Genomic DNA, 71,282 nt, shown 5'->3' on the forward strand with positions numbered 1-71,282 from the left:
TGATTTAAAATCATTTATAGGATATTAAGTTTATTTACCTTTGCATTCTAAATTATGACACAAACTAATAATTTATTGACATTTGTATTCTAGTACGTAGCTATAATCTCCATGTTATCTCGAGTTAGAGGATTAATGATGTATAACTATAATTACAAACTATTTTACTCAATAAATTATAATAATTTGGAAAGTCCGATGGATGGTTGGTCAATTATCCATCTTATGATCACTCATCTGCATAAATGGATATCTCCATGCTCTTAACCATGCATTAAACGTGATGTTTACATTACATATGCTAGTTTCGAGCTCGAACGACATTTATATTTGTTTTAGGTGGTTGAATCTACTACAAACAAATTTAGAATATACATTATGCGTCTAATGAATTTCACGATCCACTGGACTCGTGGACCTCATAGTGTTATAGAATATTCAAATAATTTATCTATACAGCTTGAATGAGTATATAGATAAAATTAATGTCATAATTGGATAAAGTTTATAAAATATAATTAAAATAAAAATTAATTTATATAAGAGTCAATAAAGTTCAAGTTATAAACTATTTTACTGGACATCTACTCTAATATTGAATATTGAATGTACATAAACTAAACTTGAGTGTCATAGATTACATTAATTAAGCTATATTACTTTTAAAGACAATAATAGGATATTAGCAGTGGGGAAAAACTTTTTAAAAGTTGGGATTAGTATTTCAGGTTATAAATACGGGTCTGTCCACCTTTTCCTCTCTTTCATGAATCGGCATCACTAATTATCATCTACATGAATCTTTGCAATGGTTTTATATGATACATGTTTTTTTTTAATTACGTGTCGTTATTCTTTGGTGTGCACTGTGTAAATTCCCGAACGTAACTAACGAAATAATATACAAATCATGTTAATCAGGTAAATCATACTGGAAAATTCATGTGCGACAAGCTCATCCGAGAAAATGTTTGTAAGAGAATCGAACTCATGACTATTGATCAATGATACATGTTTAATTTGAAACTCTTTCATTGGTAGCAACAAATATGATAACTGGGTTTTTCTTGCGTGTTTTAGGATCAAGCTTTTGGCTTGCATTCTCAATTCGGTAGCAATTATTTCTTATCCATATCCTTGCACTAAGAAAATATTTTAATTCAAATAACTTTAAAAATTCATCATGTAATGTAATAAACTCATTCAAACTCTTCCCATCAATCTGATGTATAAAAGGTTATTAAAAAAACAAAAACTTGTGTGAGACGGTCTTATGGATCGTATTTTGTGAGACGGATCTCTTATTTGGATCATCCATGAAAAAGTATTACTTTTTATGCTAAGAGTATTACTTTTTATTGTGAATATCGCTAGGGTTAACCTGTCTCACAGATAAAGATTCGTGATACCGTCTACAAGAAACATACTCTGTTAAAAAATACTCTCTTGTAGAATGTCATTTTCTTTTTGTTGCTTAATGCATCGATGTATCTATGTACTTTGCTGATGTTTATACTTTCAACAAATTTTTTTATATCATTCTATCCATAGCTCAATCCAAGCAAGAGCAATCTTTTATATACTCTCTTCCTTATGTGATATGGTTATTGTCCAAGAAACTTTCGAATATTTAATGGCAAAGCGACACTTCAATCTTTTGTTTGTTGGAGAAAATAAAAATTATAAACGGATTAAAAGTTAAGATTTCGTGAGTAACTCTAGTTTTATATTATTTATTTTTATTATTACATAAAAGGACACTCGGAGTGATTTTTCGACTCTTTTTTATTCGTTAACTAGAAAACATAATTTTATTTGAATCATCTATACATATATACATATCATGAAAAAAAACTAATTTAGTTTACTTTTTATATATTTTAACTTGTCAAAGTTGTGTTTTTATCTTATAGCTTTGTTCTTTGTCACATTATCAAATTTGGATACCACATTGTTATTTTCAATATTATGTCAGTGTTTTTTTAGTATCATATCAACCTTCTGACAAAGTAAAATTGAAAACCAATAAAAAGATAAAGTTATAAGACTATAACACGACTTTAACGAGCTATATTACAAAAATAGAAAAAGACAACTCAAGGACTAAATTGACTATTTTAGCGTAATCTTAAATCCACTTTTCCACTAACCATTCGTTAAACAAAAAATAATAATACATTGTAAAATCACACAAGTGTAAGTTGAAAAAATAAAAAAGAAAAATTCACACAAGTGTCCCGCATCGTTCGCTAAATGTCTGCCAAAATGGATCTGGAAATTAGGGTTTCCACGTGAGTCCATGTTCTCCTTTCATTTCATTATGCTGTTGGCCGACATTGTTCATTTCCATTTGCATCTCTTTTCATTATTTCACAACAATTAACTAACTACTTCATGCTAGCTATTTTCATGCATGAATCAATATCTTACTGTTCATGTACGTCAAGATTTTGAAAAACATTAAATTTGAAAAGAGTTTGTAAAACGGGTCTGAAATACAAACTTATAAATTTGTATTTTTAACTTAAACGGGTTGGTTTTAGTACGAAAAACATGGTTTTTAAGATTCGGTTCTGATCAACCACGCGAAGGAATGGTTTTTCATTCGCTCCTAAATTTTATGCAACCTGATTTGAATCGGCGAACGACACGGGACAAGTGGATACTATATGCCACAGGTAAGTCATAGGTGTATATCATTATCAAGAGACAAAATTTGGAGAGGAGATGATTCTTGAAATTTCGGGAGAGAAATTTGAATCTCTTCTTGTCATAAAACGACTCTCGATGATGGATAGTTCGACTCAGACGAGATCCTTGATGCGATGAGGCCCATGGGCCTCGATGGCTAATTAAATGTGGGCCTGTAACTCAGATCGTAGTTGTGCCTAGTTCTAAAGAGTTTCCTGGGCCTCAAAATTTGGGTTCTGTGATAAAAACAAACTAAGTTGCATTCCATGTAGGTTATGGTTGAGCGCAGGGTTGGCTCGATCTAATTCAATATCCATGAAACTAACATGGAATGAATCGATTGTCCACCAATCCTCTAGTTCCACAGAGTCATCAGAAGTCGATGAAACCGAACTTTTTCTTGGCCCGTAATGTCGTCTTCATAGCTTGCGCCCATTCATCATAGTTCTCACCCTTTAGTTGAACATGTATGATATATATGTTTCCTGGGTTGTCGCTGACAGAAAAGTAAAACGGAGATGTGAACTTCGAAGACACGTCTCCTCCTTCCTTCTTTTTTTATCTTCATCTTTTACAGCCATGTTTATGGCTCTGATACCATGAAACAAGAATATTTTGGATGAGAAAAGTGTACTCTTCGTTCATAATATTACATGCTAATATACATCCTAATACAAATATCTTATTTATTGTTTGTTTATTTATTTGTTTTGTGCAAGTTTCTGAAAATAGTGCTCCATTTGTCCAGAAAAGTAATACAAGTTTGTAACAAATGTTTATTGATTTGATTTCTGATGCTTTGAGAAGAGTAAGCTCAATATTCTATAGCAAACACAAAACGAAAATTATGTTTTTTTCAAGGAATATAAGTGTCTATTTGAGTATAAATAAAATCAATCATAAAAAAACACTATACAAGAATGTCTCCATTGTCCCTAATATTAAATATTTCTTTGTCTGACTATCAAACGTTGGATTGTTACGCTTTGTTTTTCTGACCGAGAGAATATCTCAGAGATGGCACGTCAACAGGATTAATCATTCCAACGTACGTACGTTGAAAATCAGAGCAAATTAATGTAAACAATAAAACAAATAATGCCGAGTGTGTTTCTCTGTCTTATTCTTTCTGTTGTAGTAATTTTCTGTACATTATTTCTCGATCTTCCTCGCTATGCATCATCATTTACATGTAAATATCATCACAAAACAAGCCAAATTCGCCAGTAAAAGTATTGATCAAACCACTTTCTGAGATCTGATCCTCGAAACCGAATGTCAGTTGTGATTGAATATTCATGTGATCATCAACCGAAATGCTGTTGGATTGCATTTCGAATTGCCCTTCATTCAGAAGAAAACCATGAACCAAACCGTCGTAGAAATTCGGATTATCATATTGATCAATGTTATTCTTGAAATCCACTTCGCTGCACGAGTTCACCGGGTGATCCTGGCCATGAAACTGGTCTAAAGCTAGCCACTCGGTGAAAAGAACTTTTGGTAAATTGCTTTTTTGGACTCCCCACGAGTGGTCTGTTTCTACTATCTGCCCTTCCTTGTTTTCAAACGATTCAGCGATAGAGTTTTGGGAGATTGACTCGAAGGGAGGCAATGTTTCTAGTTTTAAAGGTTGGTTATTCGCGCATTCGTCTTTGATCCGAGCTTCGGTTTCAGCCTCTTTCGCCACCCTTTTCTTCAGATAAGAATGCCAGTGGTTCTTTATCTCGTTATCAGTTCTTCCAGGCAAATGACGTGCTATCTGTGACCACCTGAATTATATCAATAGTATTAAAAATCCACCAGGAGAACGTGTATCCATTGCTTCATACATTAATGCTGTATGTATAGATATACATACACATAGATATATATAATTTAATCTTCTGTATAATTGATCGAAAGGACTCAGTTTCTTACTTGTTGCCTAGTATTTGATGAAGGGCCATGATTGTCTCCTCTTCCTGCATGCTAAACATTCCTCTCTTTAGTCCCGGCCTTAAATAATTAATCCATCTTAACCTGCAGCTCTTCCCATTCCTCTGCAAACCTGCGATCATGTAAAACGATGATGTTACAGAATACTCGCCAGGAGCCTCGGCCTGCTGGCTTAATCTACTCAATTGAGCAAGGGATCGACCGTGTCGATTAACGACTACAAAGTCAACCATAATGCTGATTTCTATCCTATAAATTAAGATGTCTAGATGGTTATACTGTCAACCTTCATCCTTATAACACAGTATTATTAAATCATATTCACCTAGGAACATATATTTCTAATGTTGTTTGACTTCTGGCAGCAAACTCACTGGTTCAAATATTATTCTATGTATATATATATATATTTACTGCCTTAAAGAATTAACAAATTCTGATGAAGTGTGTTAGGACCTTCAACATGTAGGTTTGTCCTAGTTTTATTACATCATCTTACATATGATGTCATGATGAACAATAAGACGACTCAATTGATCACGTTTATCTTCGAATTCTTTACATACAGCTTAAATGGAATGTCGATGGAAAACGACGACGACCTAAAGATTCGAGGTGCATGTGAGCATGATCTTATGTTTATATACAAGTATGATACTAGCACGAAATTTATAACTTACCGGCATTTATAGGAACCGAGCTCCAACAACCATGGCCATACATCATGATGTAGTTTTTTAGCTTCTGATCTTCGTCCGGCGACCATAGTCCCTTTCTGTGCTTCTTCTTTGGCTTATGATCTAATGGCTTGCAACCCATTCTTGAACAAGCTAAGTAGGATTCAAATTATGTAACTGTTTCTTCCCTGATGTTTTTGAGTTGTTTAGTGTAATATATTTGTACAAGGAATGGAGGTTTGTGGAGAATGAGGTTTTGTTGTGAAGTTGGGAATCTTGGTACTTGGAAATTTAAAGGATGGAATTAGTAAGGAAAGTTGTTGTTTTTTTTTTTAAAAAAAAAAAGACTGGGAAAATATGGCATTACCTACTTCTTTGATTAATTAGAAATTATATTAAAAAAGTTATAATCCAATTTTTTAATATATTGTCGGTATACTCATTGTTGATTTTATAATAAATGTATTTCACATTATCGAAGAGTAAACACAATCAAATTAATGGATTGACTAGTAAAAAGTTTTTGAACAAGAGTGAGTGTCATGTGAGACCGTCTCGATATTTGAATCTGTGTGACGGGTCAACTCTACCGATATTCACAATAAAAAATAATACACTTAGTATAAAAAGTAATATTTTTTCATGGATGACCCAAATAAGAACGTATTTGTGAGACAGATATCTTATAGTAATCCACGAGTTGACCTGTCTCACAGATTAAGATGTGTGAGACGATCTCACATGAGACTCACTCAAAAATGTTTGTCCATCTATAGAATAGTTGTTATGTTATCCATATATACTGTTATTCAATTTAATAAGTGATTTTATCTCATTTATTTAATAACGAAAGCTTATGATGATTCATAAAAGGTTACAATTGACTCATATAATAATCTAGGTTAATCGTTTTCGTACAACAAATATAGATACGAATAATTATATAGAAACTAACAAAAAAAAAAGCATTTCCCTAATTCCCCGCCAATATTAATTTCAAGCCAAACCAAATAGAATTGAAGGATTTAACAAAGGGACATAATTAATTAAGATTTTAAGTTTATATCGACGAATGGTTTACGTGTGATGTCTTCGTCTTTAAAGTTCGGTTTGGTCATTAGTAATAGTTTTCTTGGCGTGTCGAATCTTCATATATTGTCAATTTTTGACAAAATCCAATAATTAGCAATCATTTTTATTAAAAAAAAAATAAGAAGTTTGGTTATTTTATAATTAACCAAAAAACTAATAATTAACATGTCGATAGTGCGATTATATTGTATTTTTATTTGGGCAAATTATGCTTAAAACTTAATCATTTATTCATTACCCGAAGTCTTCGAAATATGGAGACACAAGTAACCTCATGGAAAACACTTTGTCTTTATTGAAAAAAACACTAAACATGTTTATTAGGTTGGGTATGAACATTACAATGCACATAAGATTAAGTGTGTGTCTGTCAATGTGGAAAATTATGTTTTGTAAGTCGACTATGTTGTCAGATTTCATTCTTACTTCGTCACAGTTTTGGTTCTTTTTTTATATGTGACACAGATGTGGAGCTCATGTAACATCGATATGGTACTGAAACGTGCAGTGTCACGTCAATATTTTTATGAAAAAGAACTGAAATTGCAGAAAAGTGAAATATATGAGAATAAAACTGAAATTTTCTAATTAGTAATTAATTAGAAAATATATTGGACTCAGCTGTGCTGCTCCCTGCCGAAGGTCATATAAAATATATATTATAGTTTGTAATATCTGTAAAATCGAGTAAAAAAATATTTGCGCCAAAAAATTCTGAATAATGATTAATAAATAATGATTTGGTATGTATTTAAAAGTCAAGTGGAATTTTCTTGTACCGTAGATGTCTTCAATTATTAAAATTCGGAAAGTCAATGACGCATAAAATATGTTAATTAATTATATTAAAAAAAATTAGATTTGTTTGGTTTGATAATCGATTAAAGAAATAATATTTAAATTACTAATAGCGTTTTTAGATGTAATAATGGTTTTTGCTGAATAAAACGATCAAATCATGACGTTTAAGCTGTTGTACGGTTCAAAATATTTGAGTCACGCCATTACAGCAAGTGTTAGGTTTTACAATTGGTATCAGGAGCTAAGGTCATGAGTTCGATTATCATTGATTGCAAGAAATACAATTATTGAGAAAGAGATTATTAAAGTGCAATAATTATTCCTGCTGGATAGATCGATTGAACCATGGCGTTTGAGTTGTTATACTGTTTCAATTATTTGAGTTGCACCATTGTCACCAAAAATAACTTTCAGCAAAACGACAACCACTCGATTCTACATTTTTTTTCCATATAATTAATATGAAGTCAAGTTGATGTATTTTTTTTTCTCCAAATCTTTGTGTTTAATAATAACAACCTGTGTTTGTTTTTTTTAAGAGGATAAAAAAAAAGAATCATTTTTAAAAAAACATTGACCACCCAAAATAAATTTTCTTTCTATATGCATATATGGTACAGCACATAATAATTTTATAGAAAAAAAAAATAAATTATACACATCTCCGGACCTGAACAAAGATAATTTTTTAAAAATTCTTCCATTTCATACTTGTAATAAGTAATGAAGTCAGATATTTGAGTTAGGTACAGAAAACTAAGATTTAATCGCCATTAAATCAACATTTTAGTTTCGTTCGTAACCTTAATTTCAAAAATTAGTTAGCTTTAAATCATGTTTTACTCTGCAATTCATTAAATTAATTTCCATTTTTTTTTTTTGCAAAAACTTGTGTGAGACGGTCTATAGGATCATATTTTGTGAGACAGATCTCTTATTTGAGTCATCTATGAAAAAATATTACTTTTTATGCTAAGAGTATTACTTTTTATTATGAATATTGGTATGGTTGATGTGGGGACCCGGACGCTGATCTGTCTTATTAATCATCTTTGGGATTTAATTATCAATTAAGATAAAACAGGGTCTAAAAATTTTTCTTTTTAAAATGTAACTGCGGAAGGTAATGGAATCTAAACAATATACATCTCTGTATAAAAACTACAGTTCAGTAGAAAAGCACAATACTGTACAACCTAAGTCTAAGGTTCAATTACTAAATTCAAGTAATAAACTAAGTCTGCTACAAGTCCGGAATCACCACGCTAACTCGTCTTCTCTCATCGTCATCTCGACCCTGATCCAGCCCCACCTGTTGTCATGCACACATACAAAACAAGACAACAGCCGGATAACTCCGGTGAGAATAAATCCCAGTATAAAACATGGTAAGCATGTATATAAACAAACTAAATCATAAAACATGCTATCATGTATAGAAACAATCTATTTCATAGTCTATGAAATTAATCAAATAAGCATGCAACTCAATTCAGATAAACATGCATATAAACAATCTTAATCATAAAACATGCTAACCCAACTGAAAGCAGTAATGATGGGTCCCAAGATCTAGGAGCCACATCCATATAAGCATGCAGTTCTAATCAAATCATGTCTAGACTTAACTCGATCTATAACTCTAGGGATCCCGTTGTGAATAAGACGTCACTGTCTGTCACCTACCCTACCAATCGAGGTGCTGTACGTCTTATTCCTAGACTTCGGCCTGATCTGTATCCGCATCTACAATAGGGGCGGTGATCTTCCCCTAAGCTGTGATATCGCCGAACATCTAGAAGTCTGCCTGATCTCCAGACTGTCCTATCTTAATGCATGAATACACAATCTGTAAACAAACATAATCATTCTAATGCAATGCCACAAGATCTATAAACAAAGCATAGCAAGATTTGTATACAAGTTCTATAAACAAATCTATAAACAATCATATCAAAACATAAATAATAGTCTAGTATGTGATTTGTTTGGGAAACTCAAATGAGATCTGATTTGAGTTATATCTTCCCAGATATCACATGAATTATACATTTGTCGTCCCGGTCTGACGAAGACGATGACCTGTATCCAACTCTGTCCATCTCGAATCTGAAATGACAATATCGAATACTCTGTATCAATGAATAACTCAATACATAATCTGTTCTGACCAATACTCAAATCAGTATACAATCTGATCAATATCTGAACAAGATACAATCTAATTCATGTCATCGACATTACAATACAATCTGAATAATTACAGAGTCTGATCAATCTCAATCAATACTGAATCTGATCAATATCAATCAACTGATGTTTCGACGGTATAATAATACAAGTCTGAATAACCCCGTCAATCTGAACATCACAAATATAATACTGAACTCATAATCTGTGCCCACATAATTCATACTCTGAATATTAACACAATTCTGATATAAAATCTCAGTCAATATCTTTCAAAAATCATAACAATTACAGGAACAATCTGTTCTTTAATCTGACTTCAATTCTACAATATCTACGGTAGCAGAAACACCATATCTGAATCATATTCAATTCTGACGATATCATATTTTCAAAACATCTCAAAACTTAATAAAACTTACGTCCAAATGAAGTCTGCGTTGCTAGGAACTCAATACCGTAATCGGATTCAAAAACAGACGGACGGATTGTCAAAATCTTCAATCAAACTCAAGAGCTTCCCTCGGTTTCCCTCTGAATTTCCCCAAGAATTCTTGCATGTATATATATATATATATACACACGAACATGCAATAGGCCAAGTGGCTCGCCTTTCAAGCTACACGTTACTCGCTAGGGCGGACAAAAGTTTCCGCTCGGGCGAGTAACTCTCGGCCCTCGCCCATTCCAGCAGCCTCGCTCGGGCGGTCAAAAACATCCGCCCTGGCGAGTGACTCTCGGCCCTCTTCTCCTAGGCACTCTCGCTCGGGCGGTCAAAAACGTCCGCCCGGGCGAGTCACTTTCGCCCAACACTATTATTATCTCATTTTGATCTTAAAATAACCTGGTTATAATCATGTCTACTCAAAATCAATAATCTCAAACTAACATGTTGAGATGTTAGGTCGAACATCTCGGTGTAAAATACACCACGCCCGGCTTCGTCATTTGAGTTCCTATAACCTTAATTATGTCAATTAATCAACATCTGATTACCGTAATTAAATCTCGGGCATTACAGTTGACCTGTATCATAGATAAAGATTTGTGAGATCGTCTCACAAGAGACATACTCGCCCATTTTTTTATATCATTGCACGAGTAGAACAAGTTTACTTAATTCTGTAGCTAAACTTATCTTCTTTTTTTATGATTTAAACCTTAACCAAATCAAAAATTAACTTATTCAAACAAATCTGAAAGGATTACTGAAAAAGTCTCACGTGTCCTTTTGGAAAACAAAAATGTGTCAATTGTAAGTATTAAACGATTTACCAATGTTTAATATTATTTTTATGACAAAAACTTGTGTGAGACGGTCTCACGGGTCGTATTTTGTGAGACGGATCTTTATTTGGATAATCCATGAAAAGGTATTACTTTTTATGCTAAGAGTATTACTTTTTATTGTGAATATGGGTACGGTTGACCCGTCTCACGGATTGTGATCCGTGAGACGGTCTCACATGAGACCTACTCTATTTTTATATGCAACTTTATTGAATGTAATGATATATTTTATATAATTTTTTTAACTTGTCTTCGGGGGCGGGTTAGGGTGGACTTTAGCCATTAACCTTAATTTATATACATGGATAACTTTTAAATAATCTAGCATTTTTTTAGAATATAAAACAGGAATGTGGTTATTTTAATTTATATATTTATCCAATATAGTTTTATACTTTGTATGTAGGATGTAACCGAGCCGAGCCGAGCCGAGCCGAGCCGAGCTGTGGGGACCCGAACTTAATTCAATTTTTAATCACTTTCTAGGAATAATTAATCAATTAAAATAAACAGGGTCTAAATTTTTTTTTTTTTTTTTTAAATACTAGAGTACGCAGCATATGAAATAAGTCTTATCTCATTTACAAGATCACTATCCAGATCTAAATACAAGTCCTGTACAAATATAAATCATAATATTTACTGTTTCTTCACTACAGCTCAGGTGATGTAACAGATATACTCCTAAGTCCGGATCTCCACGCTAACTGTCTTCTCTCATCCTCTTCTTGACCCTGATCCAGCCCCACCTGTTGTCATGCACACATACAAAACAAGACAACAGCCGGATAACTCCGGTGAGAATAAATCCTAGTATAAACAATGTATACATGCAATCATATAAAAACATATATAAAAGCATATAATAAATATTCATAACATGTATCAAATCAGAAACATAAATCAATATCAAGCAAGGAATCATACTCAGACTCAAACTCGACTCAAACCTCACTCGAGTTGTGCAATCCCGACAAAACATTAATTTATACATTTCACTCTGTTACTCTGACTCTGTCGAAGTCTCGAACTCAAAGCCTGTCAATATTCAATCTGACAATAACAATATCGAGGGTACGGTATCAATACATCACTCAATCAATATTGGATATAATCAGAATTTAATCAAATTCTGTTTCAACAACATAACGTTATATTTCCAATATACCCGGCACTACCATATCAGTCAGATATCAATCCCAACACCTCATACTCGATAATACTTCAATCTTGATATCAATTCTCAATCAACTCAACTCTAAAAATCATAACAATTCCATATGGTATTTGTTCTTCAGTCCGGTTTCAATTATACGATGTTTAACATGACAAGAACATCATATATGAATCATATCAGATTCTGACAATATCATAATTTCAGAATATATCCAAACGTAGCAAAACTTACGTCCAGTTGTAGCCTACGTCGATAGAAACTCAATACCGAAATCGGATTCAAAATCGGACGGCGGATTTCTCACAAAAGGCGTAAGGATTTTTCGTAACTTTCCTCGGCCCTTTCTCGATTCTTCGTTCTGATTCTTGCTCCTGAACAATTCAATGTACATATATACTATATATATATATATATATATATATATATATATATATATATATATATATATATATACACACACACACACACACACATACACGTACATGCAAGAGGACGAGTGGCTCATCCCACATATTACACGTCTCGCGCATATGCGCGACATCATCGGCGCATTTGCGCGAGACCTACTGGTCTCGTCGCTCAGCACTCACGCATATGCGCGCATTCAACCGGCGCATATGCGCCCAACTCTCTGGACGTATCGCGCATGTGCGCGCTTTACGTCGCGCATGTGCGCGCAGAGTTCGATCTTGGCTCCTTGGCTTTCGCACAGCTCGCGCATACGCGCGCCTACTCTTCGCGCATATGCGTGAGACCTTCGGTCTTCGCCCAAAACTCGGTTTTCTTCCGTCTTTTCGGTCTAATCATATCCGTCTATAATTTCATTTTAATTATCCATAATTCATGGTAAATTACAATAATCGAAATCTCAGGCCTTACACGAGCCGAGCCGAATTTTTGAATGTTTGGAGCTCGATCTTTATTTAACGAGTTATTAATGACTCACGATTATATTCAAACTTTTATAGAGCCTAAACGAGCGTAATAAATATAAATTATAAATTTAGATTTTCATTAAATTCATTGAAAATAAATTATATATTTAAAGAAAAATATAACATTCTTATTAAAAAAAATTAAATATTCTAATAAATAAATCTAATTGATTTTTTTATATATATACTTCATAAGTAATGTGCAAAATTAATCAATCAAATATCAAAACTATTATTTTTTATTTAAAAGATGTTTTATGAATTTACCAACGAACATGTTAATGGGCTAATGAGCCGAATATTATAAAGCTTGAGTTTTATTTGTTTATCTTAACGAGACTCATTAAACGATCTCAAATGAGCTTTTATCGAATCGATCTTCGAATAACTCATAAACAGTTTGGTTCATTTATATCATATTTGTATGTGTTTATATCAATCTATTATTAGTGTGTTTTTGTGTGTGTGTATACACTCGATAAAATAAAAATATACAAATATTAAATAATAAAATAAAAATAAAAATAAAAAAATTTTAATGCTAAATTATTTGATTAAATAATGCATCATATAATTTCTATTTTTCACTTATTTTTCCGAGTGTTCATTTAAACAGTTCATTATTATATGTTATATTTATTTTGCATCTTGATATATTAAATTTTAAGAATATTTTTTTTCCAAATAGAAGTGTTATTGAATTTTAAAATTTATCTTGTTCATATTATAAAAATTATATTTACATTGAAGAACACTTAAATCGTCACAAGAACTTCTATGCAACAGTCTCATGTATCAATTTTGTGATATGGATCTTCGACTTGACTGTGGATACTCGACTGATCTATGAAAAATACTAATTTTTATGATAAAATCTTTAATTTTTCACTGTAAGTATGGTCTGTTATGGTTCAACCTCTCTATTTAGAAATCTTGGTTACACCCTTGCTTGTATTGGCTTGTTCTAATTTTTCTTTTTTGTTTTTTGATAGGTCTTATCTAATTATTATTTTCAATGACATGAGAACTCATAGTCGGTATCATTTGACATGTATTAGGCAAACTTCTAACATCTAAAATTTAATTATATCAGGTAGTTATTTTCTCACCATAAGGTAGAGAAAAAGGAAAAATTTGTGAAAATATATTCATGATTCAAGATTTTATATTTGTATATCATCGGACATCAACGTTATCAACAAGTACGAGGTTTTCGATTTGAAATCTAATTTACCGTCTCTCCCGCAACTAAAAAAAATTGCATCAGAGGAAACTGATAATTGTAGTTCTTACTATATAATGAGAGTGACCAAATATAACGCTGTGTGCGTTCGTTGTGCTTTCTCTTTCCGCCAATCATAATCACTCATACTTTCAGAGTAATTAAGACGACGGTTTTAGTCCTAACAATTCTCATTAAAGAGATTAATTAAAAATTATGACATCGCATAATGCACGACCTTTGAGATTTTATTTGCTTTATAATATGTCGCGAGAAAGGGACAAGTAGTAAAATACATTCTTCCAATAAAAAATATTTTAAAAAATTACAATTATATATATATATATATATATATATATATATATATATATATATATATATATATGTTTGCACAATATTTGGTGTTGCCGGCGTGCCAGGTACGAGGTTGCACCGATTTGTGTGAAAATGATAAAAATCTAACATCTAAAAACAAACGAAAGTGAATTCTAAATTTGACCGTCGGTTCTAATCTACTAAAACAACTATAACCCCAAAATGAAGAAAATTATTGGAATTTGAGGAATCAATCTCTGACATCGTTTATATTTTCAATAAACTGTAGAAATTTATAAGACATAGAAATATAAAATATAAAGTTTCTGAAATCTAAAACGATAAGATCTAGAATGCTAGAAATAATTGGAACGCTTGAAAACTAGTGCATGAAAGACTGAAAATTTTGCAGAGAGAGTATTTGCAGATTTTTGTCTGTGTAGAGAGTTGTGTGTAGTGTCCTTCTGTGCTTGCCGATCCCTTTTTTCTTCAAAGTGAAAGGTGGTTTCTTCCGCTCCTCATGAGCCCATGATCTTTCCCACTATTTTCTCATGATGCCATCTGAAAATATATTAATGTGTCATTTAATTTACTCATTCAATTCAAAAATTTGATGGTCCAGGAACGTAAGTTATTTTAAATATTATCCAGCCAATTCAATTGAAGGTATTCGTGCCAAATACAGTCTCAACCCATTTTTATAATTAATATTTCTTTAAAAAATTATTATCTTATAAAAAATTCTTCATTTTATTTGATTTTCTATGTTTAGAAAATGAAGTCAGTGAATTGTCGGTACAAACATGGAATGTCAACAATTGGAATTTATATATAACGCAAAATATTTTCAAGAAACACTGAATCTGGATTTTGTTAAATGTAATATTATTTATATATATTCTGGCCAATCTGCTGTAAAGATTGTACAATGTAAATTCTTCATATGTGAAGAATTTACATTGTCTTAAGTATGTCGAAGTCTCAGCCTCATCAAGAATATATCTCTTTTTATCTTTTAACTTCTTCTTCTTTTTTTTTTTCACTTGGAAAGATTCATGTTTTGTAAATTTTTAATTCTTGTTAACAAACGTAGCTTAGAAGGGTTCTTCAGTTTGTGATTAAGAAAATAAGAAACGATCTTGGTATTTGAGTAAAGAATAGGTCTATTGTGAAATAGTATCATGAATCTTTATCTGTGAGACGAGTCAATCCTACCGATATTCACGATAAAAAATAATACTCTTAACATAAAAAGTAATATTTTTTCATGGATGACCCAAATATGAGATCTGTCTCACAAAATATGACTCGTGAGACTGTCTCGTACAAGTTTTTGCGTTGAGGAAGTAAAATAGTGGAAAAAAATTGTCAAGACAAACTAAAAGAAAATCCGACAAGCCACATTCCGATTTAAAAAAAAACTGTTTTTTAAAGATCTTATTTTAAAATGTTATTGTATTCAATCGTCTATTCCCCAACTATAATGTTTCGGTGCTCCTCCTTCATAAAATCTCCATAAAATAAAAAGTTTCTTCTTTATCAAAAATAAAAAAATAAAATAAAAGATTTATTCTACTTGTTAGTTGTTACATTCAAACATTATAATGGTACATCTTTAAAAATATTTTAAATAACCAAAAAAAAAAGAGGAAGTAGACATGTTCTTGAAGCCTGGTAAAATAATTGTTCATATTTCATATGTTAAACGGATACATTGTGAGAAAATAAAAAATGAGTGAAAATTGCAACATGTTCAATTTCATGAACAAGAAACACTTGGTAAACTTGAAAACACACGGTTAAATAAGTTTGCTAAACCACATGATGCAACCAGCATGATTCGATGCCGAACCTACGCCTTTAGAAAGCCAATTGGTTAGCCTCTCGAGTTCAAAAACGCCAAATTAGAAAACAAGTTCATAGTTTTGCGAGGCCTCAGAGGATTCAACACAGAATGATCTACGGATGGATCATGTTGAACTGGAACCTGGATAGCTGCTGTGGGATGGTCGATATAACAGGTCCATATCTCTGACACAGATCAACAGAAGGCTTTGTAAACATTATTGCGTTTTAGATATATGAATATATATTATGGCTACTATATTAAGATCAATCTCCAGTAAATGCTGACAGAACGAGTGTATACGAAATGAAGTAGAATAGTCATGAAGATCATAGGAATTACCAAATTAGGTTGATCTACTCGTACCTGAACATTGTCATATAGCTCAAACAGTGGAACAGCAAGAAGTTTCAAGTTCTTAGGGACAGCAAAATACTCTCGTTCAGACAAGTGTACAAGGAAAAGCTTCTTGCACTCCTATGTCACCAAATAATAACGGTGTGTTATTTGAAAGTCAAATGAAAATATAACATACTACATGCGAATGCTGTGGTAGCAGCAGCACACGGCGTGGTACCTTAGGCTTTGTTATGTGTGGGGGGCAATAAGGGTACATAATGGTTTCGAAATTTGGTCTCCACCAGACTGCTACACACTCACCAATCTGCTTGAAATTTAGCATCACAAAATAAGCATCTCCAAAGCAAAAATTTAACTAATTGTCTAACCAACATCAAGCTGATGAACAAGAAGCAGCAATAAACAACATATATGCAGACACGTGAGTCTTCTGTCTGAAACGATGTATCAGCTGAATGGACATGGAACTCACATTTTTTCCTTCAGATGTACACATGATGTAACAACTAGACAAGTTTCGGAAATAATATTGAGATTAAGTTTCATGCTTCTGATACTACTTGTTAGGATAGATAGCTCACCACTTTCCATTTTCACATTGGATTCTTGATATTTTCCAGTATATATTAATAGTTCCTTAAAACAGTACCTGCCAATCAGGCTGTAAAGAAGGTGAATTAGCTGCAAGTTTGCTCGAGAGTTTCCTTTTCAACCCTTCAATCTCTGTGAATTAGTTTAAAAAGAATCAGAAAAAACATAAATAAGCATAACGAAATTGAGTAACACAATGCTTGAAGTTGGAACTTGGAAGGAAATCTCTCTCTGAATTCACAGAATACAATGACCAATAACATGAAGTATAATTATCATACCGTTCTCTCCTGGTTTCAATCTGCCACCTGGCAGCTTGCAGAAAGTATTTCCAATTTGCAGAAGAAGGATATGGGGATGATTATGTTCTTGTACCTGAAAGTTCAGGCATATTTCACTCCAATTAGAAAAAGCAAGATGAATAAAATGTTAAGTCACATTTAATAATTACAATAATAAGACCAAGATAAAAAAATAATAATAATTAATAGAGTCGATATCCTTATGCTATTATGACAGAATCCTAGTTGCAGGTCCCAATTCCAATATTCTCCGGCCATAAATTTTCCAATCATAAGATAATATAATTGCGATAATGCAATGAGATTCAGCTACAATTGAATCTCCAAAGAAGAGACCCCTAATAGGTTGATTTCCTGCTCATGAATGCTTTACTTCCTAGATGTAGTATGCATAAAATCCATCTGTTGAAATAACTCAGACAAGAAATTCACAAAAAAAAATTCTGTAGACAGAAACACTGCATGGAATAAGCAATTGAGAGCACTTTTAGGACAATGACTTATCATGTTATGAAAATGACACCGATATGCCAATTTCAGTTGTGATCCACAAATGATGTCGATGGTACATGAACTACAATGAGGGATATTGTTTCTGGCCGTATTTCCTTGGAATGATAAAAGAAAAATAGAAATATTAGCACCAGTTTATGAGATGACGGCATTTCTTAATACCAGGTATTCACTATTATTCTTCTTTTTTTATCACAGTAGAGTATTATGTTCTTAAACATGACAAAAAAGCATTGCAACTAAAATTTTTATGTACTCTACAATGGAATTGCACGTCACAGAAAAAGAAGGTAGAATAAAACCCAGAGAACTGCATTAAAAAACAGCCAGATCAAACCAAGAATCTCATGATTGCTTCCATTACACAAACAACAGATTGTTGGGAATTCAATCAAGAAGTAGAAATAAAATGCTAGTCTACCTGTGCCTCTGTTAATACATTCTGGAAAAGCAAATTAGATTTCCATGCATCTAGTCCTCCACTTCACAATATGAAACAGAGACCAGGATAGAAAATTCAAAAACTATCAACTATGTCAAAGATAAAGAATAACTATAAGTTGACTGGAAACTTATTAAAAATACATGCTTAATAGCAACAACTTGTTTTAATTTCAGAGTCAGTATAATCGGGTCAAGAAGTGATGTCCAACCAAATGTAACAAAACAAAATGAGCATGTTTGATTGTGATTCTCAGAGCGATAGGACATGAAGGTAATGTTACTAGATAAAGGCATTATAGTACTATGTGTGAACCTAGAATTTTAAGGTGAAAAAATATCGACAATCTTGTTTTCAAAGGAAACATGAAAAAAATGCTTGAACAAACAATTTTTATTAACATTTCTCAAGAAAACATCTAAAGACACAAACTTTTGACCAAATTTGGGTTCAATTAATCAAAACATTCCTATCCACTTCCTCCATTCTAATCTTTGGACCAAATGGAGAGTTCGAGGAATATATTTAACTAAATAGCCAAGTGACTAGCATATTTGTCAACTTGAACTGCTTCAAGACTCAATATCAAAAGATTTAACAAGAAAATATGTCTCTCGAAATGCATACGCAAAAACATTAGAATCATCGAACATGCCAACAATATGCCAATTGAGGTCAAAATACGCGTACCATCAAAATCCCCTCGACGCTAGTCCTCATGCCTTCTTTCATGTAACTGCAAGCCAAAAAGCAAACAAAATGCTGTAAAATTCGAAATATTCACCTCTAACATTCAACCCCAAAACCCTAAACATCCAATAAATTTGATCTAGGGTTTTACATACACAATACAAACAAACAACTATAAACAAAATTCTTTGCTAAAAAAAAGGAAGAAACAAAAAGCATAAAAAGAAAAGAAAAATACGAACTTGACTTTCATACGAGCAAGACGATCAGCGACTGAAGTATCTTTCTCCATTTTCGGCTCTTTAGTGCCGAAAGTGTAGCTCGACAGAGGATATGTATTCACCACATGTGATGTTACCATTTTCCTCTCTATTCTTCGTTTTTCCTTCAATTGATCTTCGACAAGATTGGCGCTGAAAAAATTTCAATCCTTCTTCCGAAGAATTTGCAGGTAGGTGACCGAGCGGGAGGATTTGGAGCTTGTGGAGTGAGGGGTGGCAGCTACAATTAATCGAACCGAGCTGACCATGAAACTCGAGATCGTATCCAAACTCGAGTTTAAAAGTTCGAACCGATCAACACGTTTATTACTATTATTATTAGAGTTATTCTCCGGTGAGACCGTCTCACGGGTCATAATCCGTGAGACGGATCGACCTTACCCATATTCAAAATAAAAAGTAATACTCTTAGTATAAAAAGTATTACTTTTTCATGGGTGACCCAAATAAGAGATCCGTCTCACAAATACCACCCGTGAGACCGTCTCACACAAGTTTTTGTCTTATTATTATCATTATTATTATTATTATTATTTCGATTTGCTACAATCAGATGTCGATTATTATTTGGTTCATACATGAAAAAATATTATTTTTTATGCTAAAAGTATTACTTTTTATTGTGAATATCAGTAGGTTGACCCGTCTCACAGATAAAGATTAGTGAGACTGTCTCACAAAAGACATACTCTTTGAATGAGAAAGTATTGATAAATTTTATGTTATATCTAGATTGATGAATTTTGATATAAGGATTTCAAATTTACATCTCACTTGATGGAGAGTTCTTGAAATCCATTCATTTATATTTTTAATGAGTATCCCTCTTGTGAGACGGTCTCACGAATCTTTATCTGTGAGACGTGTCAACTCTATCGATATATATATATATATATGTATATGTATATATATATATATATATATATACACACACTAGATAAATCGATTTGATTCATACAACATAATTAGAGTGAAAATCTAATGACACTTAGTATCCCATTTTAGATGAGATCTCGATTTCAAACCCCTGTAACCCTCAAATTAATTTATTTTTTTAAAAATAGAGAAATATTGGGATCAAAAATGATATTTCATTAAAATATATGAATCAAAACTCAATAATTTCCATCAATTCTAATTATACACCAAACTGAAACGACGTCATCGCGTGACCTTTGGAGCTTTCCCGCCCGATGCCCCGCGTGAAATTCTACTCACAGACAACGTTGCTTCAACTCCAATTTTCCCTGATTCTCAAAATTTATCGTGCTTTGGTTAGAATTTGAGAATCGGAAGAAGATAGGTAAATGCAAATCAAGGTAAAGTGCAGCTGTGGAGAAGGCAATTGTCCTGAATGGGCAGTAGTTGAACTTCAGGGCATCGTTGAAGCCCAGCCCTCGTTTCAGGACCGCCTTCAGAACCTCCAAATCGGCGTTCTATGCCGCCCTTCTTCTCAGGTTTTCCTCATTTACCACCCATGCGTTGTTTTCAAATCACTTGATTTCTCCATTTCTTATGAGAATTAAGGGTTCTCTCAGTTTGTTTGTTTGTTGGGAATTTTTGGCATTTACGGTTGTTTGAAGGTTTCTTATTTGATTTCCTTTTGGGTTTTCAGAATGTTTACAAATTGATAGTCTTTTGAAGTGTTATTTTTCATTGGTGGTGTGCAGGAAAGTTACACATTCACGGTTGGGTACCATGAACTCACCGGGACAAAAGTGGCTTTGAAGAAACCAATATTAGTGTTGAAGAAGATCAAACATGGCAATGATGAATGTGAAGGCCAACTCCCGGTGAATTCTTCCATGGAATTAGATGTTATCGGTATCATTCGCCATAAGATTTTGTTCAAGACCAGGCCTAAAGCACTTATATCTAGTAAGGGCTGATTTATCATTTATGAAACATTTTAACCATGATCTCATTTGCCCATTACTTCACTATAATATCATGCATGGTATGGGATTTATGAGGTGTTGTACTAATGCTTATTTTAGAAAATGATTCATGCTAGCTGAATTGGACTCCAGTTCTTCATCTATTTTTGTCTTAATTTCTTGCTGAAATTTGTGAGCGAGTTGTAGTCTGAGATGGGGCGCAAGTTATTGATCAGAAGCTAATGTGTTGCTTATATTTCATCAAGTAAGGTATGAAAGTCCCAGTTGAGAATCAAATGACCTTTTCTTATATAGTTGGCATGTGAATCTAATTATTAAAATAGGAAGTAGCTGATGCAAAATTGACTGTCTTTTTCTTATCTCACTTGATTAGCTTTATACGGCCATTCTTTATTCGAGTGAAAATGGTGACTTGGATTTAAATGGGCTTATCATACTTTTCTTTTTCCTCAAAATGTGCATATGATGGTCTACCTTCTAATTTAAATTTTCCATGACACTAAATAAACCTATCTTTACCATGTGCCGGACTTAGGTTGGTATGAGGGTTGAGATAACGGGCCTCTAGCAAACCACTGGATTTTTTGCTTTGCTGTGATGTGTATATATGTATATTGTTGATGAAATGGAATGTATGCTTTTAAATTGGAAAGATGCCATTAATTGCTTCTTTTTTTTTATAAAAAAAAGTAAATGAGGGAGGTTATCCAATTGATGATATAAGACATATCAAGAAATACTCTATATATAGTATATAATATCTGATATATGAGCTCCAAATGTATGTTATGTGAAATCAATTTTGCTGCATCATACAGTGTATATATCATGAGGGTAGTATTTATACGGGTAAACCAAGCAACAAAAAGGATTGGGCAACTAGACTTGACAACAATCTCTACTCATCAATATCACCAGGAAGCAACCACTTCTATGATGTACTTGCAAGTTGATACTTCACTGATTAAATCAGAAGAACCATTGATCAGCTACCTCGTGCTTCAGTCTTCCTTTCGGCATTCCATACATGTTGCAATAATGCATGCAATCCTGTTTACTGTTTGCCATGAGTATAGTGAGGAACCAGTAAAAAGCTATTGAAGAAGCAAAAGATTTCGTTGTTGAGTCTGTTTTCCCAACATAATGTTTTCTGCCTTATCAGATATTATCAGATATTTGCATCAATTACACATCTTAATTTTTTCAAAAAACATTTACTCTCTCATTGGATTTAGACTCGGCAGAGCGATTACATGTTTCCTTCTTTCTCAGGATCCCAACCATCAGCCAAAGGAAAGGTCCGCGTGATGGGTACTGGCAGTTCAGAAGCGCCAACATAGCTGGGAGTGGGAACAAGCTGTTTAAATCCTAAGGATGATAAACGTAGTCGGAAATGGTGCCTATATCCTTCCCGGTCCTGTATCCATTTCATTCTCATATGATGTAGCACATCTCAAATCTCCTATAATATTTAGTGTTGTGTCTTTTGTTGGGTTAACTGTATTGCATGCATTAACGAAAATATTAGCACCTTTCTATGACATGACTACATTTGTTAAACACCATGTGTTTGCTATTCTTCTGTTTTAGCATCAGTTATCAAAGTAGAGTGTTATGTTCTAAAACATGACCATAATTTATTATATAATATGGAATCACATGACTTCACATGCTTTTTATATAAAAAAAAAGAGATGAATTTGTGTTGAGCTATTTTTCCCGCAAATTATTTATCTTTTATTCAGTTTTTATTAGAAAGCAGTTAATCAATTCTATTTGTCCAAAAAAATTTAGGTTAATACGGTTTTGCCTGATTTGGTTCAGTCAGTTGCTGAATTCACCGAATGCTCACCCCGATGTCTTGCATGGTGTTCAACTTTTCAATCATGTGATGTATCCGACATGCAACCACTAAGAACATACGGTTTCACTTGCGTATATTTAAACTCAAGCGGAAACAATAACTGCAGCTCACAAAGATACACTTTCAAAATCCAAGGTTTCAAATTTCTTGATCTTAAGCTTAGAAACAGTAGCACCATGTCCTGAACTAGCACCAACAAATCATTATTTCTTCTTCTCAGTGACCGAATTTGAAACACCAAATCACAAATCCAGTCATTTGTCGCTTCATTAAACACATATCGATTGTTTCGGGATAAAAGAATCTTAGAACACACCTTCCAGGATATGTTACAGAACTTGCAGTTGCATGTCAAAAACTTTATTACAATCTAGTAGTCCTTGTTCCCGAAGTTCTTGCACCAAATCTGGGAGGGGATAGGCCGAACTGGAAGATGTGGACGTTGCTGCAAAGAAAAACAAAGTCCTGTTAACTACACAATCAAGTTAAGGGCGAATATGTGTTGTACACCTTGGAAAAAAATGAATATGACATACGACCTTGCAGTGGGAAACATAACAAAACGACAATACAAACTAACTAAGAGATGTTCAAATTTACATCCATCAAGTTCCATCTATTCTTTCATTATAATCATATCATAAATGAAAATTCAGAATTGTTGGGGTTTTGCAGTAACATGTAAGACTTATGGAGAAACAGGATCTCACAACTCTCCATCTCCTTTCATTACTGGAATCTCGCATCCTTGTCTTCCAAGGATGGGCGAGTTCAGCTCGAGCCTTTGGTAAATCTATACATGTAAGGTTATGAGTGAGATACAAAATGACACAGGTTTGAATCCTCTCATCTTGATGTTGGGAGGCACCTCGCTGAACCATAGTGCACGGCAACGTTTCCAACATCAGATGAAACTCAATTTTAATTGGAGGCTAAAACAAGGTAAAAGTCGCACCCTGCACTTGTCAAAACACATACTGGTACATCTACAACTTCCCAGTCACATACCCCAGTTGCAATTAGACAATTAGTAGACTTCCACAAACTTCCCTGAATTTCATCAAATACAAAATTTTATCAGACTTTCCCTACAACCCTGAGATAGGATCTTAAAGACTTGAAGGCGAAGGGTCGGGAAAGCACGGAAGATGAAGCTTCCTCACTGTCTTACAGTCCTAGATAAAATCTTAAAACAAGATTTCATAAAAACAAACATTTATAAAGTTTCTTTTAATTCAGGAGTTTTCTGTTAGCACTTAGCATGCAGGTCCAAGAATGAACTCAAATATGAAAGACTACGATCAACAAATTGGGATAACTTTTCAAGCTTACACACACACACACACACATCAATCGGATGACAGTCAACTTTGTAGAGCTTATACTCACATATCATATATAGTAGTTACACATTAATCCAGCCTATAACGTAAATATGAGTCACATATTAATCCAATACAGTCTTCCCAAATTGCTTGTTCTACTGTATAGATATAAACCCCATGGAAGAATCCAAACTAAAAAAAACTAGAATATCATATGAAAAAGTATCAACCTTAAATCTCATCCCAGAATTTTATTAAAAAAAATAATCTCATCTACTTGTATCATGTAACTTCCTTTGTGTATCGCTATAAGAGCCTCTTCTGTATTTTCTCCGGTGGTGTTCCCAACACAACACCAAGTGTACGCAAAAATACAAGCCTTTTATAGCCTAAAAAAGCAAATTTACAACACCGCCAATATGAAAAAAAGAACCAAGAAAAAAAATGAAAACTTTAACGATGACAAGGAAGAACACGATCCAACCCTTCAAATACTCGAAATGCAATCAGTCGTAGCAATAATTATTATAATCCCATTATCAATAACCAAGAACTTCGGAATCAGACAGTGAAATGTCAAATCAAGCTAAAATCAAGATTCTAAATTTTAAAATAAAAATAAAAATTGAGTATAATGTAAAAATGGCGAACACCACGAAATTCCCAATACTTTAGATACAACGCAACAAAATCAGAATCAAATTTTAAAAATATGTTAACAAACGATGAATACAAAACACCCATATAAATGCCTAGTTATGCTTTTACCTCAAGTTGTGCAGATTTCATTGCGATCGGAATACAAATCAGAACGATGCCACACATTGCAAAAGCGGTGTTGCGCTTCCAGTGTTTGGGGCGGCAGTTGGCTCCGCCCGTGAAGCTCCACACTTTCGATCTGAAGTCACCGCCTCCGTGCCCGTGGGCACCTTCCACGTGGTGATGCTCCCCGCCGCCGCCCATTTCTTTATCCGACCGAACTTTTTTACCGCTGATGGAGCCTGAGGTCGAAAGATGAGAAACAAAGTTATCACCGATTTCGATGTTTCGATTTGGATTTTTTTTAAATATCTAAATCTAAATAATACAAAATTTAATTATTTTTTCCGAATTGCATTTTACCGCTTTGTCTTATCGGAGTTAAGAGTGTTAATTGTCCAACATCGTTTGGATAAATAATCTATGAGTGACATATATTGGCTTGGACAATCCTCCCACTTGAGCTAGCTTTTGAGGTTGAGTTAGGTCCAAGTTCCAATCTTAACATGGTATCAGAACCCGGGTTTTACCGTTATGTGTTGGACTGCCTATAATTAGGCCACTCGTTCTGCCCATAATTGGGTTATTTGTAAACTCCACGCTCTAGATGCTCCAGATGTTCATTCCTGGGCGTGAGAGAGGTGTGTTAATTGTCTTATATCGGTTGGATAAATAACCTTTGAGTGGCATATATTGGCTTGGACAATCTTCCCCCTTGAGCTAGCTTTTGAGATTGAGTTAGGTCCAAGTTTCAATCTTAACAAAGAGTAAATAGTATTATTACATATTAGCCCCTGTAATTTAAACTAGGTGCATATCCGTCCCAATGGTGGTGCTTGTTTTCTCACGCGCTTGAATTGCGGGTATTTAGGATGCTCTGGACGATCACCCACTGCCCCATTTTTTATAAAATTTGTCGTTGGAAAAAAACAGACGGCACGCAGACAATAACAAACTGCCTACATTGTTCGATGTTTTTTTTTAAAAAATATTAATATTCAGATGTTTATTGTATTGTTGTATACACTTGTTGTAATATTTTTTTGTAGTTCCGTGGACGTAACTTATATTGGGTGAACCACGTAAATATTTGTATTCTTGTTGGTTATTTTATTTCGCAAAAGTTGGGTACTATATTATCATCGTGGTCGACATCGCTTTGGTGTAATTTCTCTCGACACTTCTTCACGAAAGCTTCAAATTCATTCATATTGGCTGTTGTTGCTGTTTTCCAATAAAACTCTTTGAACCCAAAGCTCCTAAACTTTTCCTAAATTGAGTTCAATTGGATTGAACTCAATTCTTGACGGATCTTGAAGGTTATAGTAATTTGAGCTCCGTCACTGTCTTTGCTCCCCCCGAATTCGAACTTTATTTCGTCGCCATCACCATTGTTGGACAGAATTGTGAAGCTTCACATTCTTCCTCGGAGGCTTTCTCCTATGGAGTTGTTAGCTGCGGGGAATTCATCTCCGAAAACGCTGGCTCCGGGTTACGATCTCAAGATAAAAACATTTTAGGGGCTTTTGGATATTAACGGAGTGGAGATTAGTAGACCAGATTTTTTCTTATCCAAGAAATTTGTGGTTTTGATTCAGACAAGATTTCAATATTCAGATGATGGTTTTGTAAATTTAAATGGAATATTTTTACCTTTAATTCGACATTATCTGATGTATCATATATCTTTTATCATCTCATGTTACGAGTCAAAAAATAATTTAGTTTTTCTATTTCAATAATCTGTTTTTCCTTTTATTTAAATCGAATATAGAATGCGTTTTTTTAAACAAAATTAATGATCTTATTTCAGAATCACAATATACTTACTACTCATAATATGAAACACAACTTAGACAATCTATTAATGATCATTTAAATCCAATATGTAGTCATAATAACTTTTAGAAGATATTTCTTTATTATTTATTAGTTGTGTGTGTGTATATATATATATATATATATATATATATATATATATATATATATATATATATATAGTAGGTCTCTATTGAAAAGGTCTCACGAATCTTTATTTGTGACATGGGTCAACCATACCGATATTCATAATAAAAAGTAATACTCTTAGCATAAAAAGTAATTTTTTTTCATAGATGACCCAAATAAGAAACCCGTCTTACAAAATACGACCTGTGAGACCGTTTCAGACAAGTTTTTGCTATATATATTCTCCTGTCACATTAATGTATTAAGATGCATAGTATGCAGTCGAATGACATAATAAATCATGCCACCATCTAGGATAAAGTAAAATTAGTAAACCAAATAATTATGGACTTTTGATCAAGTCAAACCACTCTTTCAACTTATAGAAAAGTAAATATTAATTATATAGATGCAAGGAGAAGTTAGCCTGCACTTAGATGCCTTTTGGTTGACTTCTAGTATATATTTTAAAAAATGAAACTAACTAATTGGAAAAAAAAATCGCATGTTCTCTGATACATTAACAATTGATTGCTACGTATTGAGTTTTTATTAGTCTAACAATTTCTAAAATATGCTGAATTAGAAAACAATTCTTATAATTTGATATACGTGACAATTAATGATAAGTGGATTAATACAAAATAAATTCTTCTTGATTAAATAATTTTTGAAAAAAAACTTGTATGAAACAGTCTCACATATCGTATTTTATGAGACGTGTCTCTTATTTGAGTCATCTATGAAAAAATATTACTTTTTATGCTAAGAGTATTACTTTTTATAGTAAATATCGGTAGGGTTGACTTGTCTCACAGATAAAGATTCGTGAGACCGTCTCACAAGAGACATACTCTTAATTTTTTTTTAGTGGAATGCCATGATGAAGAAAACTCTATCAATGGATTGACTTATAAGGGCTAATCCCTTATTCTAAACTTGGCTAGCAATTCTTATTCTGTGTCACGATTTTTTGATATTATTTCTATAAAAAAAATTATAAAATTTGGTACAACAAGGGCTCTCTCCTCCCCCCTCGGTTCAAGCTCTCTTGGATTGACTTTTAGTAAAATATTGAGTGCTAGATTAAGTCATTGCAAAGTTTAAGTATAAATAGGTTCTTAACCGGATATGTAGTTCCTAACTTGTGACAGAAGTTTCTTGCTTTGTTGGAAGAAGAATAGACAGTCTTGTGCATGATAATATACATCCGATATGAAAATATCGACCCTTTTCGAGTTCTTTTTCGCGCTCGTAATTCTTGTAGGGTTGGTGGATCTAGCCAACTGCAGGCACATCAAACATGGCGCCGATGAAGGAGCTGGAGTGCATACCATAAGAGCTAACTATGAATCCTTCTTCTTGAAGTACCGGATCTCTGCTGCTCCATACCAAGTAGAATCGAAGGCAAACGAGCGCAAGGCGCTGCACGTTGTGTCGCGTAGGCTTGTTCCCGACGGGCCTAATCCTCTCCACAATTAAGCTAGGCACAAGAATTCAGAGTGTTGTTACAAGGAAAATAAGCTCTTTGTTTGTCTGAGAGATGGAATATATACTTGTTTTATTCGGTCGTTAACTGAAAATTTATTAGCTACAACATAATTCCAAAAGTATAATTCCAAGAGTATAAATCTTTTAGAATATAAGTATGCTATTGTTCAGACTACAAAAGATATAATGTAATTGTCTGTACTATTGATGTGACTTGAATACAGAACTGAGACTTGCTTATCGCGGGCAAAAAAAAATACAAAAATGGAACTGAATCAACCAAAAAAATATTAAGAAAATTACTCACGATTAATGAGACTCAAACTTGAAACCAACAAATATGAGAGCTTCAACTTTAATAATTGGGTCAAGGCTTCGTGGCGTCCAAAAATCTAATTCATTAGACCTTTATTGTAGCCAAAGAGTTATAATGATTTTTAATATTGAAGTAAGGGCAATTTGGAAAAAAATACATCTGCACATGATTTACTTAAGATTCAGTACCTATCAGTTTTTTTTTCTATTTTAATACCTGACAAAAGACAAACTTAGTTTTTAGTACATGTTTCATGCATTTTTACCTTTTTACCCTTATAATTAATAAAAAATTATATAAATACATATTTTTGTTTGTTGTCTTCTCTTTCCACTCATGACCGATGCATTTGATGATATGTATATTTAATTTAAATATTTTTTTATTTAAAAAAATAAATTCACAACTAAGAATTGAACTTTTTGAAATACTTAGTTTTACTTACGAAATACTTAATTTAAATTTTAAAATACTTAATTTAGTAAATTAAATACTCAGAATGTGTATTAAAATACTGGATATTTGAATATACAACGCAAGTTAACCAAATGCTCTCATTTCCATCCAAGATGCATTTGGATGACACGTTCATTTCATTTAATTATTTTTTACTGTTAAAAAACAAATTGCAACTAAGCATTGAAGTTTTTCAAGTACTTAGTTTTACTTGTGAAATACCTAATTTCAGTTTTAAAATACTTGATTTGGTAAATGAGATACTCAGAATGTGTATTAAAATACTAGATATTCAAATATGCAACGTAAGTTCACCAAATGCTCGCATTTCCATCCAATATGCATTTGGATGACATGTTCATTTCATTTAATTATTTTCTTTATTTAAAAAACAAAAACAAATTCGCAACTAAGCATTGAACATTTAGAAGTATTTACTTTTATTCGCGAAATACATAATTTCAATTTTAAAATACTTGATTTGATGATTGAGATACCCATAAAAGTTAATAAAATATTGGATATTTTAGTAGGCAATGTAAGTTCACAAAGTGCTGGCATGTCCATTCAAGATGCATTTGGATGACATGTACATTTCATTTAAATATTTTTTTTATTTAAAAAATAAATTTGCAACTAAGCATTGAACTTTTTCAAGTACTTAGTTTTACTTGCGAAATACTTAATTTCAATGTTAAAATACTTGATTTGGTAAATGAAATACTCAGAATGAGTATTAAAATACTGGATATTAAAATATGTAATGTAAGTTCACCAAATGCTCGCATTTTCATCCAAGATGCATTTGGATGATATGTTTATTTCATTTAATTATTTTTTTTATTGTTAAAAAACAAATTTTTAACTAAGCATTGAACTTTTTCAATACTTAGTTTTACTTGTGAAATACCTAATTTCAATTTTAAAATATTTGATTTGGCAATTGAGATACTCAGAATAGGTATTAAAATACTGGATATTCGAATATGCAACGTAAGTTCACCAAGTGCTCGCATTTCCATCCAAGATGCATTTGGATGACATGTTCATTTCATTTAATTATTTTCTTTATTTAAAAAAATCGCAACTAAGTATAGAACATTTTAAAGTACTTATTTTTATTTGCAAAATACCTATTTTCAATTTTAAAATACTTGATTTGGTAAATGAGATACTCAGAATGCGTATTAAAATACTGAATATTCGAATATACAATGTAAGTTTACCAAGTGCTCGCATTTCTATCCAAGCTATATTTGGATGACATATTCATTTAATTTAATTTTTTTTATTGTAAAAAAACAAATTTGCAACTAAGCATTGAACTTTTTCAAGTACTTAGTTTTACTTGTGAAATACCTAATTTCAGTTTTAAAATACTTGATTTGGTAATGAGATACTCATAATGAGTTTTAAAACACTGGATATTCGAATATGCAACGTAAGTTCACCAAGTGCTCAAATTTCCTTCTAAGATGCATTTGGATGACATGTTCAAAGACTTTTCAGCAGCTACAAAGCTTTGAAAGAGAAAAATAGGCTTGAAGCGAATATTTGAAGATTCCAGGCAATGTTCTTCGAGAGAATAGCCTCTGATAGGAACGAGTAGCATAATCCGTGAATTTACAATTTACATAGAAATATGAAGTCGGATACTCGTCGATAGTCATAGTCCAGTAGGTCGAAATAAAACGACATACAATTCACCTTTGATAAATAATTAAAGAGATTTAGTTACTTCATTGAGTTGAATTAGTTTGATTTAGCTTGAGAGAGCATGTTCAATTGGATAGGAAATCTCTTCGAAAGAATAGATCATTGTCGAACGAATTAAGTAGATTAGCGAGGGGTAGGTGAACCGAGATTCTCAACAAATTCATTTCTCATTGAACTTTAATCAATCATTCTAGCTTATTTATTTCATCATTTAATCCTTGAACCATTTAATTGAGTTTTTATTTAATAATTGTAGTAGTAAACAATCATCTGAAGTATCGCTGCTAAAAATTGAATAAATGAGAATAATAATTGAGAAATACAGTCCTTAAAGGAACGATAATCATACTCTTGTACACTATATTATTACTTGATATCGTACACTTGCGATTATTTTGAGCTTGAATAAGTTTGTTTGTAGATCAAAATAAGCTTGTTTGTAGATCAAAATAAGCACTTACTTTTAACAAAAATATAGTAGCATACTTGTCCCGGAGTAAAAGTAAGTTCTTTCTTTGTATACCGAAATAAATTGTTATTTTTATTTCATGAGGAGTGATGAACAATGTATTTGTTAAAATTTCAATTGCATTGAAATTTCATCATGATGAATATTAGAAATATCCAGTATTTTATTACCTATTCTGAGTATCTCATTTATGAAATCAAGTATTTTAAAACTGAAATTAGGTACTTATCAAGTAAACTAAGTACTTTAAAAGGTTCATGCTTAATTGAGAATTTGATATTTTTTTTTACAAAATAGACATCACATGAGAATGATATGTCGTCCAAATGCATCTTTCGAGGAAAGATCAATAATTGGTGAATTTGCATTGCATATTCGAATATCCAGTATTTTAATACCATTATGAGTATCTCATTTATCAAATTAAGTATTTTAAAATTGAAATTAGGTATTTCGCAAATAAAAGTAAGTATTTGAAAAAATTCAATACTTAGTTACGATTTTTTTTTTTTTTTTACAAAATAGATATCACATGAGAAGGATATGTCGTCCAAATGCATCTTTCGAGGTAAGACCAACACTTGGTGAACTTACGTTGCATATTCGAATATTCATTATTTTAATACCCATTATGAGTATCTCATTTATCAAATCAAGTATTTTAAAATTGAAATTAGGTATTTCGCATGTAAAAGTAAGTATTTGAAAAAATTCAATGCTTAGTGACGAATTTGTTTTTTTTTTTTACAATAAAAAAATAATTAAATGAAATGAACATGTCATCCAAATACATCTTGAATGGAAATGCGAGCATTTGGTGAACTAACATTGCATATTCGAATATTCAGTATTTTAATATTCATTCTGAGTATTTCATTTACTAAATCAAGTATTTTAAAATTGAAATTAGGTATTTCGCATGTAAAAATAAGTACTTCAAAAAGTTCAATGCTTAGTTGTGGATTTGTTTTTCTTTTAAAAATTAAAAAATATTTAAATGAAATGTACATGTCACCCAAATACATCTTGGATGGAAATGAGAGCATTTGGTGAAGTTACATTGCCTACTAGAATATCTAGTATTTTATTAACTTTATGAGTATCTCAATTACCAAATCAAGTATTTTAAAACTGAAATTAGATATTTCGCAAATAAAACTAAATACTTGGAAAAGCTCAATGCGTAATTGCAAAATTGTTTTTTAAAAAATAAAAAATAATTAAATGAAATGAACATGTCATCCAAATGGATATTGGATGGAAATACGAGCATTTGGTGAACTTGAATTACATATTCGAATATCCAGTATTTTAATACCTATTCGAGGTATCTCATTTACCAAATCAAGTATTTTTAAAACTGAAATTAGGTATTTCGCAAGTAAAACTAAGTACTTGAAAATGTTCAATGCTTAGTTGCGAATTTATGTTTTTAAAAATAAAAAAAAATAATTAAATGAAATGAACATGTCATCCAAATAGATCTTGGATGGAAATACGAGCACTTGGTGAACTTGCGTTACATTTTCGAATATTCAGTATTTTAATATCAATTCTGAGTATGTCATTTACTAACTCAAGTATTTTAAAATTGAAATTTAGTATTTCCAAGTAAAACAAAGTATTTAAAAAAGTTCAATGATTAGTTGTGATTTTTTTTTAAATAAAAAAATATTTTAATTCAATGTAAATGTCATCCAAATGTATTTGTGAATTATGATTGGAAAGAGAAGGACTAACAAAAATAAGAATTTAAATAGTTTTTTATTAGTTAAAAAGGGTAAAAAGGTAAAAAAAACTTGAAACAAGTAGTAAAAACTAAGTTATCTTGTGTCATGTACTAAAATACAAAAACAAACTTGTGGGTACTGATTCTTAAATAAATCATTGGCAGATGCATTTTTCTCCAAATTACCGTTGAAGTAACTAATTTCAAAACATTTTTTCATTGGAGTTAAAAAAATATTCGTTAAGCATCTTTTAATCTCTTAAAAAGAAGCTAAATCAAAAGGAACGAGAAGTTTAATTTTTAAAATTATATAAAAAAAATGACAAAAACTTGTGTGAGACGGTCTCACGTCGTATTTGTGAGACAAATCTCTTATTTGGATCATCCATGAAAAAATATTAATTTTTATGCTAAGAATATTACTTTTTATTGTGAATATCGGTCGGGATAATCCGTTTCACAGATTAATATCCGTGAGACGGTCGAAACCCACTCAAAAAAATTCACTTTCTTTTTGAAGAACATACTTTCAATTGATTATAAAATAAAATTATATATTTTTTATTTTATGATTTTAATAATCTATATTATCAATGATGACGTGACGTCGAAGATCGTCATGGTCATCTTCGGCACATTCGTTATTTTACTCCAACTAGCGGGACACTTTCGGTAGTCCAATGAAATACCGCGAAGAACCGGTGAAATAAAAAGCCAAAACTCGGCATTGGCCTGGAACCTCAGAACTTGGGAAAGATCCATCGCTCTTCTTTGAGGTACAACAATTGTTCTTCGTTTAATTTTCTCCATTTTCTTGATTTATTGCCTCCCTATATGATCTATCGTATTTATCTTGCTCGTTGTAAATGTTTCGATCTCGATTTGTGTTTGAATTTCTGAAATAATAGTTGTAATTTTAAATCGTTCTCTATATGATTTCAGCGATTTTTTTTTGTTTATTGTTTGTTGTTCTATTGGGCGATTTATTTTCCGTTGATAATCGAGCGCTGAATTGTAGTGAGTATTGTTTTTCTGAATTCTGTTTGAATTAGGGCTTTTGTTGTCTCTCTTCTTTTTTTTTGTTTATTTTTTTTTAGTTTGCCAATCAGGGAGGATTCAGCGATTTAAGAACCTGAATTTTTATGATATGGCTGTTGTATAATCGATGTATACATTATGATGAAGTTAAAAAACTGGGTAGCCAAATTCGGGCGAGTAACTTGGCTGGTTGTGGCTTGATTGCAATTCAATATAATGAGACTTGAAGTGTTAAAGTTTCAGTTTTTTTAAGGATTTGTGGATGGAATGTGAAAAAGAGTCAAATATGACAAAACTGCTGTATGATATGGTTTGGTTTGGTTTGGTTAAACTCCTGAACATGCCATAGTTGTTCGATTTAGTTTGTTTTTCTTTGTTCAGTATCTTCTTAGGCTTCACGAATTTTATTAATGTGTGTGTTTGTTTTCTCCGGACAGTGTAATCAACCAGTTTTTCGTTGGTGGAGACCTTGCTTCTGAGAAGCATCGGATTGCTGAGATGAAACAGTAATTCTTTTGACATGCTTTGCCGTTGACCATTTTCTTTTATATTTTGCGAGTACTCAAAGTGATTGGGTCTGATGGATGCCCAAACAAAGTGAACTGGGACTTTAAAACAAAGTATTGGAATTACCACTGGCTGGACACTGTGTCATGGAGTCCATGCACTTGTTGTTTACTTGAATTATATGTCATGCAGAATGGAGGATTGAAAACTTTATTTTTGGTTAGGGAATTGTTAGTCTTTTTTAGCGGGTAAATCGTGTTAGCTTTGGCAGTTAAATTTAACATTAAGAATTGTCTGTCTTTTTTGTTATTGACTTGTCGTAAGTATATGATTTTTTGAAAAATTTCCAATTTCCTTTCTTGACAAATGGAGCCTCTTTATGCACGTAAGTGTTATAATATGAAATGTTGTTGTATAAACCTTTAAGCTCTCATTGTAATCATGCTGACACTGGCATTTTATTAAGTATCAGGGGTAGAGTGAAATGGGATGAAAATAATCTGGGTGAAATCGAGGCAAATAAGCCTGTGAGGCAGAAAATAACTGAACCAAAGACACCATATCATCCCATGATTGATGATGATGATGGTAAGTTTTTCTTTTCTCATATGGTTCTGAGTACGTTGTTGTGATTTTGACATTTATCTAAATTTTATCATGATATTGGGTATCACCCCCAAGAAATATGTTGATGATTGCCAGATATTTTTGTGTTTTATTGGTATTATTGACCTTATTTTACTGTGCGTGGCTGTTTAGAGGTACAAGTAGTTGGTTTAATTTCTTGCATCAGCGCGTTAAAATTTTGGGGGTTATTTGATTCCGCAATAGATGTTTGGTATTCCATTCGTGTATGGCTTGTGGATTTTTTATGGTTGCATATTCAATACAGATACAATTTTTTCTTGTTTAGCTTGAGACAGTCTCACATATTCCATCCATTGACAGGCTTCATTCATACTGTCAAATAGCTGAAACTCAATGCAAATTACTACTGAATCTTGCTACTGGTTGGAAAGCTTTTTATTTTTTAATGAATAAAACACTGAATTAGCATGTAAGACATGTAACTGCTGTTTGTCTTCACTGACGCATAAGTTGCTATATATTTGTTTAGATTTTGCTTTTACTCCCGTTTGGTGTGCCTATATGCCATGCCAACACTGTCTACCACATGTCTGGTTTCAATATGTTAGAACCTTTTTTTAACTTTCCGATTTCAAGGAGTTATTAATTGTCGAAATGATTTAAATGGGCTAAAACATTTCCTCACTGTTTAATTCATGGATGTAGAATCACCATCACCTATTCGAGGGAGTTCTGAGGATCATTTTGAAGAGGCAGTGCATGCAGAAGCTATTCGTTCAGCATTAAATGACGTAGCTTCCTCGAGCAAAACTAACTCACTTCTCTCAGGCTGGACTTCATCTGAAGAGGAGATTGATGCAATGGAACAAGATGAAGAAGGTTCTTTCCTTGTCTGTTTTCAATTAAATTTTTCATGTTTATGGGTAGACCATTTGGAAGCTGGACCCTATCCACAAAAAAAATATTTCAAGTTTTTGCATTTTTTGAGAAATAGGTTTCATTCCTATTCAGTACCACAAACTTGCCCCTTGGTTTACCACTGCATCGATTGAATCTAATTCGTGTTCTACTGTAACCTATTAGGCTCTGATTCTGAGAGACGCAAGAGCTTCAGGGAGCATAGAAAAGCTCACTACGATGAGTTCCGCAAGGTTAAAGAACTTCGACGAAAGGGATCCTTCCTTGAAGAAGGGTCCGACGAGGAACCCCATGACAATAGAAACAAGGCTGGAAATGGTGATTCGTCGCCATCAATAATCGATGGAGTCAAAGACATCGAAATTGAGGGATCCTCGCCCGCTGCTAATGGCTCTTAAGACCTGTTTACAGACAACATGATACAACTCTTTCAAGTGTCTGTCCTCACCAGGGTTTGCTGCTATACTGTGATTCTGGAACTCCTGCGTTGTGTTTTTGTAACATGTATTTATGCATTCATATTGGCCTTAAATTTGGAAACATAACTTTTCACCAGACATGTGCTTGGAATTATGCTTTTTTTTCTTATAATGCGAGACTTTCATTTGTTTCATAAAATGACATTCTACAATTGTTTATGCTGCGATATGGATTCTTCAAAATGCAATACGATCAAAAATTATTAGCCCTTAAAACTCATGTTGTCAATATTATAAAGTGATTTTATAAGAATTTATAAAATAATCTTAGAACAAAATGTGTTATTTAAAAAATATTTTTTAATAGAGTCTGTGTCATGTGAGATCGTCGACAGATCTTAGTCTGTGAGATGGATCAACCTTACTAATATTCACAATAAAAAATAATACTCTTAACATAAAAGGTTATAATTTTTCATGGATAACTCAAATAAGATACCTGTCTTACAAAATACGACCCGTGAGGTCGGTTCACACAATTTTTTTGCATTTTAATATGCATAATTTAGATTTTAGAACTATATAACATATTATGATCTGAAGTTGGAAAACTTCAGTGATCAAAGGGACAAACAAAGCTAGTCATTTTCTTTGGTGCTTGGACTATTCAAAATATAATTAGATAATTCATGAAAAATGATTGGGGACCATAATCCATATTTGGATGAGAATAATCCTCACTTTTCAGCCACATAAAAACTTATCTACCACTACATTAACAATTAATCACGTGTATTTATAATTCAACGAAGAATATATATATGTGGAACCTCGTCTCAAACATAGGAGTTTATATTTGTTATTTTTGAAAAAAAAATAAAATAAAAATATGTTCTAACATTTCATGCAATATTTTTTGTTACATTAATAATTGATTGTCAAATATTAAGTTTTTATTAATAGGGCATATTTTAAATATGTTGAATTATAAAGTAGCTGCAACTTTATAAACGTCACAATCAATGAATAATGTGATAAAAAAAAATGTTACAAGAATGGTCATGGATGAACTTTTCTCGTAATTTCTAAATTAACTTAACTAAATATTTGTAAAGAACAATAAATAAACAAATGTAGTGAAAATTTTATATGACAACAAACGAGAACTATCGTGTTTGTTTGTGAGAAATGGTGGATAATATTTCAAAGAATTAAATAAATAAGAGTAAGACTAGCAAATTTCAAGCGTATTCTGTCAACGCAAAAACTTGTGTGAGACGATCTCACGAGTCGTATTTGTGAGACGAATCTCTTATTTGGATCATCCATGAAAAAATATTACTTTTTATTGTAAATATCGGTAAGAATATCACATAAAACCCACTCTTCTATCATACCACAACTTTGAGTAACGTTGTACACATTGACAGACGGCTCAGAGATGGGTTTTATCGGTGGTCTTTTGCCCCTACTTCTGAGCTAGATCATTACTGTTTAGATAGATTTCGATTTATTTTCATGTACCTAGGGTTGATCATAGGTGTTCATTTGTATTATGCGTTTTACTTAGGGATTAGTTTTTGGTTTGTGTATTTGCCACCCTAGGTTTCAGTTTTTCTATTTTGTATTACTAGCATTTTGAGAGGTGTTGATTTAATCCTCCTCTCTTTAGATTTTATCTTGTATTTTGTGATTGATTATATATACAGGTAGAAGTCTGTCAAATCTTTATGTTTCCAGCTGTGTTTTCTAAAAAAAAAAAAAAACTTTGACTAACATAGCCAGATTTTTTTAAAAACATAAAACTGTTATCATGGTGGTCACAATTTTTTTAGAAAAAGCCACAATTGTTATCAGACACGCAATTAGTCTTTCAAGTTGTAAAGTCAATAAATGTAAATTTGATTGAGTTTGGAAGTATTATCAACAATATTATCCGTAAACTCAAATTTCTATATTAAAATCATATCAATATATATTGATGATCTTTTGAGTCTGTATTTTGTTACTTTAATTCTGACAAGATGTTTTACTTTTATTTTGAATTATATTGGAAATAAATTGAAAATTTAAAGAGTGAGTCTCATGTGAGACCGTCTCACGGATCTTAATCCGTGAGACGGGTCAACCTCACCCATATTCACAAAAAAAAGTAATACTCTTAACATAAAAAGTAATACATTTTCATGGATGACCCAAATAAGAGATCCGTCTCACAAATACGACCCGTGAGACCGTCTCATACAAGTTTTTGTCATATTTAAATAAGATTATACATTATATGACAAGTAGTATTAGTATCATACATAAATTATAAGAGTAGGTCTCATGTGAGACCGTCTCACGGATCTCAATCTGTGAGACGGGTTAATCCTACTATATTCACAATAAAAAATAATATTCTTAGCATAAAAAGTAATACTTTTTCATGAATTATCCAAATAAAGATCCGTCTTACAAAATACGACCCGTGAAATCGTCTCATACAAATTTTTCCAAATTATAATTTAATATGTTTGTTGTGTCGTGTCAAAGTTTATATTTTAAAAATTAAGAGATAAAATTAATTAAGAATTTAAGTTTCTACAAACTCCTTTGTAAAAAAATTTAAGATAACGTAAAGGCCCGTACCTCGAAACTTCTCGTTCTTTCCCCAATCAACGTCCTTCTTCCCATCTCACCCTGGTGGTAGAACTTTCTAGGACTTACAGGCGTGCTCCGATCTTTCGCCGCGCTAGGTCTGCCTCCGAATTTTTGGTGAGTTAATTGATTTTCTACGCGCTTCTGATCGGATGTTTTCGTTTTTTTTTTAATGATTTTTCTTGTTTTTTTTCGTTGAATTGTGAAGAAGGTCAAGCGGAGCTGCATGGCTCGGCGGGGAGGGTGTGAATCGACGGCGAGATCTCTTCCTACGCCGTTCTTGACTAAGACGTATCATCTGGTCGACGATCACGCCGTCGATGACGTCATCTCGTGGAACGAAGACGGATCTGGTTTCGTCGTGTGGAATCAGACGGAGTTCTCGAGGGATTTGCTTCCCAAGTACTTCAAGCACAACAATTTCTCCAGTTTCGTTCGTCAGCTCAACACATACGTACGTGAGCTTGAATGGTGTGATTGCTGTAGAATTTTTTTGGTTTTTTTTTTGGCCATTTGTTGAGTTGTTTTTGGTGGAAATGTAGGGATTTAGGAAGTTAGTACCTGATCGGTGGGAGTTCTCCAACGATTGCTTCCGAAGAGGCGAGAAGAACCTCCTGAGCGATATACAGCGACGGAAAATCGCGACTCCGTCACCGGTCACGGCGGCGACGGCCTCGTCACCTGCGATTGTCTTGCTACCGACATCAGCTGGAACTACACCGGCGGTGTCTCCGTCGAACTCTGGCGATGAACAGGTTCTTTCCTCTTCTGATTCCCCCTCCCTCGTTCGCGAGCTCGACGGCAACAACGCGGAGCTGATTGGCGAAAACGAGAGATTGAGAAAGCAAAACGTTCAGCTCAACAAAGAGATATGCCAGATGAAGAACATGTGCCACAGTATCTGCAATTTAATGTCGAATTTTTCGAGCAACAAAAGCAGTAACAGTAGCAACGGCCGCCAAGAGCATCATCGTCGCCGATTAAGCTGGGAAGACAATCCGGTGAAACCATTGGATCTACTCCCAATGACTAGATTCTGCGCAGAAACTGACACCACCGCTGTTTCGGAGCCTTCAAACGACATAGAAGCCGTGAATGACATGAAATCCGCGGCGGAGGAACTAAGCTCTAGATTATTCGGAGTGCCAATCGGTCAGAAACGCGGGCGCGAAGGCGAAAGTGGTCCGCCCACACATGGCGTGGATTTGCGGCTCCAGCAGCCGGGGAGAGACATTAAATCCGAGCCGTTAGATCGGGGAAACAGCGGTCCCGATCAGACGTCATCTAGTCTGAAGAGGAGCAACTCGAGAAAGGTATGCCGTTGATATCTTGTTTGCCAACGGTGTGGTGGGGATTAGCGTAGATGATGATAACCAGATTAATCTTTTCTTCAAACTTCTTTTTTTGTATTAATTTTAATCGTGTTATATTATATTCCTGCTAAGCCTAAAATTCCGATCGCTAAACATTTGTTATTTTGTTTATTTATTTATGTAGAACCTTCTTTTGCTAGCTACGGTCAAGGCAAAAACTTGTGTGAGACGGTCTCACGGGTCGTTTTTGTGAGACGGATCTCTTATTTGGGTCACCCATGAAAAAGTATCACTTTTTATGCTGAAAGTATTACTTTTTATTGTGAATATGGATAGGGTTGACCCGTCTCACGGATTATGACCCGTGAGACGGTCTCACATGAGACTCACTCCTACGTCAATTATTGGTCCAGCGTGCGAGTTCATTCCTTTTTTTTAAGAATTATCTTAATCCTACCGATATTCACAATAAAAATTAATATTCTTATCATAAAAATTAATATTTTTTATGGATAACCCAAATAAGATATATATCTCACAAAATACGATGATCTGTGAGATTGTTTTACACAATTTTTTTATATTTTTTAAAATTCAAATAAACATGAGGAAAGAGAATACTAGCCACCCAATCTCGTGGAGTTGAACCTATATCGGATGTATATCTAATAATTCACCTTTTTTTTTGCTCGCCTATGGATGATTGTTTTGGGTTATAAATATAATTGAGTAGGTCTCATGTGAGACCGTCTCACGGATTTCAATCTGTGAGATGGGTCAACTCCGTCCATATTCACAATAAAAAGTAATACACTTAACATAAAAAGTAGTATTTTTTCATGGGTTATCCAAATAAAGATCCGTCTCACAAAATATGACCCGTGAGACCGTCTCGCACAAGTTTTTGCCAATATAATTTATGATAATACGAAAAGAGAATTATATCTCATTAAAAGTAAAAATTTATATGAGACGGTTTTACGAGTTGTATTTTGTGAGACAGATCTCTTATTTGGGTCATTCATGAAAAAATATTATTTTTTATTATGAATATCGATAAGGTTAATTTGTCTCGTCTCGCAGATAAAGGTTCATGAGACCGTCTCACAAAAAACCTATTTTATGTTAAACATTATGAAGGTGAGCGGAAGTAGTCGATTTGACTGGTTTAGTTCAAGGTACCAAACATTGTGTCCAACTATTCATATCTTTCTCATATATAAGATTTATAACTTTTTTTTTCATGGATCATTCAATCTTATGTTAGCATCTCATTAACCAAATTTACATGATGTGGACCTAAAGTATATTCCCTACAGAGACTTGTAAGCTCAAAAACTTTATTTTAAGTTTACTCAAGCTCGCACTCATAAGTTTCGATTTACTTTAATATCAAATTCGAGATTGGATGTTATTTTTAACAAAATGGTCCTAGATCTTGACCAAGTTGTATACGAAGATACATAATTTAAAGATTAGATAGTGAATATCGATATTGAATATAAATATATTTATATATAATTTGTGAGGATTTGACCAAATCTATATCGTATCTAAATGGCATTTATCAATCTGGGTTGATTATATAATTTTCATATGACAAAAATTCGTGTGAGACGGTCTCACGGGTCGTATTTCGTGAGACGGATATCTATTTGGGTCATTAATGGAAAAGTATTACATTTTATGATACAAGTATTACTTTTTATTGTGAATATGAGTAGGGTTGACCCGTCTCACAGATAAAGATCCGTAAGACCGTCTTACAAGAGACCTACCCTTTTCAGTTAATCGAACTAAACTTTAAAATTTTGAATTTTTTTTTTACAAGAATAGGTTTTTTGTGAGACGGTCTCACGAATTTTTATCTGTGAGACGTACCAACTTTATCGATATTCAGAATAAAAAATAATACTCTTAACATAAAAAGTAATATTTTTTCATGGATCACCTAAATAAAATATATGTATTACAAAATACGATATGTGAGATTGTCTCATACATGTTTTTGTCTTTTTTTTTACCATTTATATAATAAATTAACATATAGTTTGAATGGATCATGAGCTGTAGCTTGCACGTAGCGTTTTCAACTCACATATGGTAATATCATCCCATTCAAATGGAATTAGCACACGCGACGCATTTTGCACCAAACCTTGCCCACCTTCTTTTGCATGCACTATATAACAAATATTTCTTCCTCGTTCAATTTAATTTGATCTTCGATCAATATAACAAAATGGTGCGAATCAGTTCAGTCGCCGCCGCAGCTCGCATGATCGTTGTGGTGGCCGTTGTGCTCTATCGGTTTCGGGTAGCATTCACTGCCGACTGCACAACCGTGACATCGCTTGTCTCCGCCTGCTCGAGCTTCGTGATCTATGGTTCCCCGGACCCGATTCCGGGTTCTCCATGCTGCGTGGCCATGACCAGCCTGAACAATCTGGCGGATTCCGGCGACAACATCCGCACCGTCTGCCGGTGCGTGATGGAACTGATAAGTAGTTACAGCCCTAACGCCACTGCCATAGCTACCTTGCCCGGATTTTGCGGCGTCTCTCTTGGGTTCACCATTGATCCTAACACTGATTGTGAATAGTAAGATCAATATAAAGTTTTTCTACTTAATACATATATTATTACTATAGTTAATCATTTGATCAATTTTTACAATATGATTTTAAACAATCGAGATGGTTTGATTAGTAAAAATTTCCAAACATTGAAAAAAATTATATATATACATATTTTAAAAAGACTATACTATAGCAAGCATGATATTAAAAAGAAGCACGAAGAATGAGATATCTATACAAGTAAAATATTACTTTATACCCTCAAAATGATGTTAAAGTCGATGAAGTATGTGAGCATTTGATTAATAGTTAAGAGTTCGATTTTTTTTATCAATACTTTCTCGAACGGGCTTGTCACACTTGGCTTATTTTGTGTCGTTTACTTGGATTACGTAGTTTGCAGACTATTGTGTTAGTTTGAGTATTTATTCAGTACACACCGAAAAGCAGCTGCGTTAGGTTATTACCTCAGTAAAAAAAATCTGATTGATATATAATAATTTTTAATAAGATTGATTTTTACAAGGGTAAGATGAAAGATGAAAGAGTGAGTTTCATGTGAGACCGTCTCACGGATCTTAATCTGTGAGACGGGTCAACCCTACCTATATTCACAATAAAAAGTAATACTATTAGCATAAAAAATAATACTTTTTCATGGATGATCCAAATAAGAGATCCGTCTTACAAATACGATCCGTGAGACCGTCTCACATAAGTTTTTGCCAAGATGAAAACCAATAAGATAATAAGATTTGTACAATAAAATTTGGATGGATGTTGGTATTATTTCATTTAAATAGAAAATTAAATACATTTACTCTCGTTTGTATTAATGAAGTCGATTAAATGAAAACATTTGGTTTAATTAAGGGAGTAACTAATTATAATAAATACAATAATAATTATTTTTTAATAGTTTTGAGTTGGCAATAATACATATTTAGATTGAAAATGTAGTTTTAATTTTCTGCAGCATTGACCAATACTCCAGACCGAAGGGAGGATGAATACAAGGAATCAAGACTGGCAAAGCTTGGACAAATAAATCCAAACATGATCTCATAATATTTTATATTAAAATTTTCAAAAATTAAATTAATAATAAGCAAGTTTCATATATACATACTAATATGAATAAATCATTATATTAAATACAATTCTGAAATGATTAAGCATCGATTGTGACCATAAATTAATAAGGATATTGAAGCTTCTAATTGTTGGAAGATTTTGTGATAATTATGTTTGATTTTCATGGATATCATCTTTGACTAACATGTTAAAATGACTCGAATTATCGATAATCGAGTTTTTTTTATAAGATTTAATCTGTAAATCTAAAAGAAATTCATATTAGATCGTCTCACGTTTCAATTTTGGCAAAATCTTATATGAGACGGTCTCACGGATCATATTTGTGAGACGGATCTTTTATTTGGGTCATCCATGAAAAAGTATTACTTTTTATGCTAAGAGTATTACTTTTTATTGTGAATATGGGTAGGGTTGATCCGTCTCACAGATTAAGATCCGTGAGACGGTCTCACATGAGACATACTCTTCAATTTTATGTGACATGTCTTCAACCTGATCCGACTCATGAAAAAATATTATTTTTATATCAAATGATTAGTTTTAATTGCATATATAGGTTATATCGACTCCTCTCACGGATATAAATCCGTGAGACCGTCCTTCAAAAAAACTTACTTCAAAATTGTTCAATATCATTTAAGTGGTCAAGAGAAACATCTAAATGTCAGGATTTTGTATATAATTTTTGAGGTTAGGTTTTGCATCATTGTTTATAATTTTTTCATTTTAAGAATAACTTGAAGAATATTTAAGAAGATGATAAGTTGTTTTATTGGAAACTAACTTTGAACGAGAGTTCAGAGATAATGAATGACACCATATTTTAATTAAATGTGTTGTTTATATATTATTATAATATTAGGTCAAATACTATGCTGAACGAATAAGGTGAGACTGTTTGGTGCGGTTCTTGAAAAAAAAAATCACACACCATATACGATGCGGTTTATAATTATTATTTTAATTGTAGTTATCAGAAAAAATGATGTTGAGCAATCCAGTTCGAACAAATTGTATGTTAATAAAATTTTTTTGATCACCCCTACTTAATAACATAAAATAATACCTAAGGAAATGTAATTAACTTATAAATAAAATTTACTCGTGTGAAATAAAAGAATTTTATAATAATATATATCACAACAAATAATGAAAAATCAGATAAATTTGATTTATTATTATTTCATTTTCTATCTAAGTATTTACTAATTAATTTCTTATAATCTTTTGTATCTTCCATAAAAATTTTAAAATCATTTTTTCAAACAAAAAATATTTATAATCAATTATACATCAAAACTTATATATTTTTATTAACCAGGTGAAACTTGATCCATTAGACACAACCCACGTAATATAAAAAACAGCACACCGCTGAATTTGAATTGTTTGCAATGCTTGCTTGGGTAACTTGGAAAGAGATTTGTATTTTAAAACATAATAGCCATATTCCCAACAAATGTATTAAAGTTGAGTGCGCAATGTCATATCTTAAGCAATTTAGAACAGCTAGATGTGTTTAGAATTTAGCTTCAGGGGAGGTGCAGAGTAGCATGGATATGAGGTGGGTACATCCTCCGTTGGGGAAATGGCGACTTGATGTCGATGCTGGGTTTAATGATAATGTTGGTAAATATAATGTGGGTGTTGTGATTCGAAATCATTTTGGAATTATTTTTGCTACCTCAGCCATAGGCATACGTAAACTAAGATCAGTGTTGGAGGCAGAGCTCTCGACTATTCATTTTGGTTTGATGCTTGCTGTGAGAGGTATCTTTTCTGATGTTTGAGTCTTCTCGACTCTTGTAATGCTGTTAAAGAGGTGACGTCGAAGTTTGAGGCTCGCAACTATCACTGTTAGTCTTGAACATATTGGATATCTTGACTTCTGGTAGATTTTAAAAGTTAGATCATGTTAGTAGAAATGCAAACAAGTTAGCACACTGCTTAGCGCATTTTGTTTTATCTCATCCTACAAATTCATGTTGGATGGAGGGTTTTTATCCACCGTGAATGTAGCTACTGTTGATTAATATATAATTTTCCCTAAAAAAAAATTAATACATTAACTCTGAAAATAAAGACATTGATCTATTTAATAGGCAGACGAAAATACACTTTTTTTTTATATTTTAAATGAATTTATTATTTATTAAATTTAACTACCACCTCTCAACTTTATTTTTTAAAAATATAACAAATGTTATTTTATTTTCAGATGTAAACTATACATAAGTTAAGAAGCCATTAAGCTAGAACAATTAAGTTAAATATTTTAAAAATTATTATCTATACTAATTATCTATATTATCTATACTATATTATTAAGTTTGAGATATTTAAAGTAACTACTCTAAGATATCAAAATATTTAATTTCATAATTGCTCTTTTTATTCTACTAAAAAACTTCCAAAAATCACTCATATTTTATATAGAAAAAAATCTAAACAATTTTTTTTTTAAAATCAAACAATACTCATAGATTAAAAATAATTTTATGTTAATTATTTAATATTATTTTATCAAATTAAAAAAAAGTGAATAACGTTTAGACAAAAACTTGTGTGAGACGGTCTCACGGTCGTATCTGTGAGACGAATATTTTATTTGGATCATCCATGAAAAAGTATTACTTTTTATGTTAAGAGTATTACTTTTTATTGTGAATATCGATAAAGTTGATTCATCTCACACATTAAGATCCGTGGGACAATATGAAAATTTACTCTATCTTTTATTAGTTTAAAAGAAAATCTAGTAGAGATAAAACTATCAATTAGTTATGAGTTCAACCTGAAAAACGACACGTGGATGCCGTTTGCTGACGAAACTTTTGGTCTCGTCGTTATCCTCAAGGTTAGCGTCACTTGCTTCAGTTCTCAGCAATTTCCGTTGAAAGATATTTCTTGGGTTGTGAGAATCAGGTTTTGGGTTCGGATCTTTTTGTTATTTTAATCTAAAAATTTATTTTTTGAGTTGGCGGTTCGTGTCATATTGTTAGTTTTCCTTTATTGTTAATCTCCATTCTTGTTTGGTTTTATGTTTCTTCAATTAAAAGGGTTTGATGCTTGAGTTTGTTTTTAACTTCCATGTTTGATTTTTGGTGCAATACATTGAACTTAAGTGGAATCATGTTTTCATTTTGCCTTTTTGTTGGTGGTGGTGGTGTGTGTGAGAGATTTTTGGTCCAAAGTGTTCACTTTGTGGTGGTTTGATTCAGATGGGTTGCTGTTGCTTTGGATTATTTGAAATTTTCTGATTGGATTGATAAGAAATAAGCAAAATGGATGACGGCGTGGATTTTATCCAGAGGCTTGAGCAGGATATGTGTATGAAGATTCTGGGGTATTTGGAGGACCCTTCTGATCTCGTTCGCGTTTGTGCTGTTTCAAGTTCTTGGCGTCAATTTGGTGAGCATGATGTCTTCTATCTGTTCGAGAATTTTACTAAGTGGCATTTTTATGAGTATTTTTTGTTTGTTTTATGTGCCATTGTTTCCCGGGAGAATTTGTTTTGGCATAGCCACAAAGGGTGTGGAACCATCTTGACTGCCTTGAGTTCCGTAATTTTTTTTCCTATTTGTGAAGGGCGAGAGAACTTATTGAATTGGTGTGTGTGAAAAATCCTATGTTGTGATACCTAAGGGTGTGTAGACAGGGGCTCAACCACAAATTGGAAGGTCAGAGCGAGACTGGATGAGGTGGTAAATATGCTACTCAACGGATTTTGGGGACCAAACTGACCAAACTTGTAGATTTAGAGCAAATTGCGCATAGGAGTCCTGAAGATTTTAGTCTCTTCAGGATCCTTTCCCGCCCATATGCGAGATCCGCCATCCGCTCCAGCAGTGGCGGAGCAAGGAATCTGATTCTCCCCGAACTGGAATTTTAAACTTTAAAATCGTTTAATATTTTAAATTGATCTACCCGGGCTAATATCATGTTATCCAAAATTATAAAAACATACATAAATTTTTTTTGAACCACCCAGGCGAAAGCTGTGCCTCCGTCCCTGCGCCCCAGTCTATAAAACCTAACAAAAATGTTTTTTTCTTTGAGTTACTTGGATTATTAATTTTATAAAGTGAGCATGGTTTGAATTTGCTATTATGGTTCTAGCTTATGACTTTGTGCATGATATACTTACTATTCTCAATGACATGGAGTGGTATTGTGATGATGGGATGCGAGTAAGCCTGAAAGAGCATATGAAACCGCACAATGCTTTCGTATGGCAAATTAGCTTAATAAATCTTGAAAAGTAAATATGGGTATGAAGATTTGCTAGGTGAGCTTATTTCGCAAAGTGTTCTTCTTGTGGCGTCAATGCCATAACTCATGGAGTGATATTATTTATTGATGCCCGTACACAACCGAAATCCCAAACAGCAAAGGCGAGTTATCCACTGTGGTCGTTTCATGGACCTTTAGGTTTTTGACATAGAGCGAGAAACAATATAGTTGGGACTTCTGATTTGCATCCTTCCAAAATTTATCAAGTGTCTAGTCGTGTAATTTGTTAAACACTCGTCATATTACAACCTCATTTTGCATGATGCGATTAGTTGGGATAGAATATTTGTATCTTTTTCATTTAATGATTTTGGTCAAGGTGAATTGATGTTTTCTTTCATTCAGATTCACTTATATTGAATTCGAACTACTATGCAGTAATCTCGAATGGGCTTTGTAAGGAGGTTTGTCTAAGAATGTTCCCTGAGACATCAAACTTCGATCACATTGTTGAAATTAGAAACATGTTTGAACCTACGGAAACTGAGACAGATGATTCTGCTGAATGGGCTTGTCTTGAGAGGGAACATAGAGCATATGCATCCTTGAGTCGATGTCTTACCTCGTCTACGAGAAAAAATTGCATATTAGATGCTATTTATGCATCCAGCACGGATAATTACCCCGAGGAAAGCATCAAGAATACTTTGGAACCGAGTGACAGGGTCAATCAAAGGGCTTCGTATTGGTCAAGCAAGGGTCAAATTGATCCCACTGTATCTGAGATCTTGATATATGAGTTGGCTGCTACCTTGTGTTTGATCACTGAATTCCAAGTTCATCCATTCCAAGGTCGGCATAAAGCTTGCTGCGGTGGTTAGTTTTATACCCTTCATGTTTATTTTCAAACTAACATCCGAAATTGTTTTCAAAACAGCATATTTTCATTTTGGCTTCCCCATATATTCATCGAAGGCCGTGAGGTTTCATGTTGGCCATCCTAAGGTTCCATTGGAATTTGAAAATGATGATAGAGATCACTTTCTTGGTGTTCGAGATTTTTCTGACGACAAGTTTGTATGGACGCATTCTTCCCCTGAATTTCCAATGGCGCAGGTTAGTTTTATGGTGTGGTGTTCTGGTGTCTACTTTTGAGATTCATGTGGATATATTCTTGTTTTATTAGCAACACTTCCAAATGTGAAATAATTCGCGTGGTCTTTTTTGCGATAACATGACTTGTTGTTAATGAGAGTGGTAACTATGAGCTGATAAGAATCAGTCTGTTGTGGCATGAAATCTCAGATCTTGGCTATAAAAATTATATTTGTGTCTCGTTTACACTCACCGTATTTGCTTTAATTATTGTGAGGGATGCCTAATGATCAATTATCTCATTTTATCGATTGAATAGGAGAATCAATTGCAAACATTTAAGCTCCCTGAACCAGTTTTCGCTGTTGGTGGAATCCTGAAAGTAGAGCTATTAGGCAGAGTGCAGACACAAGAATTGGATGGGCAATATTATATATGGTGAGTTATTTTTATGTTCTAGATATTGAATCTCAAATTTTTCTGTCCACGGGGGAATAAGGCACCTTGGGCCCCTGCTGGATCCGCCTACACTTTCTCCTGCTATATTTAAGAACAGTCTTTATCTTATATCATATATCTCTCTTTAAAAACGAGGCTGTGAAAACGACCAGTCTTGTCTTACAAGCAATCCTTGCAGCATCAATAATGTGCAAGTTGTTGGTATACCACTCTCACCTGCCTTTGATGTCGAAATGCTCGACGAACACCAAAAATGCACATTGAAATACTATCCAGAATCTGTCGACCTTTTGTTACCTCCAAAATCTTTGGAGCCGCAATCGAGCACCAGCCCTTCTCGGTTTCACAGGTTCAGTACAAGCTTGAGGACGTGGGAGCAAATGGTACTCGACACGTTTCGTGCAGCTGGACCTTTGATTGTGGACGATGATGATTCTGATTACGATTATATTGATTAGCAATGTCCTCTACCGAGTGACTTCGACTGCTCTTTTTGAGTATCTGGATTAGTTAGATTGTTCGAAGAGTGTTCGGGTTCTCGGGTTACAGGTGTTTTAATTGTCGTCGTCGAGTTTGACTCATAGCTTGTAGAGAAGTAGCTAGTCCGTTTCGGAACGGAGGAAGTATACGAGTGAGTTGATCATAACTTTGGCCTTCGGAAGTGTAGAATTGTACGTGTATAAATGCTGAATGCATGCATGTCTTTCGTGTATAGTCTTTGTGTTTATTTGGGGTGATTCTGTCGGTATAATTAGAGATGTAAACGAATCAAACCGTTTGTGAGCTATTCGAAGCTCGATTCGATAAAAGCTCGTTTGAGCTCGTTTAATGAGGCTCGTTAAGATAAACAAACCAAACTCAAGCTTTACAGTATTCAGCTCGTTAGCTCGTGAACGTGTTCGTTGATAAGTTCATGAGTAATCTTTTAGATGAAAAAATAATAGTTTTGATATTTGATTTATCGATTTTGCATATTATTTATGAAATATATAGAAAAATCTATTAATTATTTATTCTAATAAATTTACAAATTTTAATAAGAATAATATATTTTTCTTTATATATATAATTTACTATTTAATTAATTTAATGACAATTTAAATGTATAATTTATATTTATTAAGTTTGTTTAGGATCGATAAAGGTTTGAATAAGCTCGTGAACCATGCATATATTCGTTAAATAAAACTCGAGTTCAGCTGGATTATAAACGAACCAAGCTCAAACATTCAAGAGTTCGGTTCGGCTCGACTCGATTACATCCAGTGGCGGAGCCAGAAATATGGCTCTGCCCGGGCTAGAATTTTATACTCTATAATCTTTTAATATTTTAAATTGATCTACCCGGGCTAATATCATATTATTCCAAAATTATACAAAATTTACATATACATTTTTAAAAAAAAAATTTGGGCCACCCGGGCTAAAGCCCGGGTAATCTAATACATGCCTCCGCCCCTGATTACATCCCTAGATATAATATATACTATTTGATTTAATAAATATGTCCCATATGTATAAACATAGTAAACAAATATTATATATTATTATATCGCATGTATGTCACCTACTCATAGAAACATTACATAAAACAAGAAAACCGATGACATCCTTAGCAGGCATAAAAATAATATCGAAGGAAATTAAATGTAATTAGCTTATAAAATTTACTCGTGTAAAATAAAAGAATATTAATGTAAATCACAACAAATAACGAATAATCAAATAAATTTGATTTTATCCTTTTAATTTTCCATATATGTATTTACTAATTTTTTTTCTTAATTGCTTATACTCTTTTGATTTTTTTAGTTTTAAAATCATGAAATCATTTTTTCAAACAAATATATATTTTTTAAAAAAACAATTTGAAAATGCTGACGAAACTTTTATTTGTGTGAATTATTAGCTAACTAGGTGATGGGGTATATTCAATTTAATTATTTATCTCATTGTTAAAGTCCAAATTGCTTACAAAAACTAAAGTCCATTAGATATTCATAAAAAATCTGTAAATAAAATAATACTCTTATTATTGAAGACACACTCTTATTATTTTATGCTTAAGCTCTTTAACTTTCAGAAAATATCGTCAGAGTGTCTAAGCCGAGCAAACCTCCGACTCACAAAATTTTCTCTCCACCGAATACTTAGACCTGCTTACAAGCTAGCTGGAATATCGATCTACGATTACTTGGATCCGTTTACGAACATGCAGAGTAATCCGAATAATTATAATTTTTGACTACATCACCACGGATCTATTTGTCATATGACAGCCTCGTCTTGCATGATGCAAATAGTTGGGTTAGATGATTTGTCTCTTTTCCATTTTAATGTTTTTAGTTCTTGCATTCTTATTCACTTATATTGTTTTCGAACAACCATGCAGTAATCACGAACGGGCTTTGTAAGCAGGTTTGTCTAAGAATGTTCCCTGAGATGTTGAACTTGGATCACGTTGTTGAAATCACAGACATGTTTCAACCTACGCCTACAGAGACGCACACAGATGAATCTTCCGAAAGGGCTTGTCTTGAGAGGGAACATATTGCATATGCATCATCCTTGAGTCGAAGTCTCACCTCTTTGAAGGTGGGAATAAACTTTGCTGCAGTGGTGAATTTCATGCTCTTTCATGTTTATTTTCTGGTGAAACATGGTTCTTATCATCGACTGAGCCAAGCCCAATAAAGTTTAAGTAGATAGCCCAAACTCAAGCCAATTAACCCAATCTATATTTTCGAACACAATAGTTAATAGTATCATGCATTGGATTATGAAAACAATGTTGTATTATGTCAAATCCTAACAAACAAAGTCGTTGGTCAGGATGTTTTAGAACGAAAAATACAATAAACTGGATTTATTGTTAGAGTAGGAATCCCGTAAGCTAATTATTTAATATATTTTATATTCATTTGACAAATACTTTATTTGTTAACTCATCTTGCATGACATACATAAAGATCTTGAATATGTTATAGTATACAAGATCACATATTTGATGGCTATAATGAAACATGTTCATAGTTGAATCAACAACCTAAAACAATGATAAATACCTCTTGAGCTTGAGACTAGCGTATATGATTATGCATATCATATTTTATTAGTATGAACATAGATGTATTCAAACATACAAATGTGTGCTCATATGATAAATTCATCGAACTATCCTTACTCGGACTTTTCAAGCGGCTCCTATTTATCAAGTGGATAATTTCGTGGTTAGGTTGTACATCATTAATTCTTATGACCCGCTACAACACTAACGCTCTATATGCTAGTGTTATGGTGCCCATGCATGCTTGTCATATCTTGTTGGACAGGCCGTGGCAATATGATAGGCGGGTGACACATGATGGGTACAAGAATAGGTATTCATTTATGTTGAAGAAGGATTCCATTGTTTTACTTCCATTGTCCCTAAAGCAAGTGTTGGAGGACCATTTGAAAAAAAAAAAAAAAGATGAGGTCGAAAAAAGGAGTGAATTAAAAATTGAGGTGGCATTTGAAAGAAAAGATGAGATGGCTGAAAAAAAGAGTTGATCAAAAGAATGAGATAGCCATACAAAAGAAAATGAGAGAAAAGAGGCCAAAAAGAAATCATATATGGCCCAAAAAGGTGAGTTGAAATAATTGTTGCACACACATGAACCACTTGTGTTGATTCTTTATAAAGAGATCCTCTTTAACACAAGTGATATAGCCGGGTCACTTCCGAGCATTGTTGTTTCACTTTTGCAGGAATTTGATGATATATTTCCGGAGGAGCTACCTCAAGGACTACCACCATTGAGGGGGATTGAACACCAAATTGATTTGGTGCCCTGGGAGTGCATTGCCAAATCGTCCAGCTTATAGGAGCAATCCGGAGGAGACTAAGGAGCTTCAACGGCAAGTAAGTGAGTTGTTAGATTAGGGTTTCGTGCGTGAGTCCATGTCTCATCGGCTATATGAGTTTGATATGATTAAAAGTTTAGCTTATACAAGATTTTATAAGCATATTCCATTTTTGAAAATTTGATAGTGAAACTCGTAAAAACAGTAAAACTTCCTAATTTTTGTGGAAGTGTTTCAAAATTAACAGTTGTCCTAGAAGTATTCAGTGGGAAAAAAAATCAAATCATGTATCATAATAACGAGTTGTTTATAGTCATCATATCATCGATTTTGAATCGTCGATCGGGATCATGAATGAATCAAAATTGGTTATAATATATGGGAACAATTTTGATTGACTAGGACTCTTGGAGTGTACATGTCCTAGTCCAACGAAACTAGTAAATGACCTACATGATGTTAATTATATATAAATAGGCTACGAGTGCATATTATCGAAAATAACATTCATCATTCAAAAGTTGAATTCTTTATCTCAAAAACTAGGTCTTGGCTGAAATTTCTTTCATAATTTTATGGATGTTCGCGCAAGCTTCGTTCTTCGTCTCAACGCACAATCTCACTTGTTTTCTAGTGCAATCAAGCGAGGGGATTTGGAATCTGACCGTGGACTTAATAGAGGCGCAATGGAAAGCATAAAGAAAGGCTCCTCGTTCGTAAAAATTTGCAAGAAAATTATAACCGCTCAACATTCAAAATAGTTGAAATCAATCCTAAACATAAGCCGTTTGGAAGTATAATTTTTAAACACCCTATGGATGTTTATTAGTATGCATTAATTCTAGATATATTAATCTAAGTATTTTATGTGATAAAATATAAAAAAATTTAAACTTCGGTTACAATTTAGATTGTAAAATATACCAAAGATATTGTTTGAATAACGCAGTGTGAAATAAAACTGCCATTGATCAAATTGAGTTGAGGCCCAGCCTTCAATGAGAAGCCCAGGCCTATTAAAATAAAGTCAAGGAACGTTTGGGCCGGTAGACCCACCCAGCTCGGCCCGGTTGAAATATGCTTCATCTCTTTATCCGTTCCTCCGTATTTCAGCTGGTAAATCAAGATGAGCAGGGGAGTTGCTTCCCTTGTCATGATTCCATTCATTGCAACTCGCGCCAAATCCTATTTCCCCTCGAAATTTATCAAAAATCGATCATCTTGGGCAGCAGTTTCTTGCTCGCAAAATGCCAAACCTCAACAGCAGCAGCGGCTTAATCTTTCAGTTCTTCGCTTTACGCTGGGCATGTTTTTCTCCTTCTCTGTCGTTTTCCTCACCATTTAATTTCGTTTTTTCTTTAGATTTGTATGAATTTTTCTGGGTTTTATGATTAAAGGGATACCTGGATTGGATGAATCTTACTTGCCCAGATACATTGGATATTCATTTGGGGCGCTTTCTGCTGTTGAATCATTTTGTGGGCTCGGATTCTTCATCGATCACTCCAGCTCAACTGGTTAATGATTTTCTGATATGGAAGTGATTGTGAATTTTACTATATTCTTGGAGATTTTGAGACTCGTGATTTCTTGATACTTTGTAGAGAACAGAGGCTTTAGGACTTTCACTGGCTGCGTTTTGTATATGTGTTCCATATATTGGAATATTTCTTAAGGTAAAACTTTTAAATTTACTGACTTTTTTCCTTTTCTAATACTTCTAGAAGAAAATGTGTATGAGCATAGTAACAGAACTTCTGAGTGTGCAAATGCCTAAACAAGTTTTATTATGCTGTTTCATTCTCTGATTTGATTTGAAGAGAAGTTGTGTATAGCTTGGTTGGTGGGACGGAAGAACGAGCTCATGTAAGACTAGTTATGTTAAATATAAAAGTATCGTCAAACCATTTTTTTATGAGTTCGAGTTTTTGCGATTAGTGGTTATTTGTATGGTACCAGAGTACAAGATAGCAAGTTCGAAACATGTGGATGTGACCATTTTGCGTTAAATTAAGTTGATCTTGGCTGATCATCTATAGATTTTTGTTGCATGATGTCTGACTTGCATACAATTGTGAGAGCATTAATTTTGGGTTTATATTTACCTGTATCTTTCGTTCGCACATAAGATGGCATGTTAAAGTATAAACTTATTGGAGGGCACCTCTCATTAGCTTGAGCTCGTCGAATCAGTGATTACTGACAATTATGTGGCTACGTGTAGGGGGCTACTCCAATTGATCAGAAGAATATCATAGAAGGTGTTGAGCAAATCTTCCTCATGTCTCCAAACATGGGAGATTCCCTTAAGGAAGATTTGGCGTGGGGAACATATGTGCTACTGCGGAATACAAATTCAATATCCGTGGTGCGTTGCCTCCTTAATTCCTTAATCATCATGTAGTGGGACATAAGATGGAAGATTTAATACCTTAAACAAATGTGAATTGTGACATGTCTTTCAGCCTTATGAAATTTGTGAATGCTGTAGCTCATCTCAGTTCAAAATGAATTGTGTGTGCGAGGCTACTGGAACGTACCTAAAGATGTATCAAAAGAAAATGCTTTCGGTTGGTTTGAGAAACAGATGGAGAAGATTGGATTCTCCAACTTGAAGAGTCCCTTGTATTTTCAACAGGCTACAAGTATAAACATGGTGTTCGTACTTTTGCAAATGACGAAGGATGTTCTTCTACTAGCATTTTTTCGACATTCATGATGTATTTACTCATGAAAATGCAGATTCTGAGCTAATGGGAATGGTCCCCGAGGGTGTTCGTTCTCTCGTCGTACAACCTATTTTGCAAAAACCGAACTTGAGCTCCGAGGAAGGGGAGAAGAACTCGGGTTTTGTTCTATTGGCTTCTAGTATTGATTATGGATATAATGATAAAGACAAGGCCTGGATTGCTGCAATCGCCAACAAATTTAGAGGTACTTGAAAACGACATTTTGTTACATGTAGGCAATGGAAATACTCGTCATACCCTTCTGGCTCTTATTTTGCATCACTTGCATATACTTTCTTGATTCTGTATGAATGGAGTTTGTATGTATTATTTATAGTTTTATTTTCCATAACTTGTAGGATAAAAGTGTGAGATGCCATCAGTCAAATACAAGTATCAGGACTCAGATGCGGGTTCGCGAGCCCCATCTATCCTTGTTTCTTACAGGAACTTCTCCAAGTCATACACCAGACTCGAGCAAGGGACAGGAAAGACGCAGTTTAAGGTAAAAAAAAAAAAAGCATTCATGACTTTAGCTTGGACAAAAGCTCGATGAAACCGAGCTAAGTAACCTAGACAATGACTAATCTCTGTCATGAATGGACCAAGAAAGGGTTGCATTGCAGACATTAGTTCGATAAAAAAAACAAAGTATCAGTTGTAAGTATTTTTTCACCGTTCGTTGTTTATCATGGCGGAACATAATCCTAGCTTATGTGCTTTCATCAAGTTCTGTCAGTTTCTTCCGGTCCAGGGTGGCTAGTGTTACACGATATCGAAACAGAGAGTCATGAACCCCCTTTCGGAAAAATAGATGAAGCCGGTAACAAAACACGGTGTTTTGGATACATCAGTGGTTCATACAAAGAGGATATATACCCTATTTGTGTACATGAAAAAAAAAAAAAATTATTTGTAATTTTTTTTAAAAAAAGTTGAAATATTTATTTCTCCAAATGCGTAAAATCGCGGCCGGTAGATCGATTCGTTTACACTCCTTGTATCGTGCAGAAAGTTCTTATGAGAATATAATGTTACATGTTGTTTGAAAATGAAAGGGTGAAACATAATATTGTTGGAGAGAAAGAATTGAGGGCAGCCTGGTCCAGCTTTGGAGGTCGGCCATTGATTGAAAAGTTGTCTTTATTATTATAGATTGAAGAAATTATATACAATATGGTTTTATTGCTCATTCTCTACATATATATTTTAATCTGAAATAAACGATAATATTATATAATTTTTTATGTACCAAGTAAATATACATGTTATCCCACTACATTTATATCAAGATATCTTTAAATAATTTGCAAAAGGATTAAACCGTTATTTTGTCAAGGTTATTGTTTATTTCAAATTTTGTGGGTGTGGTTGAGCAATCAACCTTCAAAATATATCAAAATTCAATTCGAAAAGTTAATACATCCATGTTAAGTTCTAACAAAAGATAATTGAATTTCTGAGGCATGTCATATATCGCATTCAATGTTTTAGACTGGAAATATTCGCATAGGGAAAATTGTATTTTTGATTTATATGTTTTTTACTTTGCGATTTTAATTTTTATTGCATCAAATTTCAATCTTAGCTTTATATCTTTTTATTTTTGATAATTTCATCGGAAATATTAATGTGAAACTATATGCATCAATGTTACAATTGTATCACATCAGTATCATACTGAAAAATAACGAAAATTATAAAAAAAAAAAAAACAAAAACAATACAAAAATAATGAATTAAAACTAAAATTTGACAATATAGTAACCAAAATTGTAAGTTAACATACATGACAAAACAATAATGTTCCCATTTTTACTAACCATAAAAGAAAGAGAGATGAGCACTAATAATTCATAAAAGAAAACAGAGAAATGCAATTTTCATTGAAAACAATCACTCTGTTTATAAGGGAAGATTAAAATATACAAATCTTTACCGATATTATCTTGTCATATTTATCTTGATTACAAATCTTTCAAATCTAACTAAATAAGATAATCATATACAATAAGAATATATTTATAACACTCCCTTTTTAGATGATTATTTGCACAAACAGTTGATTCGTCAAATATCCATTTGACAAGATGAATGCTTAGAAACTTCATCGAGACTCAATGTTACCTCGTTAAAACTTTGTCAGTAAAACTCATTGGGAAAAATTCGAAGGAAAGAAAAAGAGTACATCAATAGATACTTTTTGGAAATCTCCCCGACGATATATACACCTCGTTAAAACCTAGATAGGAAAAATTCAGTGGGACAAAATCCTAGTGAAGGAAAAAAAGTACGACATCTGTAATGTCCGAGAATTTGATTACCGTAATCTGAAATGATTTGGGTATGATTACCGTAATCTGGAATTAATCTGAAATGATTTATTGGATCAATTACGGTAAATATAGACGGAACGGATTAGCCGGAAAAGACGGAAAAATACACGAAAGGTGTGCGAGGGACTGCCATGCGCGCACATGTGCAATATAGTACGCGAACATGCGCGCATTGGGCAGAAGACCCCGCGCATATGCGCGGCGAGAGGGCGCGCATATGCGCGAGGTGTCCAGTAGCATGAATGTCGAGACTGTAAGTCTCGCGCATATGCGCGAGATTAGTGAGCGCATATGCGCGAGCACTCCAGTAGGTCTCGCGCATATGCGCGCGACTTGTGTTCGCGCATATGCGCGAGCAGTCTGGTGTGCGGATAAGGCTCTCGGCGCATATGCGCGGAATTGTGCGCGCATATGCGCCAGGCATGCAGCGCGAAATTATGCCACTTGTTGCTTGTGTGCGAGGTGTGTATATATATATATACATACAATCGAATTCAGGAGGAAAAAGAAAGAATCGAGGAAGGAGCTCAAAGTTTTCTTTGAAAATTTCTATCGTGATTTACGAGCGATCAGTCCGTCAGAATTTAAATCCGACTTCAGTACCGAGTTCCTATCAACGTAGACTACAACTAGACGTAAGTTTTGCTACGTTTAGACATGTTTTGAATTTATGTTATTGTCTAAATTGAATAGGAGTTAGATATGATGTTCTTGACACAGTAGACATCGTATATCTGAAGTCAGACTGAAGAACGGACTGTGTATGGAATTGTTATGAATTTTCAGAGTTTATTCGATTGTAATATACTGAGTTGATATCAGAATCATGGTATTGTTGATTTTGTGATACTGGAATTAATATCTGATTTGTATTGTATCACTGGATATATTGATATTAACCAGATTGGGATTAGATGAGTTGTTGAATTGCTTGTACTGATATTGTATTGCCGGGATTGCGGGATTGTACAGAATTGATATAGAATTTAGTATTGATATTGATTATGAGTTTCTGTATTATATCTGTGATGTTGGGATTGACGGGGTTACTGAGATTGTATTATTATACCGTCGAGACATCAGTGAATTGATATTGATCAAACTCAGTGTTGATTGTGATTATATCGTGATATTGTCGATATGGATTAGATTGTGTCTTGATTCGATATTGATCAGAACAGGCTTTGAATTGAGCTGTAGATTGACACAGCCTATTCAATATTGTGATTTCAGATTGATATGGACAGACGTGAATTTGAGACTTCGTCTTCGTCAGATCATGAAGACAAAGGTATAAGTCAATGTGGTATTGGGAGATGGACTTGAGTCGGTGTAGACTTGGGTTTCCCTAAATCACATACTTTACTTTATTGCATTGATATTTGCATTGATTGATTGATATACTTGTTTTCTTGAGTTATAGATTACAGGTATTAGAAGAGTAATCTTATGACAAAAGTGCCTGTTAGTGGTGGGATCACCACGGGCACATTGCACGATGTCATAAGATGGTGTATTGGCGGTTGTGCCAAAGACTGTCACTGGATGTTTGGTTATCGATGTGGGTAGATGGATAGCTTCTTCTATTACTGTTGGTTGATATTATATCGATGTGGATAGATGTATAGCTTCTTCTATTACTGTTAATTGATATTATATCGATGTGAATAGATTCATCGTTCCATCTATTACTATTAATCGATGTTATATCGATGTGAATAGAATTGGACTTTGTTCTATTACTAGAAATCGATATCATATCAATGTGAATAGAATCGGGGCTTGCTCTATTACTGGTAATCGATAATATATCAATGTGGATAGAATCAGGGCTTCATCTATTACTGTTAATCGATATTGTATCGGTGTGGATAGAACTGAAGTCTTTTCTATTACTGTTAATCGATACATATCGGCGTGGATAGAACTGGAGTCTTTTCTATTACTGTTAGTCGATATATGCATGCCAACTTCTGGAATCGGGATCCCTAGACTAGGATTGAGTCTAGTCTGAATTATGTAGCTACGAGTATTGTTGACAGTGTGCTATTGATTATGTTTCAGATTTGTTACATATTGTTGATACCTGATTACATGCTTTATATTTGTTTATATGATTGCATGTTTCATTGATTTATACTGGGAGTTATTCTCACCGGTTTATCCGGCTGTTGTCTTGTCTGTATGTGTACTTGACAACAGGTGGGACAGGTTCAGGGTCGAGGAGATGAGGAGAGATCGAGTTAGAGTGGAGACTTCGGACTTTGATCTGAGATAGGGTTTGAACACTTGATATTAGTTATTAAACTCTAGTTTGAATAAATGTTTTGTAATACAGGATTTGTATTTTATATACTGAGAGGTATATATGTTTTATTTCACTACGTTCCGCAATTTAAAATGAAAAAATTTTTAGACCCTGTTTTATAATTGATTAATTAGTCCCTATGATGATTAAGAACTTGATTAGCGTCCGGGTCCCCATAACAGGTGGTATCAGAGCTGTAGGTCCTTGAATTGTAGATTCCTTAGCACTGAGATAGAAGTTAGTGAGCGGGGTAGATTGAGTTTTCTTTCCCTGCATGTGAGTGCTAGCATGTGATTTCATATACTGATGATTTATATGTATGCTAGCATGATATTATGTTTTATTGCCTGGATTGATATGACATAGAAATGCATATAATGTTGAAATAACATTGTATCTGCTAAGATTTCAGTATGTTTTTACTGTGTATTAAGCTACATGTTACCTAGATATCGGAGATGATTTGGTAATATGTATTATATGAAACTGGATCATAACCAATTTTGATCAGAGGTAAGCTGATCAGGATTGGGATTGAGACGGAATTGTCTCCTGTTATTACTGACACCTGTGATTATCAGATATTCCTCCTAGACGAATTCCAGAACGGGGTAGTGCATCGTATGATCAGATGGATGTGTCTGAAACTCTGATGGAAACACAGATGATAAGGTTTCAATCGTTTCAACCACCGATTTTGAGGGGTGTTGAGACACCAGCTGAGTGTGAGACTTGGCTGGAGGAGATCGAAATGCTGTTTGAATTTCTGGGATTCACAAACGAGTACAGAATTAAACTGGTTGGGAATCAACTACGGGAAGTCGCTAGGAGTTGGTGGCTGATATACCGGGAAGCCATAGCACGGCGTGGTTTCACGATTACGTGGAAACTTTTCAACGTTGAATTTTATCAAAGGTTTGTACCTCTATCATATCGAGAGAACAAAAGTGCAGAATTTGCAAATTTGAGGCAGGGTCCATTGAAGATTGATGAATATTTGGCTCATTTCTTCACCTTGTTAAAGTTTGGCCCGCAAATGGCTAGAAATGATACAGCTGTAGCTGATCAGTTTATCAAGGGCTTGAATCCGGAAATACGCACCTTGGTGACTGTGAAACAACCGAGTAATTTTACTGATACTTTGAATCGAGCCAGAAGAGCAGAAACCGTTCTAATGAGACAAAAGGAAGCTTCATATGTTCTTCCAACACCGATACCACAACAACTGCCTTCCAGAATCGAGATTGGCAGCGGTAGTGGAGGAAAGAAAGAGATGTTGAAAGTTCAAAAGAAGCAATTCAAGAAGTTTGGGAGCGGTTCATCTAGCTCTAGCGGTTCTAGTCCGAGTTATACTGGCATCTATTGCAGAAATTGCGGGGGAAGACATTCCATAGAACAGTGCCGAGGAGTGTTTGGCAACTGCCGCATTTGTAAACATCAAGGACATTTTGCTAGAGTGTGTCCGCAGAAAAGCTTCCGGAGATCTTATGGAGCAGAACCATCTGGTTGTAAGGACCAGGAGACAGACCCAGGACAGACTTGATGAGATTATAACAGGTAACTGTTCTTTTATGATTATGTTGGATAAGTATTGTGAAGTATTCATACATTCTATACATGATTTTGTATGAATAACATTGATATATGTTGTACCTGTTGGGTCTGTGTATACTGTAGTATTGAGTTTTGTTTTAATCTTTTGGAGGAAAAGATTGTTATCAGTGAATTCTGTAAATACCATATACTGCAGTAACAGGAGAATGAGATGGAATTAGATAGTGTTGTACTTATGTTGTTTGATTTTAACTACATTATTGATATATAATAACAAGTACAGAGTGAGTATAGATTCTTGCCAGGAGATGGTAAGATACTGACCTGAAATGGCCAAAGAATAAATAATGTACGGTAAGAATTCTCGATTTTGAATTCTTTGATATCCGTATTATATGACTCGATGATTCTTGAAAGGAATGGAGTAATTCCTTATATATATTCAGTTGATTACTGAAATTGAGCATATCAGGAGCTGATTTGTCGATAGTAGGAGATTTGCTATAGTCTTGCAGATTTAGATTTTAGATTTGCTTTGTATCAGGGAGATTGATTACAGCCTTGATTCTATACCAGGTACTGGTGTTATTTTAGAATTCTGTATAGAATAATACTGAATGAATTAAAAGAATTGAGATATCAGTTTGATGATTTATGGCTTAAGAGTTAGGGTTATATCTGAATATGTATTTCTCTATGAGATATCTCAGTTCTGTTATGGGTTGATGAATCCTGTGTTCAGAGGTATTCTGATGATTTTATACCGTGTATCTAGGATGGGTTGATATACTCGTGATATAAGATTGACTGAATCGAATATCTTGTATGGAATATTCTGGGAGTTCAGATTATTGTATACAGAATGATTTGGATATGAAGATAGTTGGGGGCAGTGATTACTGACTGAAACAACAGCGATATCAGATATTTATATTTGCTGGAGTCTGGTAGATTATTATATCCGATTGTTGTTTTGGAATTGCTTGCGAATTGTTATTGTTCTAAAACAGTATTGAGACAGATTATATTGTTTGGGGGACATTACATTCGAAGAAGATATAACAGTTGATTTAAACGACTTGACGATGTAATCAGTTAGTCAGCATTATCAGATATTGATATTATTCTGAATCTGGATATGATACCGATTGTGATATATTATTGTGATTATATACAGTGCAACCGAATCTGAGCGTTGATCAGAACATCAGGTAGGTATTACTGTTATATATATATATCTTGTTTGTGTCGAATATTCCGAATCTGGAATGATAGACATGATCAGAAGGGCACAATGATTGATTCAGTATTCTTTTCGGTAACAGAACAGGTATGAAATTTGAAAATATGGTTTTGATATAAACAAATACGATCAGTTGTGGCAGAATATGTATTGAAATATCTGAATTGCCAACAGTTGAAGACAGAAAGATAGAAACAAGGAAATTAGTTATCTTGATTGTCGATTCTTGAATAGAAATGGGAGTACATTTCTATAAGTTATGTGATAACACTATTGAATTCTTGTTTTGATTGTACTGTGATGTGATTATGAATGACAGATTGTTCGAATCTGCCTCTATTATGTTGTACAGGACGACGTACAGATATGATCAGACGACTGAAATTGTGCTAGAAAAGAGGTCAAATTGTATTGAATGCCAAAGTTGAATATATCATACCAGGAGTTTGGTTGTTTTTATACTTTTGGCAGTATATACAATTAAATCTTTCCTTTATTGTGCATAATTGAAGGATAGTCGGAGCGAACTATCCTGATACTGGAGGATATTCAGTAATTGTAGTGCGTGATTTTAGCACTAGTTGAAATAACTGAGTGTTATATATGAATTTTCATACGACGATAGCTACCAAATGCGTATTGAGATAGCATTCTTTGAGATTTTGGTACAGTGAGAACTGTTAATTTCCGTTGTATGAAGGATCTCTGAGATTTGATTTGATAGAATCAGGAGTATGATTCAAAAGAAAAATGAAAACAGCTCGAAATTTACTTTGACATAGGCCAATGTCGGATGATGACGATTGGTAATTGGAGCTGGAAGTTGAATATATCCTTGACTAGGATTGATAAATGATGATACTGATTTGTTATAGAATTATTGATTGGCATATACGGATGCTGTATAGCCAATATTTTACGATTGATTCTGTCACGAATCATTTCAAGTAGTATTATGACATTATACTTCTTGAAAGGGTGTTTTCCGTTCGGAGTCAAGATCCGGGAAAGAAAGATACTTCAGAATGATGTTAATGAAAGGAGTTTGGATGTTAAACTCTATTATACATTTCTTCTGATAAGTCTGAATTAATTTAGTGAGAGTTCGAGGACGAACTCTGATCTAAGAGGGGGAGAAATGTAATGCCCGAGAATTTGATTACCGTAATCTGAAATGATTTGGGTATGATTACCGTAATCTGGAATTAATCTGAAATGATTTATTGGATCAATTACGGTAAATATAGACGGAACGGATTAGCCGGAAAAGACGGAAAAATACACGAAAGGTGTGCGAGGGAGCTGCCATGCGCGATATAGTATGCGAACATGCGCGCATTGGGCAGAAGACCCCGCGCATATGCGCGGCGAGATGGCGCACATATGCGCGAGGTGTCCAGTAGCATGAATGCCGAGACTGTAAGTCTCGTGCATATGCGCGAGATTAGTGCGCGCATATGCGCGAGCACTCCAGTAGGTCTCGCGCATATGCACGACTTGTGTTCGCGCATATGCGCGAACAGTCTGGTGTGCGGATAAGGCTCTCGGCGCATATGCGCGGAATTGTGCGCGCATATGCGCCAGGCATGCAGCGCGAAATTATGCCACTTGTTGCTTGTGTGCGAGGTGTGTATATATATATATATATACATACAATCGAATTCAGGAGGAAAAAGAAAGAATCGAGGAAGGAGCTCAAAGTTTTCTTTGAAAATTTCTATCGTGATTTACGAGCGATCAGTCCGTCAGAATTTAAATCCGACTTCAGTACCGAGTTCCTATCAACGTAGACTACAACTGGACGTAAGTTTTACTACGTTTAGACATGTTTTGAATTTATGATATTGTCTAAATTGAATAGGAGTTAGATATGATGTTCTTGACACAGTAGACATCGTATATCTGAAGTCAGACTGAAGAACGGACTGTGTATGGAATTGTTATGAATTTTCAGAGTTTATTCGATTGTAATATACTGAGTTGATATCAGAATCATGGTATTGTTGATTTTGTGATACTGGAATTAATATCTGATTTGTATTGTATCACTGGATATATTGATATTAACCAGATTGGGATTAGATGAGTTGTTGAATTGCTTGTACTGATATTGTATTGCCGGGATTGCGGGATTGTACAGAATTGATATAGAATTTAGTATTGATATTGATTATGAGTTTCTGTATTATATCTGTGATGTTGGGATTGACGGGGTTACTGAGATTGCATTATTATACCGTCGAGACATCAGTGAATTGATATTGATCAGACTCAGTGTTGATTGTGATTATATCGTGATATTGTCGATATGGATTGGATTGTGTCTTGATTCGATATTGATCAGAACAGGCTTTGAATTGAGCTGTAGATTGACACAGCCTATTCAATATTGTGATTTCAGATTGATATGGACAGACGTGAATTTGAGACTTCGTCTTCGTCAGATCATGAAGACAAAGGTATAAGTCAATGTGGTATTGGGAGATGGACTTGAGTCGGTGTAGACTTGGGTTTCCCTAAATCACATACTTTACTTTATTGCATTGATATTTGCATTGATTGATTGATATACTTGTTTTCTTGAGTTATAGATTACAGGTATTAGAAGAGTAATCTTATGACAGAAGTGCCTGTTAGTGGTGGGATCACCACGGGCACATTGCACGATGTCATAAGATGGTGTATTGGCGGTTGTGCCAAAGACTGTCACTGGATGTTTGGTTATCGATGTGGGTAGATGGATAGCTTCTTCTATTACTGTTGGTTGATATTATATCGATGTGGATAGATGTATAGCTTCTTCTATTACTGTTAATTGATATTATATCGATGTGAATAGATTCATCGTTCCATCTATTACTATTAATCGATGTTATATCGATGTGAATAGAATTGGACTTTGTTCTATTACTGGAAATCGATATCATATCAATGTGAATAGAATCAGGGCTTGCTCTATTACTGGTAATCGATAATATATCAATGTGGATAGAATCAGGGCTTCATCTATTACTGTTAATCGATATTGTATCGGTGTGGATAGAACTGGAGTCTTTTCTATTACTGTTAATCGATATCATATCGGCGTGGATAGAACTGGAGTCTTTTCTATTACTGTTAGTCGATATATGCATGCCAACTTTTGGAATCGGGATCCCTAGACTAGGATTGAGTCTAGTCTGAATTATGTAGCTACGAGTATTGTTGACAGTGTGCTATTGATTATGTTTCAGATTTGTTACATATTGTTGATACCTGATTACATGCTTTATATTTGTTTATATGATTGCATGTTTCATTGATTTATACTGGGAGTTATTCTCACCGGTTTATCCGGCTGTTGTCTTGTCTGTATGTGTACTTGACAACAGGTGGGACAGGTTCAGGGTCGAGGAGATGAGGAGAGATCGAGTTAGAGTGGAGACTTCGGACTTTGATCTGAGATAGGGTTTGAACACTTGATATTAGTTATTAAACTCTAGTTTGAATAAATGTTTTGTAATACAGGATTTGTATTTTATATACTGAGAGGTATATATGTTTTATTTCACTACGTTCCGCAATTTAAAAAGAAAAAATTTTTAGACCCTGTTTTATAATTGATTAATTAGTCCCAATGATGATTAAGAACTTGATTAGGCGTCCGGGTCCCCACAACATCTCTCGCTTTGTCTCATTAAAAACTTTGTCATGAAAAGTCACGTGTGAACAATAGACGAGTAAAAAATAATACAACTTTGATTGCTCCCCCTATTGCAAGCATCATTTGAAATCATCAACTTTTTGTTTCCGAACTTGTACACTAATTTACCAAAAGTTTATGCATGTGATAATTTTGTAAAAAAATTGGTCATATTATCTTCAGTTATTGATAATCTTTTTATGTAAATCAACAGTCTTATTGATATTACAAAGAAAACCATTCATGTGTCTTTCCGGTTGTAAATGTCTTTTTTAGAGAAAGATATACATCACTAGTTTAATTTGTGAGATATGATGACATATGAATTCCTATATATGGTACTTCAAGACCAAATATCTTTTTTTTCATTTTTCAAGTTGGCGAAAATGATACTTTGAGCATCAAATGGTGATGCAAGTTATAAAAGTATTTTCGTACTTTTTTATAGTTCGAGAAGAGTTACATCAATAGAAATGTATTGAACACGCATTGAATACATGTCCAATAAAATATTTTTAAGTTGAATAGATCATCTTATGAGCCAAATTAATCTTGGAAATGAGCCTGAAAATTTATTTTTGATACATTTCAACAAGTTGGTCATATTACCTCAAAATTAGTCGCCAATGAAGAATATTAGATATTTTGTGTACTTGGGATTAATTCTCATATGGTTATTTGGCTATTGCGAGCAAATAGAGTAAAATCCGAGTTTGGTTTGTGCTCTTCCTTTTTAAGGTTGTTTGAATTAAAAGATTTGAGTTTGAAGAAGTATTTTACGGGAGGATTTGAAATGACTCTATATTAGAATGTATTTGAAATTCATCATGTTGATTCAAAAAATAATCATTTCGGATTTGAAATCTTTTGTCGAGTGGATTTATCCAAACAATTATGGATTTGAAATGCATAGCTTCCAAATCATACATAGAGATGCAACCTAAAATTATTTGAATATTGAAATGGTACTTACTCGTTCGGGATGGCTGCCTTGTTTGCTTGGCTGCCGAATTGAAAAGTCTCGAGACGAGACAAAAATATGCAATGGTGTGCCAAGTTGTGCCACCAGCTTGACCAGGCATGGGTGAAAACTTGCAGTCCATGGGTTTTTAGATATTTCTTCGGTAGGTAAGGGTCTCGGGTACGTCAAATTGGGCAGCTCATTAGTCCAATATTCAAAGCTTTGGGAAATCATGTTGAAATTGTCTTGAGTCGGATTGAACAAAAACTTACTGACGTATACTAGTCGAGATATGTAAGGATGATGACGGGTATAAAACCACTAGTTATTTGTGATATCTCTTGTCTCATGTGGTAAAAATTAAATATTTAAAATGAGTTTATAATAGACTATAATGGATTTCTATATTAACTTGAGTTCATCATTTTCATAAAGCATGACGAATACGAAGTAGTTGCTATATGAGCTTATTGGCATTGAAATACCAAGTAGTAACCGTTAACCAAGCTTTTGAGAAAAATAGTGTCTCGGAGATTCCAACATAATCCCAAATCACCTTTCAAAGATAAGACCTAAAGTTAGTCCATATCTTCTGTTATCTTATCTTATCCCATGATTGGATCACATTCACGGGTTGGCAAACGGACTAAATATTATTATAAAAATATTATTATAAAAATATTATTTCGGTGGAAAAATCTTTACAAGTTGTTCAAAAGCCCAACAACTTTGTTGTCATTTTAAACATGGACATATAATTAATAGAATGTAATAAGTAATTTTTTTATATATAAAGTAATATTTTTTTCTATGTGTGATCCAAATAAAAGGTCTGTCTGACAAAATTGACTCGTTATATACTCATATACCAACTGAAAAAAAAATTGTGCTTAATTAATTAATTTATTATTATTGATATAGGGGTGGGGTTTGTACCCATTTAATTTAGGAATGTACAGATATATTTCGTTTTCCTAGCTCACGAGTATGTGTCACCAAACCTGGATTTTTATCTTGTCTCCATGGCATCCCATCTTTCTATATTTTGTGGTAATTAAATCAATACTGGATGAGTTGCCCATATATATATATATATATATATATATATATATATATATATATATATATATATATATATATATATATATATATATATATATATATATATATATATATATATATATATATATATTATATACGCATTTTTTTCGATTTTTTTCATGTCGGTAATAAAATGACGTGTTATAATGAGATAAGAATACATTTTAAATCACTCCAAATCTACATATGATACAAGATTTAATTAATTAAAGGGAAAATGATTTTTTTTCCCATTTAACTTGTACAATTTTGGATTTCGATTTATTAAGTTTTCAAATTTTGGTTTTGATATACTCACTTATAATTTTTGACTATTTTAATCTAAATGCAAACGTTGCATCGGACAACTCAACATTTCAGTATCACATTAAAATTTTTCGGTGTCATATCAATATTTTCCAGTGATACACGCAATCATTTTTCGATGACACACCATCACTCCACGAAATAAGTTTGAAAGCTTAAAAAATTCAAAGTTAACTGACTAAACTTAAAATAGAAAAAGTTAGTGCATAAAAAAAAATTAATTTCCCTTATTTTAATCTTATACGAATGAATATGTTTCTTATGAGATGATCTCACGAAATTTTTTTTTTTTGAGATTGTTCAATTATATTCATGTTTACAATAAAAGGTAATATTTTTAGAATTAAAAATAATTTTTTCATTACTGATTCAAATAAAAGACCTGTATCAAAAAATTACTTCGCGAGACTGTTTTAAATGAGTTTTTGTGTATACAAATTTATGTATAATAAGTATCTATATATATTATAAAGCGAAATGAGGCGTTATAGTTTGATGGTAAAGTGGTCTATAGTGTTCAGACAAGAACCCAAAATATTTAATGACGTCAAATCAACTTGTTATTGGTTAGAAAGTTGGATTTGAATTTTTGAATTCGTTGGTCCATACCAAAATGCAAATTCCAGATTTTGGTTGGGCAGTAGCAGTATTCAAACTCATTATACATTCAGAATACAAAATTGGGAGATGGATAATTTTTTTGGTGATACCCCGGGATGCTTGGATCATGGGTATTGGATGATCCTGGGTCATGAATCAGGTTATGAGAAGTTTTGAGTAAATCCGATAATAGTCGTGCAAATGAATGCATGAGACATCATGTCCTCGAGTTACCAGAAGCCCGAGCTTCCAGACGAGTTCCCGAATGATGGTTCTCTACCTGGATTATCTCGATAATAGCATCTCAATCGAGTGCATAAGTATGATATATCTTATCTTGGTAATCATTAGTGTCAAAATCGCATGGATTTGACAAGACGAAAAGGTCAGTTTGACGTGTCAGAAA

At 33.4% G+C, this 71,282-nt stretch overlaps 9 protein-coding genes across 12 annotated transcripts; 6 read left to right on the forward strand and 3 right to left on the reverse strand.

The window, feature by feature from the left end:
- Positions 1-3,877: 3,877 nt before the first annotated feature.
- Positions 3,878-5,491, reverse strand: LOC140842150 (transcription factor LAF1). The gene is made up of 3 exons (XM_073209959.1): positions 5,310-5,491; positions 4,612-4,741; positions 3,878-4,463 (listed from the first exon to the last, which is right to left on the reverse strand). Exons 1-3 carry the CDS (start codon positions 5,446-5,448, stop codon positions 3,878-3,880), a joined length of 855 nt encoding a protein of 284 aa, XP_073066060.1. The 5' UTR covers positions 5,449-5,491.
- Positions 5,492-15,987: 10,496 nt separating this feature from the next.
- Positions 15,988-19,612, reverse strand: LOC140841058 (pre-mRNA cleavage factor Im 25 kDa subunit 2). Its single transcript, XM_073208224.1, has 7 exons — positions 19,315-19,612; positions 19,073-19,118; positions 17,407-17,500; positions 17,184-17,257; positions 16,752-16,838; positions 16,541-16,651; positions 15,988-16,359 (listed from the first exon to the last, which is right to left on the reverse strand). The coding sequence occupies exons 1-7, from the start codon at positions 19,431-19,433 to the stop codon at positions 16,288-16,290; spliced, it is 603 nt and encodes a 200-aa protein (XP_073064325.1). The 5' UTR covers positions 19,434-19,612; the 3' UTR covers positions 15,988-16,287.
- Positions 19,613-20,492: 880 nt separating this feature from the next.
- On the forward strand, positions 20,493-23,456 carry LOC140841059 (uncharacterized). Its single transcript, XM_073208225.1, has 3 exons — positions 20,493-20,810; positions 21,024-21,231; positions 22,524-23,456. The coding sequence occupies exons 1-3, from the start codon at positions 20,661-20,663 to the stop codon at positions 22,589-22,591; spliced, it is 426 nt and encodes a 141-aa protein (XP_073064326.1). The 5' UTR covers positions 20,493-20,660; the 3' UTR covers positions 22,592-23,456.
- Positions 23,232-25,493, reverse strand: LOC140841060 (uncharacterized). Its single transcript, XM_073208226.1, has 2 exons — positions 25,209-25,493; positions 23,232-23,560 (listed from the first exon to the last, which is right to left on the reverse strand). The coding sequence occupies exons 1-2, from the start codon at positions 25,401-25,403 to the stop codon at positions 23,486-23,488; spliced, it is 270 nt and encodes an 89-aa protein (XP_073064327.1). The 5' UTR covers positions 25,404-25,493; the 3' UTR covers positions 23,232-23,485.
- An 8,493-nt stretch (positions 25,494-33,986) lies between these two features.
- Positions 33,987-36,982, forward strand: LOC140841061 (protein phosphatase inhibitor 2). Of its 2 annotated transcripts, none has more exons than XM_073208228.1 (5): positions 33,987-34,099; positions 34,799-34,867; positions 35,335-35,456; positions 36,162-36,335; positions 36,540-36,982. In XM_073208228.1, exons 2-5 carry the CDS (start codon positions 34,860-34,862, stop codon positions 36,770-36,772), a joined length of 537 nt encoding a protein of 178 aa, XP_073064329.1. In that variant the 5' UTR covers positions 33,987-34,099; positions 34,799-34,859; the 3' UTR covers positions 36,773-36,982. The 2 variants fall into 2 exon arrangements, with proteins under 2 accessions (XP_073064329.1, XP_073064330.1); XM_073208229.1 differs by having other exon boundaries at positions 33,989-34,099; positions 35,341-35,456.
- A 2,342-nt stretch (positions 36,983-39,324) lies between these two features.
- On the forward strand, positions 39,325-40,941 carry LOC140841062 (heat stress transcription factor B-2a-like). 2 transcript variants are annotated; one of them, XM_073208230.1, is made up of 3 exons: positions 39,325-39,531; positions 39,642-39,887; positions 39,976-40,941. In XM_073208230.1, exons 2-3 carry the CDS (start codon positions 39,660-39,662, stop codon positions 40,756-40,758), a joined length of 1,011 nt encoding a protein of 336 aa, XP_073064331.1. In that variant the 5' UTR covers positions 39,325-39,531; positions 39,642-39,659; the 3' UTR covers positions 40,759-40,941. The 2 variants fall into 2 exon arrangements, with proteins under 2 accessions (XP_073064331.1, XP_073064332.1); XM_073208231.1 differs by having other exon boundaries at positions 39,411-39,550.
- A 2,030-nt stretch (positions 40,942-42,971) lies between these two features.
- Positions 42,972-44,567, forward strand: LOC140842152 (putative non-specific lipid-transfer protein 14). Its single transcript, XM_073209960.1, has 2 exons — positions 42,972-43,347; positions 44,302-44,567. The coding sequence occupies exons 1-2, from the start codon at positions 42,989-42,991 to the stop codon at positions 44,333-44,335; spliced, it is 393 nt and encodes a 130-aa protein (XP_073066061.1). The 5' UTR covers positions 42,972-42,988; the 3' UTR covers positions 44,336-44,567.
- Positions 44,568-47,238: 2,671 nt separating this feature from the next.
- Positions 47,239-50,766, forward strand: LOC140841063 (F-box protein At4g00755-like). Of its 2 annotated transcripts, none has more exons than XM_073208232.1 (6): positions 47,239-47,348; positions 47,645-47,834; positions 49,095-49,508; positions 49,594-49,784; positions 50,074-50,189; positions 50,389-50,766. In XM_073208232.1, exons 2-6 carry the CDS (start codon positions 47,708-47,710, stop codon positions 50,666-50,668), a joined length of 1,128 nt encoding a protein of 375 aa, XP_073064333.1. In that variant the 5' UTR covers positions 47,239-47,348; positions 47,645-47,707; the 3' UTR covers positions 50,669-50,766. The 2 variants fall into 2 exon arrangements, with proteins under 2 accessions (XP_073064333.1, XP_073064334.1); XM_073208233.1 differs by having other exon boundaries at positions 49,594-49,772; positions 50,071-50,189.
- A 4,377-nt stretch (positions 50,767-55,143) lies between these two features.
- Positions 55,144-57,270, forward strand: LOC140841064 (protein COFACTOR ASSEMBLY OF COMPLEX C SUBUNIT B CCB2, chloroplastic). Its single transcript, XM_073208234.1, is given in 8 exon segments — positions 55,144-55,360; positions 55,454-55,515; positions 55,517-55,573; positions 55,661-55,732; positions 56,281-56,424; positions 56,548-56,701; positions 56,799-56,990; positions 57,145-57,270. Coding segments are annotated over 8 exon segments (864 nt in total). The 5' UTR covers positions 55,144-55,182; the 3' UTR covers positions 57,150-57,270.
- Positions 57,271-71,282: the final 14,012 nt, after the last annotated feature.

Source organism: Primulina eburnea, chromosome 9 (assembly GCF_022965805.1).
Source record: "Primulina eburnea isolate SZY01 chromosome 9, ASM2296580v1, whole genome shotgun sequence".
NCBI classification, from domain to species: domain Eukaryota; kingdom Viridiplantae; phylum Streptophyta; class Magnoliopsida; order Lamiales; family Gesneriaceae; genus Primulina; species Primulina eburnea.

Coding starts and splice junctions, on each gene's coding strand:
- LOC140842150 (XM_073209959.1), bottom strand. CDS start 5,448: ATGGGTTGCAAGCCATTAGATCATAAGCCAAAGAAGAAGCACAGAAAG. Junction 4,742..5,309: donor CTCGGTTCCTATAAATGCCG/GTAAGTTATAAA, acceptor ACATGATCGCAG/GTTTGCAGAGGAATGGGAAG. Junction 4,464..4,611: donor CATCAAATACTAGGCAACAA/GTAAGAAACTGA, acceptor GATATAATTCAG/GTGGTCACAGATAGCACGTC.
- LOC140841058 (XM_073208224.1), bottom strand. CDS start 19,433: ATGGTAACATCACATGTGGTGAATACATATCCTCTGTCGAGCTACACT. Junction 17,501..19,072: donor GCGTCGAGGGGATTTTGATG/GTACGCGTATTT, acceptor CTGAACTTTCAG/GTACAAGAACATAATCATCC. Junction 16,839..17,183: donor CTTTACAGCCTGATTGGCAG/GTACTGTTTTAA, acceptor AATTTCAAGCAG/ATTGGTGAGTGTGTAGCAGT.
- LOC140841059 (XM_073208225.1), top strand. CDS start 20,661: ATGCAAATCAAGGTAAAGTGCAGCTGTGGAGAAGGCAATTGTCCTGAA. Junction 20,811..21,023: donor TATGCCGCCCTTCTTCTCAG/GTTTTCCTCATT, acceptor GGTGGTGTGCAG/GAAAGTTACACATTCACGGT. Junction 21,232..22,523: donor GCCTAAAGCACTTATATCTA/GTAAGGGCTGAT, acceptor CTTCTTTCTCAG/GATCCCAACCATCAGCCAAA.
- LOC140841060 (XM_073208226.1), bottom strand. CDS start 25,403: ATGGGCGGCGGCGGGGAGCATCACCACGTGGAAGGTGCCCACGGGCAC. Junction 23,561..25,208: donor TGAAATCTGCACAACTTGAG/GTAAAAGCATAA, acceptor TTTTCTTTGCAG/CAACGTCCACATCTTCCAGT.
- LOC140841061 (XM_073208228.1), top strand. Junction 35,457..36,161: donor CATGATTGATGATGATGATG/GTAAGTTTTTCT, acceptor TCATGGATGTAG/AATCACCATCACCTATTCGA. Junction 36,336..36,539: donor AATGGAACAAGATGAAGAAG/GTTCTTTCCTTG, acceptor GTAACCTATTAG/GCTCTGATTCTGAGAGACGC.
- LOC140841062 (XM_073208230.1), top strand. CDS start 39,660: ATGGCTCGGCGGGGAGGGTGTGAATCGACGGCGAGATCTCTTCCTACG. Junction 39,888..39,975: donor TTCGTCAGCTCAACACATAC/GTACGTGAGCTT, acceptor GTGGAAATGTAG/GGATTTAGGAAGTTAGTACC.
- LOC140842152 (XM_073209960.1), top strand. CDS start 42,989: ATGGTGCGAATCAGTTCAGTCGCCGCCGCAGCTCGCATGATCGTTGTG. Junction 43,348..44,301: donor CCTAACACTGATTGTGAATA/GTAAGATCAATA, acceptor AATTTTCTGCAG/CATTGACCAATACTCCAGAC.
- LOC140841063 (XM_073208232.1), top strand. CDS start 47,708: ATGGATGACGGCGTGGATTTTATCCAGAGGCTTGAGCAGGATATGTGT. Junction 49,509..49,593: donor CCAAGTTCATCCATTCCAAG/GTCGGCATAAAG, acceptor TTTTCAAAACAG/CATATTTTCATTTTGGCTTC. Junction 50,190..50,388: donor GATGGGCAATATTATATATG/GTGAGTTATTTT, acceptor CAATCCTTGCAG/CATCAATAATGTGCAAGTTG.